The sequence below is a fragment of the Coregonus clupeaformis genome, unplaced genomic scaffold (assembly GCF_020615455.1).
Source record: "Coregonus clupeaformis isolate EN_2021a unplaced genomic scaffold, ASM2061545v1 scaf0623, whole genome shotgun sequence".
In the NCBI taxonomy this organism is placed as follows: domain Eukaryota; kingdom Metazoa; phylum Chordata; class Actinopteri; order Salmoniformes; family Salmonidae; genus Coregonus; species Coregonus clupeaformis.
The window spans coordinates 211,631-283,719 of NW_025534078.1; the positions used below are offsets into that span (position 1 = coordinate 211,631).

At 44.3% G+C, this 72,089-nt stretch overlaps 2 protein-coding genes across 2 annotated transcripts; both read left to right on the top strand.

Annotated features, from left to right (window-relative positions):
- The first annotated feature begins 3,278 nt into the window (after positions 1–3,278).
- On the top strand, positions 3,279–29,499 carry LOC123485239 (protocadherin-23-like). The gene is given in 15 exon segments (XM_045216155.1): positions 3,279–3,740; positions 3,743–3,832; positions 3,835–3,954; positions 3,957–4,267; positions 4,269–4,501; positions 4,503–5,040; positions 16,471–16,662; positions 17,745–17,976; positions 20,319–20,555; positions 23,007–24,074; positions 26,101–26,291; positions 26,738–26,837; positions 27,170–27,327; positions 27,636–28,506; positions 29,267–29,499. Coding segments are annotated over 15 exon segments (5,022 nt in total). The 5' UTR covers positions 3,279–3,292.
- On the top strand, positions 29,471–51,998 carry LOC121560099 (protocadherin-23-like). Its single transcript, XM_045216153.1, has 11 exons — positions 29,471–29,507; positions 33,497–33,631; positions 35,802–36,011; positions 36,113–36,973; positions 37,326–37,439; positions 39,346–39,560; positions 41,013–41,164; positions 44,576–44,706; positions 45,400–45,686; positions 46,037–46,178; positions 48,445–51,998. Exons 3-11 carry the CDS (start codon positions 35,894–35,896, stop codon positions 51,012–51,014), a joined length of 4,590 nt encoding a protein of 1,529 aa, XP_045072088.1. The 5' UTR covers positions 29,471–29,507; positions 33,497–33,631; positions 35,802–35,893; the 3' UTR covers positions 51,015–51,998.
- Positions 51,999–72,089: the final 20,091 nt, after the last annotated feature.

The following is a 72,089-nucleotide window of genomic DNA, read 5'->3' on the forward strand; positions in this document are numbered from 1 at the left end:
ATGGACATTAATAATCACAATGTGATTGTAATGAGTTTAATGATTGTTATATTCCTGTGACTATGCATCCCTTTTCTGAGGTGAAAGGCCTTTATATCTAAATAGGAGACAATTAATTGTGTTGTTAAATCCGTGACATTGATCAAATCTATAGTTTGCAAATATTACTGTTTGGTAAATTACTGTGTTGAATCATACATACAACATACAACACCGTTCTCTGTCTTATTACCGCAAGAGAAAAAAAGCTTTTATGAAAGAAAAACTGTATGTGTGTGAAATCTTCTGCCCTCTTCACCTCTTCTTAATGTAGAAAAAAATGAACTTGTCCAACTCTTTCAGATCTTTGTAGATCACAGGTGTCAAACTAATTCCATAGAGGGCCGAGTATCTGCCGGTTTTCCCTCATCCCTTGTACTTGATTGATCAATTAAGGTAACTGATTCCCTAGTTGTCAAGGTCTTAATTGGAAATAACACTTACATTTTTTACATTTTAGTCATTTAGCAGACGCTCTTATCCAGAGCGACTTACAGTTAGTGAGTGCATACATTTTCATACATAACAAAAAACAGCAGACACTCCATGGAGTTTTGACACCCCTGGTGTAGATGAAGGTAAGGAGACAAGGAGAGGAAGCCACTTTAGACGTGATGGAAGACGGGTTGGGCAGGACACCTTTTGATTGACACCCAAAGTGGCAAATAGCAGGTGTGGTGATACTGATGTTTTGTCGGGACTGATGGTTTGTTGACAACTGTAGCATTTTAGCTAATCCTAACCCAGCTATGGACAGAAGTGACTTTACGTAACATGTTAGGAGAATTAACGCAGCAGGTTAGGATATTTAACGTAGCAGGTTAGGAGAATGAGGTTAAGGTTAGGAAAAGGGTTAGGCTTGACTAAAACGCTACAATTGTCAACAACTGTTATCCCCGACACGACAACTAGATGGAGCTGTACACCATGTAGACCAGGGGTGTCAAAGTCAAATGGACGGAGGGCCAAATAAAAAATTTAGCTACAAGCCGAGGGCCGGACTGTTCGAATGTTCATTGAAAATTTTTTAAATGACGCATATAGTCTAGTGAACCTAATTGAACCTACTGAAAACCTAACAAATATATTCCAATATGATCAGATAAATAAAGCAATATTTTCTTATGGCTCTGTCAGTAATCTTTAATTTTCAACAGACACAAAAGACAAATTTCCTTTATATAAAAATCCCCATAACATGAACATTAAATGAAAGAAACCGGTATTCAAGGCACCATCAGTAGCCTATATTTTCTATTTTAGCAAAAGTGGGCTAAATTTACTTCAAAGAAAAAAACAATAATAGCAATTTTCTATCATCCACTCAACTGAAATATTTTTAAAATATAATTGGATTGAAATACAATAAAATAAAGTGCAAAAATCTATTAATCAAAAACAACACTTTGTTTAAGGAGAAGTAACATGCAGTGAAAACAAATATTAAACTTTAACTTTTAAACTTGAACTGAGTAAAAACTCTAAATATGTGATTGCACAGTAATGTTCACTTGTTTGAGGTTGAGGGTGATACTTGGTGGTGTCCCATCTTTTCCACAAGTTCATCAATGTTCGGGGTAAGGCTCTGAGCTGAGGAAATCCTCAGAATTGAGTGGAGGTGTTCAGCACTACCTACTCAGTAAATGGCCGGGCTGATTTAGCGATCTCTTCTGCCAAAATAAAACTGGCCTTGACAGCAGCCTGGCCTTGTGATTTGGCTTTTTTGAACAGAGCCTGTCGAGATTTGAGGCCTCGTTTTAATTCCTCTGCCTTTTGTAGCCTTTGTTCCATGTCCATATTCTTGTTTTTGTCCGCGTGTTTCGTTTCATAATGTCGTCTCAGATTATACTCTTTCAGTACCGCCACACTTTCTCCACACAGAAGACACACAGGTTTTCCAGCTACCTCCGTGAACATATACTCCGACTCCCACCTTGTTTGAAACCCCCGGTTCTCAGTGTCCACCTTCCGTTTTGCCATTTTTGATGGGTATCTGAAAGTTAATTTTACTGTGATGCTGACGACTGCTGTGCCAATAAATATTGAAATGAAGCAGCCTACTGCTCGGTGCGTCACCGTTGCATTGTGGGAAATGTAGTATTGGTGCGTGTAAAAGATCTGCGGGCTGCCGGCTTGCTGCGGTCTGCGGGCCGGTTCTAATAATAAATCAAGATCATCCCAGGGGCCGTAAAAAACCTTCTCGCGGGCCGGATGTGGCCCGCGGGCCTTGACTCTGACATATGTGATGTAGACACAACCGTACAATCATCAGTCCAGACAAACCACCAGGATCATTACAGGGTGCCCAAACCAATGCTCATTCTCCAAAACACTGAAAATTATGGACTAATGATAGGCTGCTACATTGACAGGCACTGTGAAAGACGAATAAGGAGAGGTGTCTGCATATCAGTAGATATGTTCTTTACAGAAAATATATTAGGCACAAGAATATTGCTAGGTTAAGAATATTTAATCTATAACAGTAGTAGGCCTATTGACATTTAAAAAAATACAAATTATCTTAATAATTATGATTAGACAATTATGAACAGAAGAAATAACAAGAGTAGGCCTACATTTAAGATTATACACTTCAAATGATGTGACTAATTACAGTACCATCTTTAATGCATTAATATTACTTCTGATATTGTTTCAAGCAATTTTAGCTTCGGATTTTCTGGAGACTTTTACATTTTCTTTAACTTTATTTAAACACAATTTCTTCAATATCTTTTTAATCTGATTAAATAATAGCAACAAATAACATATTAGTTGATGAATTTAAAGTTATTTTAATTCCATCTGGATGTCTAAAGGTTAAATACCTCACGTGACCTAATTAGAGCTGACAGGCAGTCAAGGCAACCCGCACTCTCATGATTGAAGGTGCGTGCTGCGCACCCAGTTGGATGCTGGTGCTATCCCCGCGGTTTCAGTGTATCTTGATTCAGTGTGTAATCATACCTGACTTCATTCACTACACGACGGATTTCGAAGAAGCATTACAATTTTTGCAATATTATAAATATTTCGAGGGACCTAATCCTATTACGTTAAATAACGTTGTGTAAATTGTGTAACCATGTTTTACATGTTGAAGAGTAAACTAGCCTCTAACCGAGCGCAAGAATGTGTTGTTACCTGTCCTCATTTCGAGTATCTGTCTGAAACGTCAGTATCTTCAAGACTCGTCGTGTTTGAGAGTAATTTTACACGGAAATATGTAAGTTAAACTTCGGAATTTAAAATGACGAGGGGAAGAATTAGCCGTCGAAATGCCGCGACTTTATTTCAACTATTTGCTGTATGTCTTTTGTTGGAGCGTTCATTTGCTCAACAGGTGTACAACCTCAGTCTCTCAATTGAAGAGGGACTACCTGCAAGGACTATTGTTGGGGATATAAGAGCGGGGTTACAGACTCCAAGCAGTGGATTTTTCATATCTGAAAATAGAGATTCTTATGTTTTTAAAGACTTGGAAATAGATGCAGACACTGGAATAATTTCAACAGCTGTGGTGCTGGACAGGGAGAGCAGAGACAAGTATGAATTTGTGGCAGCCACTCTCACAGGTGAGGTGATTAAGGTAAAAATATTGGTTAAAGATGTGAATGACCATTCTCCTGTATTCTCCACTGAAAAGGTGGAGTTGAATGTGTCAGAATTAAGTCCTCCAGGAACTCGCTTTGAATTTGAGGGGCTAAAGACCAGGATGAGGGTGAGTTTGGAACTCGGGGTTACCGCATCACTGAAAGTGAGATGGGAGACATTTTTAAGGTGAAATATCGTGAGGGGGTGGAAATCTATTCAACCTGGACCTCATCCTCACTGACAAATTGGACAGAGAAACAAGAGACCGTTATTCCCTGACCATTGAGGCATTTGATGGGGGTATCCCGCCTAAAACGGGAGGCTTCAGGTTTATATCCATGTCTCAGATGAAAATGACAACCCACCTGTGTTCAATCAGACTGAATACCAAGCTTCAGTGTGGGAGGATGCTCCGGTAATGTCACCTGTGTGTCAGGTCTACGCCACAGATCTGGACCTCGGCGACAATGGGCTCGTCACCTACGAGATCAACCGACGCCAGAGTGACCCGAATGAGTTCTTTGTCATCAACGGAACTTCTGGTGTCATCCATGTTAACAAACCCTTAGACTTTGAGACGCAGCCATTTTATGAGTTGATCATCAGGGCGAGGGATAATGGCGCCCAGCCGGGAGTATAGCAGCACCTTTGTAGCCTTGAGGGTAATAGACATCAATGACAACAGCCCCATTATCAGCGTAATGTTTCTGAGTGAGACTGGGGAAGCAAAGGTGTCGGAAGGGGCAGGTATGGGGGAATACGTCGCCAGGATATCAGTCTCCGACCCCGATCTGGGAGAGGTCGGGAGGCTCAGGGTCACCCTCGAAGGTGGCGACGGGAAGTTCACCCTGAAACAGACTGATGAATTCCCTGTACGCCTTGTGCGTGGACGGCGAGCTGGACAGGGAGAAAGAGGGGCTATACGAGTTAAAAGTGGTGGCCTCGGACTTCGGTAGCCCCCCATTGAAGAGTGAAAGCACCTTGTTGGTGAGGGTCACCGACACCAACGACTGGCGGCCGGTTTTTGACCAGGACATCTACACTGTGTCTGTATCTGAGGACGTACCCCAGGGAAGTTCCCTACTCCGTGTGCAGGCCAGAGACTCGGACGATGGGGTCAACGCGGCCATCCTCTACTCCATCCTACAGTCAGACCAGGACCACCTGGTCAACGTCGACCCAGAATCAGGCATCATTACCACGGCAGCCAGGTTGGACCGTGAGAGGGAGACTGAGGTGCGGTTCCTGGTGGTTGCGGTCGACGGGGGGTCGCCAGCCCTGTCCTCCACAGCCACGGTCACCGTTATGGTCGAGGACGTCAATGACAATGAGCCTGTGTTCCAGCAGCAGCTGTATAATGTGTCCATCCCGGAACACACCCGGATTGGGAACTGCTTTTTACAGGTATGTTGGCTAGTTTAGTTTGGAGCGTGTGATGCATTGATGAGTATGTGAAGAAAAATATTCTGGGCCATTTCCATGTAAAAGGACCCATGAGCACCATTAGTCTATATTTTTCAGAAATTAAGGCATATACATTTTCCCATCCTAAAATTAGGAATAAGCTAAATCTTTGATTTCTGGTCAAACCGATGGAAAAGGGGTCTTAGAAAATATCTAAGTCTAAAAAGGTATTTGAAATGCATCAAAACACTATGTTGAAGTTAAGGCCGTTGCCAACTAATAACATTTTATATAACATTTTGCTGAAATTATTTGCCTTGTGTAAATGTAAGAAATATTGCCTAGTGTCTTGTCATTCTGTTACAAAAACCCCACATACAAAGTTGGAAGCGCAGAATCGTCTAGAATGTCATTGTAAGCTGTAGTGTTAAGATTTCCCTTCACTGGAACTAAGGGGCCTAGTCCGCATCATGAAAAACGGCACCAGACCATTATTCCTCCTCCACCAAACTTTACAGTTGGCACTATGCATTGGGGCAGGTAGCGTTCTCCTGGCATCCGCCAAACCCAGATTCGTCCATCGGATTGCCAGGTGATGAAGCATGATTCATCACGCCAGAAAACACATTTCCACTGCTACAGAATCCAATGGCGGTGAGCTTTACATCACTCCAGCCGACGCTTGGCATTGCACATAGTGATCTTAGGCTTGTGTGCGGCTGCTCGGCCATGGAAACCCATTTCATGAAGCTCCCAACGAACAGTTCTTGTGCTGACGTTGCTTCCAGAGGCAGTTTATAACTGTAGGGCCTGAACTTGTGTGGCCTACCACTTCGCGACTGAGCCGTTGTTGCACCTAGATGTTTCCACTTCACAATAACAGCACTTACAGTTGACCAGGGCAGCTCTAGCAGGGCAGAAATTTGACCAACTGACTTGTTGGAAAAGTGGCATCCTATGACAGTGCCACGTTGAAAGTCACTTAGTTCTACAGTAAGGCCATTCTACTGCCAATGTTTGTCTATGGAGATTGCATTGCTGTGTGCTCGATCTGATACACCTGTCAGCAGCAGGTGTGGCTGAAATAACCAAACCCACTAATTTGAAGGGGTGTCCACATACTTTTGTGTATATACAGTGCATTTGGAAAGTATTCAGACCCCTTGACTTTTTCCACATTTCCTTTACAGCCTTATTCTAAAATGGATTAAATACAAAAAAAAATCATCATCAATCTACACACAATACCCCATAATGTCAAAATCCATCATTCTTAAACGGAAGAAGTTTGGAACCACCAAGTCTCTTCCTAGAGCTAGCCACCTGGCCAAACTGAGCAATCGGGGAGAAGGGCCTTGGTCAGGGAGGTGACCAAGAACCCGATGGTCACTCTGACAGAGCTCCAGAGTTCTTCTGTGGAGATGGGAGAACCTTCCAGAAGACAACCATCTCTGCAGCACTCCACCAATCAGGCCTTTTCAGCGGCAGGGACTGGGAGACTAGTCAGGATCGAGGGAAAGATGAACGGAGCAAAGTACAGAGAGATCCTTAAACCTGCTCCAGAGTGCTCAGGACCTCACACTGGGGCAAAGGTTCACTTTCCAATAGGACAACGACCCTAAGCACACAGACAAGACAATGCAGGAGTGGCTTTGGGACAAGTCTCTGAATGTTCTCGAGTGGCCCAGCCAGAGAACGGACTTGAACCCGATTAGAACATCTCTGGAGAGACCTGAGAATAGCTGTGCAGCAACGCTCCTCATCCAACCTGACAGTGCTTGAGAGGATCTGCAGAGAATGGGAGAAACTCCCCAAATACAGATGTGCCAAGCTTATAGCGTCATACCCAAGAATAATTGAGGCTGTAATCGCTGCCAAAGGTGCTTCAACAAAGTACTGAGTAAAGGGTCTGAATACTTATGTAAATGTAATTTCCTTATTTTTTTTAAATTATTTTTTAATTTTTTTATTTCTGTTTTCGCTTTGTCATTATGGGGTATTGTCTAGATTGATGAGGGGGAAAAAAACAATTTAATCAATTTTAGAATAAGGCTGTAATGTAACGAAATATGGAAAAAGTCAAGGGGTTTGAATACTTCCCGAATGCTTCCTGAACAGATTTCACGTGGTTTCCCAAATTAAGCACTGGGTAGCTGCAGGAACAGGGTTGGAGAGCCCATGGCATGCAGAATATCACCTGTTGGTGAGAGGATGCTCCTCAAACAGTGGTCGACGCGTGGAGTGAAATAAGTGTTCATACATTTATTTCTCAACTGCTCACATTAAGCACATGCTCCACTATAAAACCGAAGTAGCCTAATCGGCCTTATTGAAAAATGTACTGGCGGGAAAGCATGTGGCTTCCATTCTCTATTCGAGTGCATACGGATGACATCTTTCTTTCCCCCTGCCACTGTTCCTGCCCATTTGATAATGGGCCATTCAAAATCGAAACAAATTGAACATACAGTATTAGTAAAGATGAAATTGACAATAGTCTAATGAGTGAAAATATGATTACTTCATGAGAGAACAGCTGTGCAGCCTGAGGCAAGGAACAGATAATCAATAGCCTATAGTCGCATCATGCAGCCCATATGTTTTGATTTCTAAGACATACTAAGGTTTGTATCCTTCACAACTATAGCTGCCAAATAACTCTTAAATCTTGCATATAGGACCTGTTTCAAATGATCATTTTTACACTCAACATAGTCACTTCATATGCTCACTCGCTCCGGAATGGGGAAAAATATAAATTATATATTTATTTTTTTCAAGTTCAATTAGTCTTCTTACTATAAAATCATAGGCCTAATATAAAAAATGGCACGGGACTTATAAGCTTATCTTGTCAGCTACATGAACAAGCCTACAGCCTTTGGCGTGGAGCATAGCCAGATAAAATACAGTAGGCCTCATTCTATTCTTCTGACATACATCTTCATGTCCTGTGTCTTTAGACCTGACTAAAATAAATCATGGGTTTATTGTGATGGTGTATATTAAATTGATTTATTATACTTTTCTAAAATGTAGATGTTCCAAAGGCACACATCAGTGGCTTGTATGCGTGGAGGCCTAGAGATACTAAACATTTTAATTAATGGTCAATTACCATGAGACCGACCCACTTTTGCATGACAATAACCGTCTGAGAGAATTTCATGACCGCCACAGCCTTATGAATACATCACATATCTTTAATTAGGAATTTCTGTATAGTACATATCAGGGACCCATGATGTCAGTCACCATCATTGTGTAAATCCACTTCACTTACACTTTTTTGTTTGTTATTGAACTACGGTATCACAACTGACACAATTCTTTCTGCGGACATCTTTGAATCTTAGTTCAGAGTAGACATTTAAGCGTTTTTGGAAAGCTTAGTCACAAGCTGACAGATTGTAACTTAATTATGTTACGAAACTTTACGTCTGCGCTGTTCCAAGTATGTGTTTTTGTAAACTTTTCAGTGGACATTTTTCTTTGCAATCAATGGTTTTTGTGAAAAATTGGAATCTCAGCATCATTCTGTTACCATGGAATTGCTCTATGCACAGCTGTAAAACATTCGTTTTTTTCGAATTCCCACAAGTTTGTTCCTATGAAATTAAATTATTGTTTAAACTGTATAGCCCTAGTGACAAAAGTAGAGGCCTATCAGCCCAACTAACGTGACAAGATTGTGGACAAATTAATTATCAACTCGTGTGTGTGTGTGCGCGCGCACACACTGCGTGGACAGTGGCATGCTTTCTCTGTGTTCACAAAGCCACCAGTGTTGCCCTGAAGGCCCATGTGTTGTCCAGGCTGGATCCAACACAGTGACCCAGTCCAGCCCAGTGTTCATGTGATATGACAGATCTGATGCTTGGTACCACCTCCGTAGCCTGGCACAAGTCGAGGGCCATGACAATGAACCGTTAATCACAAAGTGTGTCTTTGTAGTTGCCAATGAGCAGGTTTGAATAGTGGATGAAACAAGGACAAAAAATTCACAGTTTCAGCAATCTTGTGATGCTATTAAAAGCACTGTCCTTAATTTGTTTTCAGCCAAACAGCACTTGGTTTGCTGAGGAATGGGGTTGAGGATATAGAAGTTCACACTCAAATTGTATTCATAGATTGAGCAGTAAGACAGCTGTTATAAAGCTCCACTGCTCAGCATGCTGATCCTGAGCCAATACTTATTTTCTGAATGGAGCCGTCTCTCGTTAGAATTCTTGTGAGTAGGACAGTCAAACAAATTAACATGAAACGTAATTGCGGAAGAAACGAATTGCGGAAGACTAATTGCTGTCAGAGGGGATGACCGTGCACAATAAGTAGAAAAACACTAATTGGGAAAGAAATGGCAGAGGAACAGGGCAGAGGAACAGGGGTATTATGGAAACGAGTAAGGAGTCCATTTTGCCTGATTCAAGGTGCACTATGCTCCTACATCTTTATTTACACTGCTCAAAAAAACAAAGGGAACACTTAAACAACACAATGTAACTCCAAGTCAATCACACTTCTGTGAAATCAAACTGTCCACTTAGGAATCAACACTGATTGACAATAAATTTCACATGCTGTTGTGCAAATGGAATAGACAACAGGTGGAAATTATAGGCAATTAGCAAGACACCCCCAATAAAGAAGTGGTTCTGCAGGTGGTGACCACAGATCACTTCTCAGTTCCTATGCATCCTGGATGATGTTTTGGTCACTTTTGAATGCTGGCGGTGCTTTCACTCTAGTGGTAGCATGAGACTGAGTCTACAACCCACACAAGTGGCTCAGGTAGTGCAGCTCATCCAGGATTGCACATCAATGCGAGCTGTGGCAAGAAGGTTTGCTGTGTCTGTCAGCGTAGTGTCCAGAGCATGGAGGCGCTACCAGGAGACAGGCCAGTACATCAGGAAACGTGGAGGAGGCCGTAGGAGGGCAACAACCCAGCAGCAGGACCGCTACCTCTGCCTTTGTGCAAGGAGGAGCAGGAGGAGCACTGCCAGAGCCCTGCAAAATGACCTCCAGCAGGCCACAAATGTGCATGTGTCTGCTCAAACGGTCAGAAACAGACTCCATGAGGGTGGTATGAGGGCCCGACGTCCACAGGTGGGGGTTGTGCTTACAGCCCAACACCGTGCAGGATGTTTTGCATTTGCCAGAGAACACCAAGATTGGCAAATTCGCCACTGGTGCCCTGTGCTCTTCACAGATGAAAGCAGGTTCACACTGAGCACATGTGACAGCGTCTGGAGACGCCGTGGAGAACGTTCTGCTGCCTGCAACATCCTCCAGCATGACCGGTTTGGCGGTGGGTCAGTCATGGTGTGGGGTGGCATTTCTTTGGGGGGCCGCACAGCCCTCCATGTGCTCGCCAGAGGTAGCCTGACTGCCATTAGGTACCGAGATGAGATCCTCAGACCCCTTGTGAGACCATATGCTGGTGCGGTTGGCCCTGGGTTCCTCCTAATGCAAGACAATGCTAGACCTCATGTGGCTGGAGTGTGTCAGCAGTTCCTGCAAGAGGAAGGCATTGATGCTATGGACTGGCCCGCCCGTTCCCCAGACCTGAATCCAATTGAGCACATCTGGGACATGTCTCGCTCCATCCACCAACGCCACGTTGCACCACAGACCTCATCAGGAGCATGCCCAGGCGTTGTAGGGAGGTCATACAGGCACGTGGAGGCCACACACACTACTGAGCCTCATTTTGACTTGTTTTAAAGACATTACATCAAAGTTGGATCAGCCTGTAGTGTGGTTTTCCACTTTAATTTTGAGGGTGACTTCAAATCCAGACCTCCATGGGTTGATCAATTTGATTTCCATTGATCATTTTTGTGTGATTTTGTTGTCAGCACATTCAACTATGTAAAGAAAAAAGTATTTAATAAGATTATTTCATTCATTCAGATCTAGGATGTGTTATTTTAGTGTTCCCTTTATTTTTTTGAGCAGTGTATATACAGTGCCTTCGGAAAGTATTCAGACCCCTTTGACTTTTTCCAAATTTTGTTACATTACAGCCATATTCTAAAATTGATTAAAAATGAATAAATAAACATCCTCCGCAATCTGCAGACAATACCCCATAATGACAAAGTAAAACGTTTTTTAGAAATTTTAGCAAATGTGTTAAAAATAAAAAACTGAAATACCTTATTTACGTACAGTACCAGTCAAAAGTGTGGACACACCTACTCATTCCAGGGTTTTTCTTTTAGTATAGTACACTACTGATTACTGCAAGGAAGCGAGGGCATGTATTGGTTTTTACAATATTGTTGGTACAGTATGCAGACCTTGACCTGTGTCTAACACCTCATCTCACAGTCCATAAAGCCCGGCATGATATCACTTTTATGGTGGGAAGGGAAGGGCACCATCAAACGGGGACGGTGAGATGAATCTGTCATATGCATTCCGAAACGTACCCGCAATCTCCCATGTTTGCATTGGGTGTATGCGTAACACAAACTGTCTTAAACTCCCATCAAAGAATCCCCAAGTTCAAAGGCAGTCTTTTATCTAGCTTCTTGGCTCCACTTGTTATTTTACAGCCTATATGTGGAATCACACTAGTTCTACAGTGGCTTGCGAAAGTATTCATCCCCCCCTTGGCATTTTTCCTATTTTGTTGCCTTACAACCTGGAATTAAAATGGATTTTTGGGGGTTTGTATCATTTGATTTACACAACATGTCTATTTGTGAAACAATAAACAGAACTTGAGCGTGCATAACTATTCACCCCCCCCCCCAAAGTCAATACTTTGTAGAGCCACCTTTTGCAGCAATTACAGCTGCAAGTCTCTTGGGGTATGTCTCTATAAATAATTATAATAATTTTTATAATTATAATTTTTTATTTAGCAGACGCTCTTATCCAGAGCGACTTACAGGAGCAATTAGGGTTAAGTGCCTTGCTCAAGGGCACATCGACAGATTTTTCACCTAGTCGGCTCGGGGATTAGAACCAGCGACCTTTCGGTTACTGGCACAACGCTCTTACCCACTAAGCTACCTGCCGCCCCAAGCTTGGCACATCTAGCCACTGGGATTTTTGCACATTCTTCAAGGAAAAACTGGTCCAGCTCCTTCAAGTTGGATGGGTTCCGCTGGTGTACAGCAATCTTTAAGTCATACCACAGATTCTCAATTGGATTGAGGTCTGGGCTTTGACTAGGCCATTCCAAGACATTTTAAATGTTTCCCCTTAAACCACTCGAGTGTTGCGTTAGCAGTATGCTTAGGGTCATTGTCCTGCTGGAAGGTGAACCTCCGTCCCAGTCTCAAATCTCTGGAAGACTGAAACAGGTTTCCCTCAAGAATTTCCCTGTATTTAGCGCCATCCATCATTCCTTCAATTCTGACCAGTTTCCCAGCCTCTGCTGCAGAAAAATGGATGGTGTTCTCGGGGTGATGAGAGGTGTTGGGTTTGCGCCAGACATAGCGTTTTCCTTGATGGCCAAAAAGTTACATTTTAGTCTCATCTGACCAGAGTACCTTCTTCCATATGTTTGGGGAGTCTCCCACATGCCTTTTGGCAAACACCAAACGTGTTTGCTTTTTTCTTTAAGCAATGGCTTTTTTTCTGGCCACTCTTCCGTAAAGCCCAGCTCTGTGGAGTGTGCGGCTTAAAGTGGTCCTATGGACAGATACTCCAATCTCCGCCGTGGAGCTTTGCTTCTCCTTCAGGGTTATCTTTGGTCTCTTTGTTGCCTCTCTGATTAATGCCCTCCTTGCCTGGTCTGTGGGTTTTGGTGGACGGCCTTCTCTTGGCAGGTTTGTTGTGGTGCCATATTCTTTAAATTTTTTAATAATGGATTTAATGGTGGGCTGTTGGATGTTCAAAGTTTCTGATATTTTTTTAAATCTAACTTTGTCCCTGACCTGTTTGGAGAGCTCCTTGGTCTTCATGGTGCCGCTATATATACACACAGTGAGGGGGAAAAAAGTATTTGATCCCCTGCTGATTTTGTACGTTTGCCCACTGACAAAGAAATGATCAGTCTATAATTTTAGTGGTAGGTTTATTTGAAAAGTGAGAGACAGAATAACAACACAAAAATCCAGAAAACACAAAAATGTTATACATTGATTTGCATTTTAATGAGGGAAATAAGTATTTGACCCCCTCTCAATCAGAAAGATTTCTGGCTCCCAGGTGTCTTTTATACAGGTAACGAGCTGAGATTAGGAGCACACTCTTAAAGGGAGTGCTCCTAATCTCAGTTTGTTACCTGTATAAAAGACACCTGTCCACAGAAGCAATCAATCAAACAGATTCCAAACTCTCCACCATGGCCAAGACCAAAGAGCTCTCCAAGGATGTCAGGGACAAGATTGTAGACCTACACAAGGCTGGAATGGGCTACAAGACCATCGCCAAGCAGCTTGGTGAGAAGGTGACAACATTTGGTGCGATTATTTGCAAATGAAAGAAACACAAAATAACTGTCAATCTCCCTCGGCCTGGGGCTCCATGCAAGATCTCACCTCTTGGAGTTGAAATGATCATGAGAACGGTGAGGAATCAGCCCAGAACTACACGGGAGGATCTTGTCAATGATCTCAAGGCAGCTGGGACCATAGTCACCAAGAAAACAATTGGTAACACACTACGCCATGAAGGCCTGAAATTGTGCAGCGCCCGCAAGGTCCCCCTGCTCAAGAAAGCACATATACAGGCCCGTCTGAAGTTTGCCAATGAACATCTGAATGATTCAGAGGAGAACTGGGTGAAAGTGTTGTGGTCAGATGAGACCAAAATCGAGCTCTTTGGCATCAACTCAACTCACCGTGTTTGGAGGAGGAGGAATGCTGCCTATGACCCCAAGAACACCATCCCCACCGTCAAACATGGAGGTGGAAACATTATGCTTTGGGGGTGTTTTTCTGCTAAGGGGACAGAACAACTTCACCGCATCAAAGGGACGATGGACGGGGCCATGTACCGTCAAATCTTGGGTGAGAACCTCCTTCCCTCAGCCAGGGTGTTGAAAATGGGTCGTTGATGGGTATTCCAGCATGACAATGACCCAAAACACACGACCAAGGCAACAAAGGAGTGGCTCAAGAAGAAGCACATGAAGGTCCTGGAGTGGCCTAGCCAGTCTCCAGACCTTAATCCCATAGAAAATCTGTGGAGGGAGCTGAAGGTTCGAGTTGCCAAACGTCAGCCTCAACTTTATTGACTTAGAGAAGATCTGCAAAGAGGAGTGGGACAAAATCCCTCCTGAGATGTGTGCAAACCTGGTGGCCAACTACAAGAAACGTTTGACCTCTGTGATTGCCAACAAGGGTTTTGCCACCAAGTACTAAGTCATGTTTTGCAGAGGGGTCAAATACTTATTTCCCTCATTAAAATGCAAATCAATTTATAACATTTTATATAATTATTTTGTTGTTATTCTGTCTCTCACTGTTCAAATAAACCTACCATTAAAATTATAGACTGATCATGTCTTTGTCAGTGGGCAAACATACAAAATCAGCAGGCGATCAAATACTTTTTTCCCTCACTGTGTGTGTGTGTGTGTATATATATATATATACTGAGATCATGTGACACTTAGATTGCACACAGGTGGACTTCTGAAGGTAATTGGTTGCTCCAGACCTCATTTAGGGGCTTCATAGCAAAGGGGGTTAATACATATGCATGCATCACTTTTCCGTTATTTATTATTTCAACCAATTTGGACTATTTTGTGTATGTCCATTACATGAAATCCAAATAAAAATCATTTTAAATTAAAGGTTGTAATGCAACAAAATAGGAAAAACGCCAAGGGGGATGAATACTTTTGCACTGTAGGTCTTTGCTGCCAGATATTTGCTGCAGACATTGTGCAAGTCATTAAAAGTGATATCTCACGTAGTCTTTGCTTTGATCCAGGTCTTCAGCTCTTACTCTTTGCCCCTGGGATAAGGATGGCTATTTATAGTCTTGTCTCACTGTCTCCCACCAGCTTACTGTACCTAGTACCACCAATAGTTATGGGAGAAGAAAGTGTTACGTACCAACAATGTTTTTTTAATGCTTCAATCAGAAATATGACATTTGTCAGCCCACATGCAGCGTGTGTGTGTGTGTGTGTGTGTGTTTATAATAGATGACGCCACATCCACAGAGATGATGCAATAACCTCTACGATGATTCGGTCAAGGTGCACCAAACACCCCTGCCTTAAACCTGGGTTATATCATTAACGAGCTAATGTCCAGATAATGAGATGTGCATACTTGTAAAGGAAAGGGTATCTGTAAAGTGGGGATTAATACTACAAGGTTTATGGGGAAATAACGTCAGATTTCGGCGGACCTGCCAAGTAGACACGTCATTGTCAAAGCCCCTGGTGGTATTGTCAGATATTGTCCTAGTAGTAACACTATCAAAAAAAATGTAATGTATAACATGTTGCTAAAACTCTTTGTACTATTCCTGAATTATGCTTTCCTCTCCAAATAAAAGACAATAGAAAGTGTTGCTGTCTCCACCGTTCAGCTAGATGTTAGCTTATGGGATGCTAACTAGCTGGGATACCATCTTCTGACCTCCCTAATGTGACCTTACAAAACATGTTGTGATTAGGGTCTTGGCACCAATCCACCCAACTCCCCGGCTTTAGCGCTAAACCCAAACTCCAAAGCGATTTGCAGGTAGAGCTCCTGGAAAAGGTGCCCTCATCCTCCGCCTAAGCAACTTACTACCTTTGCCAAACATAGAAAGCGTATTACACACACCTTTTTGTATGGCCACTGATTACTGTAATTCCTCTGTCAGAGCCAAGTCTGTGTAAACACTATTTTGGTGGCAACCACATGGTCAATCCCATCATGTTTCCGCTAACGTACATGCAGACTCTGCTGAGGTAATCCTTGGTGGTCATGATCCTTAGAGTCATCATTATCCAATCGTTTTGGCATGTGTTTCCTCTGCCCCTTGCCACGAACCCTCCCCCGTCGCTAATGTCTTAACGAGATAAAGGAAGCAGCCCAGATGGGCAACCTGGTATCTCTCCCCAACCAACACATGGCGTTGAGATTGAGCCCTATCATAAAGGTCATGGGCCACGTAGGAGTTTATGGGTCCACAGCTAAAATACTGGCCCCTGGATTCTTCACTGGTGGTCTTGTATTTGGAAAACTACATTTTTCATGAGAAAAACTAAATGGACTTACCTGGCCAGCAAACACGTGGAGTTAATAATTGGTTTGGGTTAGGGGTCTGGTTATGGTTGTGGTGTGAGCTATGCGAGTCACGCCCCACTCCCTTTAGTTTGCGACCACAAGCTGAATTGCTAGCATTGGTTACATTCCTATGGATATTTAAAATATTCAAACTACACAGCCATATATCAAGATATATGTTAAAAACTTTGACTTCCAACCCATGTGATGGAGGATGTTTCCTTACCCTCTGCAGGTTGTGGCCACCGATGCGGATGGCAGTGATTTCGGTACAGTGCGCTACTCCATCTCTGACGGCTTTAATAAGCAGGACACACACCCTGTCTTCCAAATTAACCCAGACTCTGGAGAGCTCTGCATCTCACAGGATATCGACAGGGATTCGGGCCTGGCGACCTATGACTTGTTAGTGAAAGCTGAGGATCAGGTGAGTTGGTATTTTTCCATTCACATTTTATGAGAATGATGAAGTAGTTATATTAATAGTTATACACTGAGTGCAAAACATTAACACCTTCCCCCTTTTGCCCTCAGAACAGCCTCAATTTGTCCGGCATGGACTCTAAAAGGTGCTGAAAGCGTTCCACAGGGATGCTGGCCCATGTTGACTCCAATGCTTCCCACACTTCCCAGTCATGTTGGCTGGATGTCCTTTGGGTGGTAGACCATTCTTGATACACACGGGAAACTGTTGAGCATTTTAAAAAACAGCAGCGTTGCAGTTCTTGACACAAACCAGTGCGTCTGGCACCTACCATACCCCGTTCAAAGTCACGTCTTTTTTCTTGCCCATTCACCCTTTGAATGGCACACATACACAATCCAAGTCTCAATTATCTCAAGGTTTAAAAATCCTTCTTTAACCTATCTCCTCCACTTCATTTACACTGATTGAAGTGGATTTAACAAGTGACATCCATAAGGGATCATAGCTTTCACCTGGATTCACCTGGTCAGTCTGTCATGGAAAGGTGTTCCATGACAGGCGGCAGGTAGCTTGTGCCAGTAACCGAAAGGTCGCTGGTTCTAATCCCCGAGCCGACTAGGTGAAAAATCTGTCTGTGCCCTTGTGCAAGGCACTTAACCCTAATTGCTCCTGTAAATCACTCTGGATAAGAGCGTCTGCTAAATTACTAAAATGTAAATGTAAAATAATGTTTTGTATACTCTGTGTATAATGTCATATTTACAGTTTCACTTATCACTTAGATTTTCTTCCTGTCACTGATTCTGCTGATAGTGTCTATTTCGAAAAAGGGTTTACTTGCAATAACTGTGATATCTGGGGGGTTTTCCCCCTACTAAACTAAGTTGAATGCACTCACTGTAAGTCACTCTGGATAAGCGGGTATGCTAAATTACAGTACATGTAAATATCTTTGAATATTGTTCAGCTGTTATTGAAACATGATACAAGATTGCTGGTGTTTCTTGTCACTGTCCTGAACGGTCTTACTGCTTGTTAATACTCTATACTATAATATTATTCTCTCCCTCTTTGCCCAACAGGCAGGCTTGAGTGCCCAGACGTACGTCCACATCGAGGTGGAGGACCTGAACGACAACCCGCCGGTGTTCAACCCAGAGAAGTATGTGACCAGCGTCAGCAGCCACGCCCAGCCCGGCACAGAGGTCCTCAACGTCATCGCAACCGACAGGGACTCTGGGGACTACGGTCATGTCACCTACCAGATCCTGCCCGGGGACCTGTCCTCCCTGTTCTCAGTGGATAAAACTACAGGTAGGATGACCACCGAGATCTCTGGGGTAAGAATGAAACAGGGTTGAGGTCAATTCATTTTTTTCAATTCAGTGAATTAAGTCCTCGTAGAAAACAATGGGGAATTTTCAATACAGGAACTTCCTGAATTGACTGAATTGAAAACTGAATAGACCACAACTCTAGGTCTTGGTTGTTTTATCGTGGAGGTTAAGGGTGTTTGTGCTTGTTGCGGCACTGTGATGTCAACTGGTGTTTACCAAATCCCCTCCCGCCCTCCACTGTACACCCAAACCACTTGGTGTCCTGACTGGACTAATTGTGCCACACAGCCCGACTTCACATCACAAGCACAGCACAGGTAGTTGGTGATGAAGTTTTACCAATTACTAATCAGGTTTTGCACTGAACTGTATCTACTACAGGGGTCTTAAACCCATTTTGCCCTGGGGACACATTCGGTCTTCGCCATGATCTGGAGGGCAGCACTGTATTGCCTTGCTGTCAAAATCCACAAAATCCCATACTCCTCTGTATTATCTTAGAAAAAATATTGATGCTCCCTGACTGTCTAGCTTTTATTTAGGTGATTGTTAGCTGACTGGACACAGTGAATATACTGTTTGTGATTCCCTGATAATACACAAACTGTTCCTGACAAGTACTGAAAGATACAATTATTAAAAGGTCCATTATCATTTCTATCTCGTTTGTTATTCAAGTTTAGACTGAACTAGGTTTTTTAGTAAGACAACCACGCGCCACATTAAATTGGCTCGCGGGCCGCATCTGGCTCATAGGCTGCCAGTTTTTGAGATTCCTGTACTACACCTATAAGGTCAATCACAGTCTTATGTCAATGAATTCAAATGATGAATTTGTACACTACTTGTAGGTGGAACTTGTCAACCTTCTAACATTCTAAACTCCACCACTTTTTTTGTTCTTCTATTGTTAGAAAATAAGAAATACATTTGTGGATGACTTTTACAATGGATTCTTTTTTTGCTTCATTTACTGTATTAATTTCACCTCAATTCCTCCACGCAGCTGGTCAGCCACATTGACCATGCACATATAACATATAGCCTGCAGCTAGAAGTCTCACTTGCACCCTACCAAGACGACTCATTAGATGCCAGCAGCCACATTGTGATAAACAAATGCTTACTTGGCGTAAGCCCCCAGTAGTGGACGTGATTGCTATTGTCACCTCACAGCAGGGATGCTGCAGATTTAGAAAGGCCTGCCCTTGATACCTTTGCATGATTAAGACAATGAATGCATTCATAGTGCTACTATAATGGTACAAGCCGGTGACCATTTGAAAGACGTAGAGGGAGTTATTGCAGTTGAACATGTTTGTGTCATGGCGTCAGAAAGAACCTGATTTTTACAGAGCCGAGTGAACTCGTACACATGTCATTTGTAATAAAATCGTTATAATAATTCTAACCAATAGTTTTCAGAACATTGTCTGTTTGCATTTTACTATGACAGCAGGCTCATAAGGTCAGTTAAAATAGTTTGAGGGTCAATTAATTGAATTTAATAAACTAATGCTATGCTAAGCTAATTGTTACCATTGCTATTGATCCAGCCATCTGTGCAGGCCCTGTGGGAGCCCTTTATTAACTGGGGCTTTCCAGTACAATGCCGCCTGAAATCGGTGAGATTTGGGGGTGAATTCGGGTGACAAAATTAGCCAACCCCTGGGCCATATGTGCTATGTCTGTTGTGCTCCACACACACAAGTCTACCATTCAAGAGAAGCCCAATTTAAAGGTGCAATATGCAGAAATTGCTACGCCATTTCCTGATTGCTGAAATTCATTTAGTTCGCCTAATTTCAGTTTGTGTGACAAAACAAGCACTCAGAGTGCACAGAATCATTGTACAATCCAAACCGCTGTGAAATATATTTTCAATAACCAAAAATATTGTATTTTCAGCTGTTTTGAAGCTGGTGTACAAAAGTAAAAGACGCAAAATCGAAACTTAAGACCGGGACGCATACAAATAGGGCACAAAGAACAGATCTACCGCTTCTTAGACTTGCTTTCAATGAGTGACAGATCTATAACTCACATTGCTATGTGAATTTGGTTGGGTCGCCCAAAAAGTTACATATTGCAGCTTTAAGAGAGGCCCAATCATGATGTGAATAATCCTTCCCTACCATGGCAACATGTTTAATATAGGTTCATACCCCTGATTTAATTAATAAAGAAATAGAAATGTTGATTTGAATTATTATATTTCTCCAATTAACAAAATGACAAATGAAACTCTAGCTATTGATTTTCCTCTATTTGAACAAAAAATCCAACATGTTGACCGTTCTCATCCTTTTGCCTCTACAGGTGTGGTCTACCTGACCTCCACACTGACCCACCTTGGCACTGCGAGCGTCAAGCTGGCTATTACCGCCCAGGACGGTGAGGGCGTGACGTCGGCCCGACCCGCGGAGGTCACAGTGAACGTCCTGCGCAGTGCCCAGGCCCCAGCAGTCTTTCAGAGGTCACGCTATGCTTTCACCGTGCCCGAGAACACCCTGCCTGGCACCCCGGTGGGCATCGTGGAGGCCCTCAACCCTGCCAGTGAGTAGTGGATAGACAGGTGTTAGAGATGTTGATTGGGCTCTTATTGTGCGGGTTGCTATTTTCTAATTTTAGTAATTTAAGTGAGTACATGCATGCCCTTATAGTTTCATATACAGGTAACTGCCAAAATAATGGAAACGCCAACATAGTGCCTTTAAAAGGGCGTTGGGCCACCACCAGCCGCCAGAACAGCTTCAATGCGCCTTGGCATAGATTCTACAAGTGTCTGGAACTCTATTGGAAGGATGCGACACTATTCTTCTACAAGAAATTCCATAATTTGGTGTTTTGTTGATGTTGGAAAACACTGTCTCAGGCGCCGCTCCAGAATCTCCCATAAGTGTTCAATTGGGTTGAGATCTGGTGACTGAGACGGCCATGGAATATGGTTTACATCAGTTTTTATGTTAATCAAACCATTCAGCGACCACTTGTGTCCTGTGGATTGGGGCATTGCCATCCACTCCAATCAGGATAGAAATGATTCACCATAGGTTGAAGGTGATTACTCAGAATGGCTGTTTATTTACTGGCATTTCCCTTGCCCTCTAAAGGTTTGAGTGGACCTAAACCATGCCAGGCAAATGCACCCCACACCATAACATAACCCCCATTTTGCTCAAGTGTTTCCATTATTTTTGCAGTTACCTGTAGATTTCTAATGAGTCCTTATATTTTGGCTTTGGAAATTCTGTAGTACTGCTGGATAGCGTGGGGGGGGGGGTTAGGTAGATGTTACTAGTTGTATGACAAATACCTAAACACCAGCCCCTATCCCTACCCATAGATTTCATAGATCTGAAAGAATAGGATCAGTGTAAGCTAGATGGTAATGGCTATTTCTTGTCCACTGGAAGAGTAGGTGCAGTTCCACCATGTTGCTTACACCTATCCAATCCTTTCAGATGCGAAAAGTGTCAAGTGGCACAGTCGCTAGTAGGTGTAAGTAATTCATGACTTGTTTGTTTTGTCCGTTAAAGTGACAGACTTCTGTCACTCCCTTTTTGAACTGTCCCTCTTCTTCCTGACAAGGCTTAGTGCAGTTGTCAGCTGAGGTGGATGTAGGGTGAAGTTGCTCTTAGACGCTAATCTCGGTCAGTTTAGCATTTTCCCCACTAATGGTTAAGGTTAGGATTGGGGGAGGGGAAGCTCATCATATATCTGTATCTAGGGGAAACTTCACCCCGGAGCGCTTAGGTGAGTGCTGAGCAAAAGGCTGTGGAGCAGGCCGCCTGCCAGGGCTGGTGGGAGGCAGGGGAGTTGGGGGGGTGTAAGTCTCTCCCTCCTGGATGATCACACAAAGGGGATTTGGCAGGCTTTGGTGCTCCTCAGCACCTGCTAGGGCCATAGGTGAATGGGCAAATGATTGTGACACAATGTTCAGTATTGTGTCGAGGTATATAGTAGTAGGCTACATCTCTGTGAGAATTTGTTTTAGCCTCCTGTTAACTTCTCACCACCAATGGCTCACAACACCTTGCTATTAAAAATATAAATACAGGGATATTTTGATCATATTGAATGTAGAAATGTTGTGGGGCTTATGTGTTTCTGTTATAACCCTTTACTGTGTTCTACCTTGTTTTGAGTTGTCTGCAAAGCAGGTGTGTAAGTCTGTTAGTGGATTACTCACGTGATGTGTTTGTCACCTCTTATCATTTAACTGTACATGGGTAGCTGACAACGGCCCATATTCAGAAAGCTTCTGAGTAGGAGTTCTATCAGTTCCCCCCTGTCCATGTTATGTTATTAATTATGATCTCAAAGGTAAAACTGATTCTACTCTGAGATGCTTTATGAATACGAGCCCTGATCTTCAATAATCCAAGTGAACTAGCTTTCAATAAGACCTGTACTTTTTCCAGGAGGAATTCCTTTGGGGATTCATGTACTGTGGAGAGTTCCCCACGTTCAGATTTCCCTGGATTATCCCGTTACTGGCCACTCAGAGCAGTGTCACTCCTAGCTCTGGTCCAAGGCGTTAGTGTGGCTTGCTAACACTGAAGGCTCAGCGTTAACAAGCGCCGCACTAACGCCCTGGACCAGAGCTATGTCACTCCTTTCATTGTGTCTAAACGGCTAAGCCTTTCTTCAGCAGTAGACAGTCATTTAAGGTTGTCTCGTTGGTTAACAGATTAACCCCCTGGAGTTAAAACTGTGAAACATCAAGAATGTCTCCTTTGAGGGAGGGGAGGGAAAGCCCCCCTCCCCCCTTAAGCCCCCCTCGAAGCTTTACTATTCCCCCTGGCTGTTAGGGTGTAGTTACTGTTAAAACAAGCGGGGGGGGGTCACATTTTGTGAAAGTTGAATTGGTTGCTCGATGAGCTATCAATTATGTTCATTGATTGACTAAATAGGAACAATTATACAGGTCAGCCAAAAATACCTGATATTGTGGGTCCTAGTTTTATATCCATCCATCCATAAATGTTTTTCTTGTCATCCCAGACTCGGTGGACTCGTTGTCGTACCGCATCTCGTCGGGGGACCCCCACGGTCTGTTCTCTGTCCACTCCAGTTCGGGCCTGATCAGCACCAGCCGCCCGCTGGACCACGAGTCCCAGCCCTACGCCCTCCTGGTGCTCCAGTGCCACGCGGGCACCACCTCGCCCATCTACAGCAGCACCCAGGTCAACGTCACCATCGCTGACGTCAACGACAACGCGCCCGTCTTCCCCAAAATGACAGACACCGTCGCCTTGTCCCAAAACACGCCTCCCGGAACGGTTCTGTTCATAGCCCATGCCCACGACGCAGACAGCGGCACAAATGGGAGGGTGCGGTATTTCCTGTCACGTGGTAGTGCTAGGGGAAGTATGCCATTTTATGTGGATGCCGACCTCGGTACAGTGTACTTAAACCAAAGCTTCTCTCGGGACCCGCGACCAAAGTACACCTTTGAAATTCTGGCGAAGGACATGGGCGAACCTTCGCTCACTGCCACGCTGATGCTCACAGTCAACGTGGCGCGCAGTGCCACTGAAGACACCCTGGCCTTCGAGACACTAGTCTACCAGGTGGAAATGGGCGAGGGCACCCAAATAGACACCCGGGTCATCCAGGTGAGGGCACATCGAAGCCGAGGAAGCAGCAGCCATCAACAGGGGTCCAAACCCAATCAAGGCCTCTCCTACTCCCTGGAGCCCGACCCAGACTTTCCCCCTCCGCCTCTCCGAATCCACCCCGAGAGTGGGTGGCTCTTTCTCTCCCAAAACCTTGACTATGAAACAGAGCCCATGTTTCGCTTCAAAGTCCTTGCCACTGTTAAAGACGAAACAACACTAGCTATAGCTAACACCACCGCTACAGCCAATGTTATCGTGCTCGTCCTAGATGAGAATGACAATGCACCAGTGTTCACCAGCCAGACCTACTTCTTCACGGTCCAAGAGGGGCCTTCGCCCCAGGGCCTGGTGGGGACGGTGCAGGCAGTCGACCGAGACTCCAGGAAAAACGCGCAGCTGTCCTACATCCTGCTGTCGGACGGGAAACACTTCCGCATCAACACCAAAACAGGTAAGAGGCCCTTTCCAAAGACTTGTGCATACTTGCTTTCATCCCTTCATTGAAGTAATTCCTGATCTGACATGGATGGATGTGTTAAAGCTATGAAGTGGGACCCTTGATTTCACCAATCCATTAATGTTAGATTTGTGATTTATTTCTCCAAGGAATGGAGCAGGGAAGGATGCATTTTTACAGCATTTCAAACTGGGCAGGGTGATCATAGATATCCCTATTTAAGATTAGGATAGGAGAGAGAGAAGTGGCATTAAACTGTCGAATATGGATTAGCCAGCCAAATTGAAAGAGTAGCCTGCCATGGCGGTCCGGGCTGTCTAGTATGAAATCAAATTTGGTGGCCTCTGGACCACTAATACCTTGATTTCACCCCAAATCCACAGCTAAATTCTCAGGACTATGATGAGCGTACATGTACCCACATTTACCTGTATCCACGGTAATGGATTAGTCTAAAAGGCACCTGTCTAATGGAGCAGTCTGTTTTAGATGTCTCTCTCTAAATGCAGAATTGTGGTATTGTGTTGCGGTAATGATTTTAAAAGTGCATTATAATATTTAAGGTGAAATCTCCAGTTTTAAAGCAAATTTCATGCAGTTCCACAAAAATCGTATTAGGCCTATTGGATTTATTCAAGGTAAGGGATGTATTCGGGATGCTTTGAATGCTGAGTGAACATTTCAAACTTGATGACTTCGTTTGAAGTTACTTAGATAAGGGGTGTGAATACTTTCTGAAGCACTGTAAATGGGGTTGTTAACTGAGCCAGAAATTCACAGGGGTCATTTTTGTATTTATTTAGATTTTCACTCAAACTAACTTTTTTAAATTTTTCTAAGTCCACACCACATTAGGACACCACTTTTGAGGTCTGGAAAAAATGAAATGTTTTATTTATGAGTGTAGTAACCCTTTAATTTAAGTGTGCAGGCACCTAGTAGTGTTTGGTTAGTGGTGTTTCTGAAACACGCATGAGATGGAGTTTGCAAAGCAAATGCCCATTGGATTTATGCAAATAATCAGGATATCCTCCGTGTCAGGTAGGCATAGGCTACTTTGTAGCTAGTTAACATTTAATTGAGAAGGTTTTTGGGAAAGCCGCCATCTACCAGAAGACGGTTAGGCCTATCGTTAGCATCGCTATCAATTTCCTGTTCCTTGTTTGAAATGGTTTGAACCCTGGATGTTTTACTTCATATTATGAGGCATCTCTTACCTTGCTTCAAAGTAGCCAAGCCAAAATCCGACCATAGAAATGTTGAGGGAAATATTTGATAAACACTTCCTCAGATGCACTCTCCTGTTCTAATCAACTTTCTTTCATGTATGCACTCATAACTGTAAGTCGCTTTCTATAAAAGCATCTGCTAAATGGCATATATTATAAGATTGTTTTCCCACTAACGGTTTGGGCTAGGTAGAGATGCATGGTTTTCAGTAAAGTAATGGTGAAACCATGGCAGTGGCAAAGCTGTGCTCAGTGTTTTTCTATGGCACTCGGGCTGCGCTAGGAAGGCACACCATTTTCAATAGATAGTTTATGACTTTGGAAAAAGTAGCTGGCTCAAAATGAGTCTGTTACGGGCCTCCCATGTGGCGCAGCGGTCTAAGGCACTGCATCGCAGTGCTTGAGGCGTCACTACAGACCCGAGTTCGATCCATGACCGGGACACCCATTGGCCCAGCGTCATCCAGCTTTAAGAATCTCATACAAGATTACAAATACTCAGAAATGTCCTTACCCAATACCTACCCTATCTATGTTAATGGTGTGGCAGGTAGCCTAGTGGTTAGAGCGTTAGGCTACGAACCGACAGGTCGCTTGTTCAAATCCCCAAGACAACCAGGTGAAAAATCTGTTGAGCAAGGGACTTAACCCAAATTGCTCCAGCATCGCCGTTGATAATGGCAGACCCTGGCCATGACTGGGGGGAGTTGGGATATGCAAAAAACACATCACCAAATTATTATTTATAACACTAATGCTTTCTCGCTCTCTTCTCCATCCCTCTCTCCCAGGGGAGATAATCAACTGGGTGTCTCTGGACCGGGAGCAGCATGCTGGGCACACCCTGAAAGTGATGGTGACGGACCAGGGCCAGCCCCGCCTCAATGCCACTGCCACCGTTCACATCCTGGTCACCGACATCAACGACAACCCACCCCAGTTCACCCACCTGCCCGCCGCCGGCAAGGAGCTCAACGTCCAGGTAGAGAGAGAGAGAGAGACACACACACACACACACACACACATTTTCACCAGTCAGCACGTCACATGAGCTAAAACACGTATTGACACTTAATATTAGTTAGAATGTAAGATTTTGTTGGACTATAAATGGCTGTGATAATATTATTATTATTGTACAAGGTAACTGCAGATAAGAAACTGACGGAAATTAGAATTTTGAAATGTGATAAAGAAATAAGTTACTATTACTACATAGTACACGTGACTTCACAGGAACTAACTCAAAACATTCAATGTGACTGACTGCATGTCATCGGTACGGTATCTACATGGTATTTTAGTATGACCCATTATTATGAATGTAATTCATTATGCATGCAGTAGCATGTACATCTTTTTAGTAACATGGTTTAATGTTAAAATGCACTTGTTTTGTTCATTCATTCTCTTGTGGTGTTCTTTTAGGTTTGGGCAGGCCTCCCCACAGGCTCATTGGTGACCACCATGTTTGCCAAAGACCTCGATGCAGGAGAAAATGCAACAGTCAGGTTTTCTCTGACGACAGGTAATGTTTTCAAATGTTAACACAGAATGTTTTACATATTTGAATTGGTCTTACTCGGATACCATTTGACTTAAAGGGACAGTTCATCACAAAATCAAAGTTAAGGAACTAACCTAAATCTTATCTTTAGGGTTCATGTTTTAGAGCTAAAAGTTGGTCTTATGTTGCCCTCATTCCAGGCCATTGTGTAGATCCAGCTATGCCCATCAATCCAAAATAATGAAGATGAGCACCATATCATCTTTATCTATGTCTGTATGATGTGTTGTTCTCACTTCATGTAGTTTTCCTCTCTGTCTCTCGCTCTCCTTTTCTTTCGGTGTCTCTCTCAGATGAGGAACAGGGCCACTTTGAGATAGACAGTCAGAGTGGAGACATACGGACCACGGAGCTATTCACCCAGAACGCCAAAACCCAATACACCCTGACAGTGGTTGCCACCGACAACGGAGCTGGCCCCCTAGAGGAGACAGCCGTCATTCACCTCCAGGTGCCCTGACCTCCTTTTGCATAATGGGATTGATATTGGCCCAGTTCTCACTGAGTACTACTATGACATGCCTTTACATGTTTGTCATTTACCTTTAGCAGTTGCTCTTATCTAGGGTAGCATGCAATTAAGATACATGATCTTATAATATGTAATAGAGACAACTGATGATTACTGTAGATGGTTTGGAATTCTAGTGTAATTTCAATAATTAGTAGCATTTGTAACATGATTTGCAATACTAGAGTCTGCATTGGCAATTAGAAATGTAATGGTTTGAATTGAAGTTGAATTCAACCCATTTCTAGGTTCAGGCTGCAGAGAATCAACACGGCGGCACCCACCCCCAAAGCATGCAACACTTCTCTGTGAGGGAGGACACCAAACCCGGCACTGTCATCGGCTCCGTCCACCTCTCCCCATCCCCAACAACCAATGGCAGGCTGCGTTACTCCATCGCCGAGGGCGACGGGGTCCTTCACTTCGGCCTGGACAGCTCGTCCGGCGACCTGTACCTCAACCAGCCGCTGGACTACGAGTCTACATCACTCTACTTTCTGGTTGTACATGGCGAGGACGCCACGGGACCCGGGACTAATGTAACAGTATTTGTGAGCATAGCGGTGGAGGACGTGAACGACCACGTGCCCTGGTTCCCCTGCGAGGTGGTCATGTTTGGGTTGCTGGAGGACGTAGAAGTTGGAACGCGTGTGTTCGCCTTCAACGCCAAAGATGGCGACGGGAGCCTGGCCAACAGCGGCCTGCGTTACTCATTGACCTTTGACCCTGAGCTGGGCATGTCAGGAGGGTCATCATTGTCGTCCGCAACATTTCCTTTCTGCATCCACCCGCTCACCGGCACCCTCACCACGACCGCTCCCCTGGACCGCGAGAGGACCGTGAGCTTCACGTTCATGGTCACTGCCACCGACCAGGCAGCGAGGGAGGCCGACCGGAAGTTCGCGACTGTGACCGCTCAGGTGTTCCTGCTGGATGTGAATGACAACCGTCCGGCGTTTGTCTCCCAGGACACGGCCCTTGTGATGGAGGACACGGAGGTGGGGAGCCTGGTGCATCGTGTGGTGGTCGTGGATGATGATGTGGGTGAAAGCGGCCAGGTCACCTATTGTCTTGTCTCTGGGAACAAGGAAGGGTTCTTTACTTTGGAGGAGAAAACAGGTATGCTCTTGGTAGTATTTTGATGAGTGACGAAATTATGATTCTGTAAAATGTATGAGGAGTACTTTACCTCACTACGGTCTTTCCATAGTTTAACTTCCAGGCGGAGCACAAAGGCCCCCAAAGCAAAGCATCCAGGTAGCCGGATGATTCACAATACAATTATTCCGCTTGCTCTTTCATTCGCTACATACTTTAGTCTGAGACTGCCATCAATGAAGTTGTTTGTGGTGACAAGGGGCGTTGTACAAAAAGTCCTCAGCGATTGGATTGTCTCTAACCAATCAGAGTATCAAAGCCAATGATGAATTTTCAAACCGCCGCTTTACCCACGTGTGCTCTGGCCCAACCAACCAAATTGGTGTCTGGACCAATCATACGGCGCTGAATGTGTTTGCATTCGGTGAAGGGTCTGGGAGGTACTCAGATCCAGACTCATTGCGAAGAATAAAACGAAAGTCCTTGGGCGTAGCGTTTGGCCGGAGCAAGGAGTCTGGGTAGCCAGGCAAACATCCATATCCTCTGGCATCAAAATTGTCAAATGAATCACTGATCTACAAATCACTTTGCATAACTACTCATTATGTGATCATGATTAGATTCTGTGCCTTACTTTGCTCAAACTGATCCCTTCAGACACACTGAATCTCTTTAGGTGGGGGGGGTAGCAGAGCCAGGTAGGGGCCCGCCCTGTCAATACAATGGCATGGGAACACTGCCACAGTACACCAGTCTCAACTCTCCTCTTCTCCCCCCATAGGTCTGCTGTACCTAGCATCCCCTCTGGACTACGAGCTCCAGACCTCCCACTCCCTGACCATCCAGGCCTCGGACCAGGGGCTCCCCTCCCTCTCCTCTACCCAGACCCTGAGGCTGGAGGTGGGGGATGTGAACGACCAGCCTCCCCTGTTCCAGCAGGACGTCTACACAGCCAGCGTTGCCGAGAACAGAGAGCCTGGGGGAGAGCGTGGTCACTGTGTCCGCCACAGATAAGGACTCCGGTACGTACCACTCTGGATACTGTACTTTTTTTTTTTCAAATTGTGTTTTATTGTTCAGATGGAGAATACAGAGTAGAAAAACATTAAGTTGCACAGTTTCCTCTCCATTTGCAGTGCTTCAATTATTTATTGGAGCACTAGCTAGCGCCTCATCTCAAAGTAAGAAGTAAGCCTTGTCCGAGCCAAAATGGTCCATAGGGAAGGAGCCTCTCCTGTTCCTGTAGCATGAGGCAGTTTGGTGTAAAAGTACCCCCCCTGGAGATCACAGGGCCTTACCCCCTTACCCCCAATCCATCTCCTTACTGCGAGAGTGCCAAGCGCAGAGGCATCAGGTCCCGTTTTTATGAATCGACCGGGGATCAAACCCTCAACCTCAGGGCGGTCAGGACAAAGAGAACCTTGGGCAGAATAATACTCTAGATAACATTGAGCCCACATCACTCATTGTAGACAAACCCATCCACAGTTTAGATGTACACGGTGGTCACAATACAGTTTAGCCTCTAGGTGGCAGCATAAGCATATGAATTCTGCTTTGAGAGACCCTATCTTACTGTGGTTGTGCTGAGTCCGATCTGTCCCGCAATATAGTGGTCAAGAAACACTGCTGATTATCCCTTCTAACCCAAAATCCTGACCATAAAATTGCATTTGGTAAAATAAACAAGTTGGCTATGGTTTGCGGTTTGGGACACTTTTTATACTCACATTTGATTCTTATGTTGCTCTCTAACTGTTCACTGTCCAATGGTAGAATATTAAGGGGAATTCTTTTTGATATGACATATCTATAGCTTATGGAAACATTTGGGATTCCTGTGTCTTTTCTACTATCTCAAATAACAGTTTAGCAGGTGCAACTATGGGGTGACCTTGTTCCCTGAAAAGCCACAAGTCTACCATTCCCACCCCATTTTTCCTCTGCCCCCGTGTCCATACGTGGTTCATGTCAATCACCAGTATATCACACTGACAGGGGCACCATTAACTGACAATATGTGAGTTTTCAGTAGAGCCCTAGAGGCCTGACAGGTCAAGAATTTCTACTTCTCCATTTGTCCCATTCCATTATGTCTGCGTCCCATATGGCACCCTATTCTCCACATAGTGCACTACCTTTGACCAGAGCCTTATGGGCCCATGGCACCCTATTCCCTACATATATTTCCTATGGGCCCAGGTCAAAAGTAGTCCACTATATAGGGAACATGGTGCTATTTGGGACGCATCCTTTGGGTTTGATTGAAAGGAAGGGAGCGCCGCAGTGCTCCCCTGATCTCGTCTTCTACTGTTTGTTTTCTCTCTGCGCAGGCTAGTTCAAGCTTACATCGCACCGAATTACACTCACGCCCCAACTTAATCAATTTTGCACATCCACACGTTGGCCCTGTTTATTTTAACACTTCGGTCCTCCGTAGCCCGCCGGCCCCCAAATCGCTTTTCTTCATTTCTCTCCCAAATATTGAAAGTTGAGGAAGAAGGTGAAGCGAGGGAGGGGTTGGTGTTCTCGTTTTAAAAACCCAAGGAGGTGTGTGTGCCTGAGTGTATGTCTGTGTCTCCGCGCGCGTCTATGTGGGTGTATGTGTGCGTGAGACATTCTTGGGGGTGAGAACAGTGTCCAAAAAAAGCAAGCAGACAGAAACCCTCCCCCCCCCTCCAGGAGATGTGAAAGGTCCCACCGACCATGAGTCCATAATCCCAACCATCTGTGCTAATAGGCCTTGAGTTTTCATCTGTCTCCTCCAATCACCTCTCTTCGGAGTCGCCTGAATCTGTGGCGTGCCTCGATGGCCGCTCTCTCTCCATCTCTCCCACAATGAATTGTGTTATTTGATTTTCATTAGCGTTTTCTTTTTGACTGACATGGCAGGAAGGTTGTTTTTGTTGCACCAATTGTTGGTCTTTGTCTCTCACTTCGGTGTGAAGAAATTGTGAGGAGAGGGAGAGACTGGTTGTTCAGTACTTCTTACATTTTTTGGTAATGAAATAAATACTTTTTTTATTGGTGGAAAATACAAAATTATACATGTTTACATATTTCACATTTCCTTTTTTCTTCCCCCTCCCCAAGTTGTCAATCTTTCACTGACATTTTGCTTGACAGATTTTTTCTTGTTTTTCTCCCATAATAATACCCTTCACTTTATAGTACAATTTATAGTTTGGCAGAAATGTGATGTTTTTCAATATCTGTTCCCACAAGGAAAAACTTTTATTTTATTTTTTTTATACAAAAAAAATCGGAATTAGTCATAGTAGCGCTTTAATTCATTGTGGGTTGTTTGTGAATTGTTCTGTCCAGCTCGTGTTTTTGAGAAGTCCCATGCCAACTGTATGTTCAGCATACTAGGTCATTCATAACCTTTTCGCAATACTGAGCCAAGCTGGCCTGGTTATGTATCCTCCATAGTTGCTGGTTATGTATCCTCCATAGTTGCTGGAGCTATCACCAGGCCCACAAGACAGGGAAGAGAATATACCCCACAGTCACCCCTGACAATTAGTGGTTGAGTTAGATTTCTCCCGTGAAAGTGTGTGGTGATGTGAACCACATGCGGAGACCTGCGCTGGCTGGTGCCTGATGGGGCTGCTCTACCACTTGACCTCTGTCTGTCGGGGGTGAGAGGGGTGGGGGGGCTATGACTAGGTCAGGGACATCAATCTGTGTGTCTGTTTAGTACTCTACTAGCAGCACTTTCCCTACTGCCACCTCTCCCTGTTTTTCCTCGAAACCACCAACCTGGGTTGTGTTCAGTAGGGCACACTGTAGCAAAACGATTTGCGAAGTGTTTCCTATTGGACACGTTCAGATGGTACCTACCTGTTTTCACTCCGTTTCGGAGCGTTTTCATCCGTTTTGTGCCTGAGACGAGCGGGGGAGTGAGTGATGTTGGGGGTGGGTGGGGGGCGGGGGGGGGGGGGGGGCAGATTTCAAGGTGTGTGTGTGTGTGTGTGTGATCCACTAGCATTCAATCAGACTGCGGCACTTGGTGGGGCTCATGTAAAGGTTAGCCAAATCTTTTCCTTCTTTTTTTTTCTTTCTTTCTTTCCTCATATCTCAAGGTGATTTACCCCCGTTAGCAATGGTTTCAATCTGAGAATCAGATAAGGCCCCTGTCCCAAACACCACTTTCTCTCCAGACAGGCCCCTAAACATGGTCTGTGCCCCAAATGGCACCTTATTCCCTGCCATTTGGGACGCGTACGTGGGCTGACACAACGAGATGCTAAACGGCGACGTCGGAGTGGAATTTTTATTAATGCGCCCTTAAACTTCAAGGGTGTGTCCCAAATGGCACCCTATTCCCTATATGGTGTAGTGCACTTATTTTGACCTGAAATGGCATCCTATTCCGTACTTTTGGTCTGGTCAAAAGTAGTACACTATAAAGGGAAAAGGATGCCATTTCGGTCACGGCCCAAGATGTCTAAAAGGAGCCATGTGGAATTTGCTGGGTTATCATCAATCATATTACGAGAAGAAAAAATAAGTTCATTGGTTTTGATGGAAAGCATGAGTGAGTTTTGGTGGGAAATGTTGGAGGCTGGAGCGCTAGACTAGCTGTAGCAAGGGCTGTTAATATTGAAATGGATAGTTTTTATGTGCATACCTGCCATTTATTGAACAATGTCCTATTTATTACATGGTCCTTGTTTTGAATGCCTTTGATTCAGACCATGAGCTGGACGGATGGTGCCATGGCTACATGCCCTCAACCTTGGTACTGTTTTCGTGTGTGTGTGTCGGACCAAAGTTCAAATAATATTGTTTTCTTTAAAATACTTAATTTCTGCTTGATTGAGCTTGCGTGGCACAATGGAACTAAAAGTCCAAACCCTGCCTATCTGGCACTCCAGGCAGGCTCAAGCAAACACTCAAAGTATTTGAAAAAAATTATGTTATTTTGTGTACCATGCATCTGATATCGGCTGGATGTGAACAGTACTCTCTACCTGTAACTAACTGTCCATCTATCTATCTACAACAGAAGAGAATGCTGCGGTGTGGTATAGCCTGTTGCCCGGACCGGGCTACGACTTTTTCTCCATCGACCCCCACTCTGGAGAGATCAGCACCACCTCCCAACTGGACAGGGAGCTGTACCAGCAGTTCACCCTCAGAGGTTATACACATTACACACAGCAACTCATTACCGTTAAAGGTGCAGTCTGTCACTTTCATTTCAGGTAGCAGTGATGTCCTTTGTACTTGTTTGTAAATGGAGGCATTGAGTCAATCTTGAGAATATGATTGTGTTTTTTTATTTGTGTGCACTTGCTTGTGGTTGGTTCCTTGAGTCTTTGGGAAAGTTCAAGTTGCACTGCACCTTTCAACAACTGTTGCATTACCATGAAGGGACCACAGAAATATACTGTAACTAACAGTAATGCTGCATTTTGTAAGTCAACCAATGCTCATCTCGATCTCACACACACACACACACACACACACACACACACACAGTGAATCAGTGTATCAGAGACATAAATAATTAACCACACTCACTTTAGTTGGTCGATATTTACCTAATCGTTTCTCTGCAGTGAGAAAGTTCCACCAAAGACTGTATAAGGATGGATTGCAGTTCAGCGATGGCCAGTGTTAGGGACGGACATATCTGGGGATATCAGCCAGAGAGTGGAATTGTAGCCCCATTTAAAAGCCCCACCATGCTATACGTGGAGACAGTTATCCCGTACAGCAGTCCTCTCTCATTTAGGTCACCTCTTGGCTTGTCACATCTGTTTCCACCATAGAGTTTAATAAATTATATTGAATGTTTTCAACACTCTTTCTCTCTCACCCTCTTTGTTGCGTTCTCTCGCTTTCTCTATCGTGCCCTCTCTCTCATTCTCCCTCTTTCTTGTGCTCACTCCTTCCTCGCTCTCTCTCTCGCTCCCTCTCTCCCTCTCTCAGGCTGTCCCTCTTCCTCTCTCTCCTCCGCTCTATCTCACCACCACACTCTCACGCTTTCAATCTCTCTTTCTTGTTGTATGGTTCACAGCCAGAGTAATAAAGAACTTGAGGTCTACCCACTTTATGAAAGCAACGTTATTCACCAGATTTGATTTATGTAGAGGCAAGGCTAGACGTTACAAGGGTACGTCCCAAATGGCACCTGATTCCCTACATAGTGCACTGCTTATAGGGAATAGGGTGCCATTTGGAACTTAGTCTCAGCTTTGTGGGAATACGCATGTTCCACAGACTGTTTTATTCCTCAGCCTAGGGTATTTTTCGTGTGCTTTCCCCCACCACACCTCACGCGAATACAATTACATCCAAAATATGCAATAATATTTTGTGATAAACTGTTTCAGATGTGCATATGACGATATTTGTACAGTCGGGACGGAGTTTGAACAATTTTAAATCTACTAAGGGAATATAATCACAGGAAAGCCGCGATGTCTTGAAGCCGTGCCAGAATCGACCCGGTGATTGTGAAATACCAAGAGACGTCGAGCCAATTTTCCATTGGTACGGTCAGATGAAAACAAGGGGGAAAATTAATCCTGAAAAAAAAACGTTTCGTATCAGCATTTTTTTGGGGGGGGGGTTGGGTTGGCAGTATAAGATGTTGGTACAATGTAGAGAGAAGCTGTGAAAGAAGTACGTCTTCAGTTATGACTTTCAAAGGATAGTCTATTTCGATAAGTTGTCGGTCTGTTAAATCTGTGAAGGATACAAAACGTAGAACTCATGAAATAAAGAAAAAATCCATGAAGGTGCCGATGTTTGTGAAAAACGGTTTATAAGCATTCGAATGACTGAAGCGGTGAAAACCACAAAGTGGAAGCCTTGCTCCCACCTGTACAACTGTGTTAGTTCAGCTATCTCATCAAGGAGGGGTCTATTCTCACTAGTGCTAACAGAACTATCTATCTAGCAAACCGCTGCTATTCTCAAGTAAGGCTTTACTTGCATTGATCGTGATATATGGCCATCTTATCTACTTTTGTCAAATGCACTGATCGCATGTCACTCTGGATTGGTCTCCAAGATGAAAAAAATGTAAGGAAGAAAGTTTAAACAATATTCAAACAACAAAGGGTTGAAAAATGAATATAACTTTCCCCAAATTTCTACGTTTTGTAGAAATCCTGGTAGGGGGATTCCGGATTTCCTTCTTGTTCCCGCCTGATTCTGGGAATCTTCCAAGTGGGATTTCTGGAAAACCTAGGAATTGGCGTTACTGGAATCTTGCAACCCTATTCAAACAGGACCTAAACCCTCAACTTCCTCTCCCTGTTGTCCCACTGCATCACCCCCACCCTCGTCCCCCACCCCAGTCCAGGCTCGCGACAGCGGCGTCCAGCCCCTCTCCAGCACGTCCACGGTGCTTTGCTCTGTGCTGGACGACAACGACAACGTCCCCGAGTTCATGCAGGCCTCCTTTCAGCTTAGCCTGCCAGAGAACCTGCCCCCCGGGGTCATCCACACATCCCAGGCCTCGGACCCAGACCACGGAGCCAACGGCACCATAACCTATTCCATACAGGGTGAGATTCCTAAATAGAGCACCTCAGTGTTTCAGTGGAAAATTACTTGGTGGTTTCAACAAGATTTAATCTAACCGGAGTGTATTTACTTATCCCTCCAGGCGAGGACTACGGCGGGCGTTTCACCATCCACGCCACCACGGGCACAGTCAGCACCACACGAGCCCTCGACCGGGAGGAGCGGCCCAGCTACACCCTCTGCATCCAGGCGAGCGACGGCGGCCAACCCTCCCCCCTCAGCTCCTCCACCCAGCTCCTGGTGCTCCTACTGGACCAGAATGACAACAGTCCCTTGTTCACCCGCAAGAGTTACCGCGCTTCCTTGGCTGAGGGGCTCCCCGCGGGGGCAGAGGTGCTGCGTCTGGAGGCCCGCGACCCGGACCAAGGCCCCAACGGCGAGGTGACATTCTCTCTGGTCGAGGACACCCTGGGGGCCTTCTCGGTAGAGCCCGCCACGGGCGTGGTTCGGACCACCCGGCCCTTGGACAGGGAGAGCCGCGCTCAGTACACCTTCAGGGCCGTGGCTACCGACAGCTGTGCCAGAGGTCCACGGAGCACCGCCACCGCGGTTACCGTGCAGGTGGAGGACGCCAACGACAACGCGCCCGTCTGCGCGGAGAACCCCGTCGTCGGCTGGGTCGCTGTGGAGACGATCCCAAATAAGATTGTCGCCACGGTGACGGCAGTGGACGGCGACCGTGGCGAGAACGGGACTGTGTGGTTTAGCTTGGCGGAAAACAACCCTTTTTTCACCATCAACGGCAAATCGGGAGATATACGGTTGAATACGTCCATTAGTCCGAGTTTCTTGGGTGCTAAACTGCAGGTGTTGGCTGCAGACCAGGGGAGGCCAGCTCTCACCTCTACCTGCCTGGTCCTTATTCACTTGAAGGGAGAGGACGAGCCACTGCGCTTCACTGAGACGCTCTACGAAGCAGTCGTGGTGGAAAACAGCAAAACTGGTACGGAAAAACTGCTCTAATATCAGTATATTAACAACTATTCAAGACAAGTGCATTGATATGTACCAGACCTGGTTTCAACTAGTATTTGTTTTCTATCAAATACGTGCTTGATTGAACTTGACTGCTGCAATGGAATCAATAGAATAGTCTTAAATGGAAACCGAGCCCATCTGGCGCTTCAGTCAGGCTCAATCAAATGCTTAAGTCTGCTGTGTATGTTCAATACTTTATCCAAACTCTTTACTGGCGTCACTCTATTATGAGGGTCTCAAACCCTTTGAGTTCAAGTGAGGACTAAAAGCTGTTGAGACTTATCTTCCATTTTTCCACCTTCTTCTTTCCCTTCCAGGCTCGTGGGTGGGAAACGTGGTGGCCCACGACCGAACCGACGACGGGCGGCGAATCGAATACAGCATTTTCAATAACAACGAGAACAGAGCCTTCGCCATCAACCGACACACAGGTATGAATTGAACCTTACCCATACTAAAAAATATATTTATTGTGTGGTCCAGTGGTTAGTGCCACCATCCCCGGCACACATGTATACCAGAGTCAGCATGGGTTTAAATCCGGCCAAGTACCTTTTTTGATTCACAATCTCTCTCCCACCTTTTCTGTCTCCTATTCACTGTCCTAATCTTCAATAAGTACATTAAACCCCTAAAATAACTTGTTCTCCTCTCCAAAACACTTCTGTGAAGCTGGAGCCATAGACATAATTTAGGCTCCAGTGTGCTGGTTGGCATAAGCCAGCTAGGATGCTTTCATTAATTGCCTGCAGCAGGAACTTCAAACATGCCTCTCTTTTCTTCCTTGTTCGTTTTTCGGGTCGTTTTTCGACGCCAGGCTCACACCGAAGCCAGAACCTCCGCCCATCCATCCCTGCATCAGTCTGTCTAGTTTTCCGCTTCTCCATCCAGGCTAATAACCCCAGCATTCCAGACTCCTCAGATCCCTTTCCCAAACAAGACTTTATTCCAATTAGCGCAGCTAGCCTCTCAATCCTCTTGGACCGCCTCTCTCGCCATCTCTTTCTTTTTCTTTTTCTCTTTCTCTTTCTCTCTCTCTTACTTTCTCTCTACCACCTCTCTCTCCCCATCCATCTCTCTCTCGCTCTCTCTCTCCAGTTCATTTCCACATAACACATTGGGGGCGATGAAACAACGGAGAGAACTGAAGTGGGTGGGGGGGACCGTTGGGCGACGCGAGCAAGGGCGAGGGAGCGTGAACAGGGCATGACCAAAGTTGGAAAAAACTGAACTTTATGCGACGCTATTGACCAATCAAAGCTCACTATAGCAGGGTTCCCCAACTGGCGGGCCGAATTTGGCCTGTGGGTGTTAATGTTTTATTGTTGGTAAATCAGCTCCAAGTGATTTTAATTTAAGAAATCTGTTACCAGGTATTCCACAATAGAGGGATGGATTAGCTGTAGATACCTAGCACTACCTAGCCTGCTTGCTAGTGTAAACCACGTCACGCTGCTTAGCGAGTACCACTTCCTCCCGATTCGAACTATACCTGTCACGAACTCGGGACCTCTGCCTCACAAACACACGTGACCGTCCTCCCTCAAGCATCTTAGCCGATCGCGCCACCTCAAAAGCTAGCGAATGAGGCTACGCAAGCGGGACACTTAAGGCACATCCCCATATGCTACACTAGCACCCACATGAGGGCGACGCTAGAGTGGCTATCCGAATGATTGTGTGGAAATCCCTTTTTAGGATTATTGAAGCCATTGTCTACTACAGCAGTCAAGAGGTTGTTTTCCCATATCCCCCTGTTCAGAAAAGAGGCGCTGTGTCCCAAATGGCACCCTATTCCCTATGTAGTGCATTACATTTGACCAGGGCCCATAGGGCTCTGGTCAAACGAAGTGCACTAAATAGGGAATAATGTGCCTTGTGGGACGCATACACAGGCTTTGCTGTGGATTATGGACTGCTTGCCTTAACCAGCATGGATTCATTACTCTCCCTGAGCCCCTATATATGCAGTGTGGCTGAAGTGAAACGGGGGGGGTGGACATCAAAGTCCAGATTACATTCTTGTTTGGAGACAGAGGAATCAAGTTGTTTTTGGAATGTGTACATATGTTTTGAATGCACAACTGCAAAACATGGATGCAACATGGTGCTAGAATACACGCACGCGCAATGTAACACCCTGTGAATTCTCTGAACTTTCTCTTTATCATACATCATCATACGATCTTTCTCGTTTGCGCGCACGCTCTCAATCTCTCTTTTCCCCCACTCCCTCTTTCCTGTCTCTCTTTCTGTTCGCTCGCTCGCTAAATCCCTATCGTTCTGTTCCCTCTATTTCTCGCTTTCTTTCTCTCCCCAACCCTCTCCCTCTCCCAGGTGACATCACAGTGTGGGACCAGGCCAGTCTGGACTACGAGGCCAACCGGAAGGTCCACCTGGTGGTGCTGGCCGACGGCGGCCCCCTGCGCACGGCCCACTGCCGGGTCACCGTCACGCTGCAGGATGTCAACGACAATGCGCCGGCCTTCGAGCAGGGCTACTACCGCACAGCCGTGTGGGAGGGCCAGGTACACAACACCTACGTCATGCAGGTACGGATTGGGGGCCAGCCAATCGAGTGGTTACTTTGTCATTTTGAGCTAACATGCTGACATGTTATTTAATCATTGTACCCACACTGCTCATGCGTGTCAACGAGCATCTGCGTAGCCAGGCGCTAAAATAGAACTTGGTTCTATTTGTGACGCTTGACGCGCTGCAGGTCCCGCCTCTCCCATCTCCTCATTGGTTTTTAGGAGCATATACCCACGTGGGTGATTGAAAGATGAACTGAGGTCCACACTCCAGTCCAGTTGGTAGTGGTAATGCACCTTAAAGTTGGTTGCCAACCGCCATATAAAGTCCAAAGAAGGAGGAGGAGAGATTACCAGAAACGAACTCAGTTTACCCTTTTATCTGTGGATTAATTGTCGGAGTAGAGGACCTTGTGCATTTAAAAAAATATATATATTTAACCTTTATTTAACTAGACAAGCCAGTTAAGAACACATTCTTATTTACAATGACGGCCTACACCGGCCAAACCCGGACGACGCTGGGCCAATTGTGCGCTGCCCTATGGGACTCCCAATCATGGCCGGTTGTGATACAGCCTGGAATCGAACCAGGGGGTCTGTAGTGACGCCTCAAGCACTAAGATGCAGTGCCTTAGACCGCTGCGCCACTCGGGAGCCCATTTCAGGTAAAATAACAACCCAATGTTTATATCCCAGGACAAATTAGCTAGCAACAGCAAGCTAGCTAGCTAAATTGCCATAAATGTTTAATGCTTTTCGACCTGTCCTCAAATTAATATAGTTCAGAGTTCGTTTTAATATTTCAACCTGCGTGTCCTGATCGCATCTGCTGTGGGTGGACAAAATCAACATGCACAAGGTCCTCTACTCCGACAATCCACAGATAAAAGGGTAAACTGAGTTCGTTTCTAGTAATCTCTCCTCCTCCTCCTTTGGACTTTATATGGCGGTTGGCAACCAACTTTAAGGTGCATTACCACTACCAACTGGACTGGAGATAGCGGTCTGGTCAGCATATTAAGGCAAAAACATAATTTGTCATTACCAATCAGTTTCTTGGTTAATGTCAGTTTCTCAGGTCTTGTATCTACCTATCTGGCTCTGATGGCCACATGAACTTGTCTCTTAATATCTACGCAGTACACACAGAAGAGGATGGGCACTCTGAGCTGGGTTCTTCTCTAGGTTTCTTCCATCTAGAGTTTTTCCTGGGCACTGGGCTCTTGCTTTGATTGATTGATTGATTGATTGATTGAAACATGGCTGTAAAAGAACATTTCAAATACCAAATGCAAAGCTTTATTGTGTATTTTTACCATGAATAAGTGTTGTGTGGCCTGTAACAGTCTGAAATGACTCTTGGGAATGTTAGTTTTACATTTGACAGATGTTCCATGCTTACGCTGGATATTGGCTGTGTAGAAACATGCTTCCTAACTCTCTATAATGCCTTTCCTCCTGTTGTAGGTGTTTGCCTCTGACGCGGACAGCGGTGTGAATGGTCAGATTGAATACTCCATCTTGTCTGGTAACCAGAACGAGGCGTTCATCATCGACTCTGTGCGTGGGATCCTCGCCACCAACACCATTCTGGACCGGGAAATCACTTCCTCTTACAAGTACGCTAGCTTACATTATACACTGCTCAAAAAAATTAAGGGAACACTAAAATAACACATCCTAGATCTGAATGAATGAAATAATCTTATTAAATACTTTTTTCTTTACATAGTTGAATGTGCTGACAACAAAATCACACAAAAATGATCAATGGAAATCAAATGTATCAACCCATGGAGGTCTGGATTTGGAGTCACCCTCAAAATTAAAGTGGAAAACCACACTACAGGCTGATCCAACTTTGATGTAATGTCCTTAAAACAAGTCAAAATGAGGCTCAGTAGTGTGTGTGGCCTCCATGTGCCTGTATGACCTCCCTACAACGCCTGGGCATGCTCCTGATGAGGTGGCGGATGGTCTCCTGAGGGACCTCCTCCCAGACCTGGACTAAAGCATCCGCCAACTCCTGGACAGTCTGTGGTGCAACGTGGCGTTGGTGGATGGAGCGAGACATGATGTCCCAGATGTGCTCAATTGGATTCAGGTCTGGGGAACGGGCGGGCCAGTCCATAGCATCAATGCCTTCCTCTTGCAGGAACTGCTGACACACTCCAGCCACATGAGGTCTAGCATTGTCTTGCATTAGGAGGAACCCAGGGCCAACCGCACCAGCATATGGTCTCACAAGAGGTCTGAGGATCTCATCTCGGTACCTAATGGCAGTCAGGCTACCTCTGGCGAGCACATGGAGGGCTGTGCGGCCCCCCAAAGAAATGCCACCCCACACCATGACTGACCTACCGCCAAACCGGTCATGCTGGAGGATGTTGCAGGCAGCAGAACATTCTCCACGGCGTCTCCAGACTCTGTCACGTCTGTCACATGTGCTCAGTGTGAACCTGCTTTCATCTGTGAAGAGCACAGGGCGCCAGTGGCGAATTTGCCAATCTTGGTGTTTTCTGGCAAATGCCAAACGTCCTGCACGGTGTTGGGCTGTAAGCACAACCCCCACCTGTGGACGTCGGGCCCTCATACCACCCTCATGGAGTCTGTTTCTGACCGTTTAAGCAGACACATGCACATTTGTGGCCTGCTGGAGGTCATTTTGCAGGGCTCTGGCAGTGCTCCTCCTGCTCCTCCTTGCACAAAGGCGGAGGTAGCAGTCCTGCTGCTGGGTTGTTGCCCTCCTACGGCCTCCTCCACATCTCCTGATGTACTGGCCTGTCTCCTGGTAGCGCCTCCATGCTCTGGACACTACGCTGACAGACACAGCAAACCTTCTTGCCACAGCTCGCATTGATGTGCCATCCTGGATGAGCTGCACTACCTGAGCCACTTGTGTGGGTTGTAGACTCTGTCTCATGCTACCACTAGAGTGAAAGCACCGCCAGCATTCAAAAGTGACCAAAACATCAGCCAGGAAGCATAGGAACTGAGAAGTGGTTTGTGGTCACCACCTGCAAAACCAGTCCTTTATTGGGGGTGTCTTGCTAATTGCCTATAATTTCCACCTGTTGTCTATTCCATTTGCACAACAGCATGTGAAATTTATTGTCAATCAGTGTTGCTTCCTAAGTGGACAGTTTGATTTCACAGAAGTGTGATTGACTTGGAGTTACATTGTGTTGTTTAAGTGTTCCCTTTATTTTTTTGAGCAGTGTACTTTACGCTACTATTAGAGTTGTCACTTGCTATGGCAATGTATTGTTGTGTGCATCTAATCCTACATGCTATGAGGATGAGTCTTCTAGCTCTGAGTCTTATTTTAACCATTTTTGTTTAATTGTCACTAGTAAAAATAGTAACACAAAATCTTTAAAAATAGTTAGTGTGAAAGCAAGACCAAAATGGGTACAGTACCTTCAGAAGGTAAACCACCGTTTATACACGTCTAGTGTAGCTAAAGTACAGTGTCCTCAAAGTATTCACACCCCTTGACTTTTTCCACATTTTGTGGTGTTACAACCTGAATTTAGAGATTTTGTGTCACTGGCCTACACACAATAACACATAATGTCAAAGTGGAATTATGTTTTTAGAAATGTTTACAAATTAATTAAAAATGAAAAGCTGAAATGCTGAGTCAATAAGTATTCAACCCCTTTTGTATGTCAAGCCTAAATAAGTTCAGGAGTAAAAATGTGCTTAAGTTGCATGGACTCAATGGTGTTTAACAGGATTTTTTAATGACTACCTCATCTCTGTAACCCACACATACAATTATCTGTAAGTTCCCTCCGTCGAGCAGTGAATTTCAAACACAGATTCAACCACAAAGACCAGGAAGGATTTCCAATGCCTCGCAAAGAAGGGCACCTATTGGTAGATGGATTTATTTTTATTTTTTAAAGCAAACATTGAATATCCCTTTGGATGGTGTATCAATACACCGTCACTACAAAGATACAGGTGTCCTTCCTAACTCATTTGCCGTAGAGGAAGGAAACCGCTCAGGGATTTCACCATGAGGCCAATGGTGACTTTAAAACAGTTAGTTTAATGGCTGTGATGGGGGAAAATTGAGGATGGATCAACAACATTGTAGTTACTCCACAATACTAACCGAATTGACAGAGTGAAAAGAAGGAAGCCTGTACAGAATAATATTTTTCCAAAACATGCATCCTGTTTGCTATAAGGCACTTAAGTAAAACGGCAAAAAAAAATTGGCAAATAAATTAACTTTAAGTCCTGAATACAAAGCGTTATGTTTGGGGCAAATCCAACACAACACATCACTGAGTACCACTCTTCATATTTTCAAGCATGGTGGTGGCTGCATCATGTTATGGGCATGCTTGTCATCGGCAAGGACTGGTGAGTTTTTTTAGGATAAAAATAAACGGCATAGAGCTAAGCACAGGCAAAATCCTAGAGGAATGCCTGGTTTCAGTTGCTTTCCAACAGACACTGGGAGACAAATTCACCTTTCAGCAGGACAATAACCTAAAACACAAGGCCAAATATACCACTGGAGTTGCTTACCAAGACGACATTGAAGACTGTTGGAAAAGCATTCCAGGTGAAGCTGGTTGAGAGAATGCCAAGAGTGTGCAAAGCTATCAAGGCAAAGGGTGGCTATTTGAAGAATCTCAAATATAAAATATATTTTGATTTGTTTAACACTTTTGTTGTTTACTACATGATTCCATGTGTTATTTCATAGTTTTGATGTCGTCACTATTATTCTACAATGTAAAAATAAAGAAAAACCCTTGAATGAGTAGGTGTGTCCAAACTTTTGACTGTGTGTGCGTTCGCGTGTCTATATCCATCTCTACATCTTCTACCTACATTCGAGAGACATGCACATTTCATTATAACAATGTTGATTCCAGATTCTATTAATAATGCCTAGTTTAGTTATATTCCTTGTAATGTTATGCTGTGTGTTTCCTGTGATGGTCCCACTGTCTAGTTGGAGTCCTAGTAATGTAATGGTGTGTTCCCTTGTGGTGTTGTGTTCCCAGGTTGGTACTGCAGGCATCAGACAGGGGTAGCCCTCCCCTTAGCAGCACCGCCACCGTCCGGGTCCAGGTGGTGGACATCAACGACAACAGCCCCGTCATTCCCCCCATGGAGCCCGTGGTCATAGCAGAGAGTAAGACACTGCCCCTCTCAAATGGCACCCTTTTCCCGTTATAGTGCACTACTTTTGACCAGGGCCCATAGAGGTAAAAGTTTTCGGTGTACATTTTTGTTATCACATTATTTTTTTCTTATACATATTTATTTATTTAAAGCATCTTCACAGTAGGCCAGGATTTGGTAGCTGGTGCTGAAAATATGAAGTCCCTCTTTGGCTGTTGTGCCTGAGACAAAGCTCTGTCCTTATGCCACCGTCCTGAAGGAGTGAAGATCACTTCCTCAGACAAATTGCTTGGGAGACAGTGAGCAAAAATGGTTGAAATCTGTATTTTCAACATATTCTCAACCAGAAATACTTATTTTCAATGTCTTTCCAATGTATTTTGTTCATAGGGCAGTTCCCAGCCCAGCACTGACACACTGATTCAACTAACCAAGGTTTTTATGATTAGTTGAATCAGGTGTTCTAGCGAAGTCTGGGACAAAAGCAATTTTTATTGATTGAGAGGGATTTCTAAGTGAATTGTCAATTTGAGATAATGTTTGTTTAATTTGTAGTACTAAATACCTGTAGAGATGAAGTAGGACCCGTACACACGATTGCTCTTCGACTCAGGCCAGTACCCCCTAACAAGTGGTGTGCGTTTGACTATATAGACTATTTGGTACTAAATACCACTTACACTGTTATCTTGTTGGTCATCAGACCTCCCAGCGGGCTACATGGTGACCCAGGTGAGCGCCAACGACGTGGACCTCAGCTCCACAGTGACCTACAGCTTTTCGGACAATGCCAGCGCCGCCGGGAGCTTCGCCATCGACCGCTACACGGGCGTGGTGACCCTGACGCAGATGCTGGACCGTGAGGAGCAGGCGGCGCACAGGCTGGCGGTGTGGGCCTCGGACTCCCTCCACCTGACCACGGCCGAGGTCCTGGTTCAGGTGCTGGATGTCAACGACAACGTGCCAGTCTTCTCCCAGGACTCCTACCAGGTAGCTAGAACTGCAATCTGTCTTTTTATTTCATTAATGATGGATTACAAGACATAGTTATGGAACACAAATCCTTCACTTCTCTCACACGCACACACACATCTACCTTGTGGTGAGCGTTTCCACATTAGCAAAAATGATTATATAGACGGCAGAAATTAAGTCCTTTATAATGTACACATGACTGAATCGCTGAGATGAGGGGATGTCCGATCTATTGATGTGACACCATTGTACTCCCTCAATCTTCAGTGATGTCTTCTGACACAAAGTCCTCCTTGAGATGTTTATAAATGTATGTATTTTTTCCTGTGAATTGACAAGAGATGTTTGTTTGTTTGAACCCCCAGGTGAAGTTGCCAGAACTGTCTCCTGCCAACATGTTGATCCTGACTGTGGCTGCCACAGACCGTGACTCTGGGCTTAACGGCAAACTCTGCTACAGACTCCTCTCGTCTCCTCTACACGGCTTCTACATACACCCAGACAACGGTAAGCACTATTAGATTGACCAATTATATTAAAGTTAAATTATGTAAAACGGTACATGAATAGCTTTCATCAGAATTAGCCTGATCAGATAGTCAACTCGCCTGTTCTAATTATAAAATATATAGTATTTAGTGTTCTTTTTATTGAAGAGAGAGAGATTATGACCGAGATTGGAGGGATGGAGGGAGAATTTGTCACTGTGAAGAATATGTAGGCCAGATACAAACCTATGCCGACGTGTACATATGTGCAACAGAGGCTACGGCCCTGTAGCTCAGCTGGTAGAGCACGGCGCTTGTAACGCCAAGGTAGTGGGTTCGATCCCCGGGACCACCCATACACAAAAAAAATTATGCACGCATGACTGTAAGTCGCTTTGGATAAAAGCGTCTGCTAAATGGCATATTATTATTATTATAACTGCTGCGCCATCCACTCCATTCTAAATCAATTTTATTCAAATTGAAGGGTAACAATGGAAGAACTTCTTTAGGCACAAAGTCTCTAAAGTGCGAACTCTTAGCAGAGGCCACGTGAAAATGTTTTTAATGGACAGGGGACCATTCTTCCAATCATACCCAGAGTCCAAGGACGAGTCAGTCAGAAATTCCAAGGCTGAAACTATATAGCTGCCGCTAGGTCTTAATAGGCCTAATCCTCCCGCGATGCTACAAAATGTGCTCCTCTTAATTCCTACGATTCAGCCTGTCAAAATGTAGCAGCAAAAGAAAAGTTACCGCCGCATGCTTTCCAAGGTTCACGTCTTAAGACCGTCTGGCAGTCCGGTTCTCATATTCATCTTTTTATATTCCCTTGTTTAAAATCAAAATTGTCTGGCACAGCGTGCTTATTTTACGCTCGGTGCCAATAAATGGGGGTTTGCTCCAACATTAAGTATATTGCCAGTTCTGCACGGTTCTACACATCAAGGGTTATCCAGAGTATTCACGCTGTCAGTAGCCTCCGTTTCTCCATCCATCCTTTCTCTTTTTACGGGCTTGGACGTGTGAACGAGTACAGTGGAGGGGGAGAGAGAAAAAAGAAAGGATGAGAGTGAGTGGGAGAGATCGCTGATGAGAGGTCACTGATATAGAGGTCTGCTTAAGAGCCGGGTCTGTCCTGTTATCTCCCGTCTCGAGAAGCACAGTAAGAAGACTAATTGAAGCCGACGAGGCTAACGCCGAGACCACTACATTCTCAAAGCTTTTTTTCTTATTTTTTTCTTGAAAAAATGATTTGTAGCCGCCTCCTTGTTATTTTCGAGGGCCAGCGACTTTAATATCTGAGAAATGTGTTCTCCATGTTTTGTGGTGCGAGTAACTAATGGGAAGTGAAATTTGGATTGGCGTCAAATATTAGAATTGAGCCTCTCAGAACTGTGTCTTAATCCTAACTCGAACCAGAAACTAGATACTGGCTTGTTCTTTTGTGTTTCCTCATGTTTCCAGCACTCAAATATGTTTTAACTTATGTAAATGATGTGTTTCAAGATGAGTTGCAATATTACAAGAGGCCGGACGATATCCCAAACTGATTGGGTATACAGTAGTATTCGATTCCATGTATTGAAAAGGACCAATCTTGCTTGTGTTTTCAGTCTCAATTTACTGTCCTCACATCAGTAAACTAATTCGATAGTTCAACATTCTCAAAAGAAACTTCAGCAAAAAGGCCACAGAATGCACTTCTATAGAGAGCATTAAAGCCACAATCCTGAATTTGGGTTTCAGCCACTTGGTTTGCTATAAAGCTGAGGAATGGGGCTGGAGAAATGTAATCACTCTCAGATTCATAGACTGAGCTATGGATGCAACCCATGAGGTAGTGAGTGATCTTATTCTACAGGTTTTGCGGTTGCCAGGTCTCCCTTGTAAAAAAAGTTTGAATCACCAGGGACTTTCCTGGTTAAAGGGGCATTCCACCAACGTTGCTCTGTTTGATAGGCTGTTCTTTACCATAATAACAGCTAAAGAGATGTGAGTTGTGTCGACAGTAAGCATGGCAAAGCCTCCCTCATAGCAGCTGTAGACTAAGTGGACACCTGAAACACGCCCCTACATTAGACAATGTTCAAATAGATCAGTTTGAGTGTTTGTCTAATAATGATAACATTTTTATTTTTACAGCGCTTTTAAATTATGCATATGAATAAAGCAATATCTAAAAGACTTGCAGCACTTTCAGTTGATTAAAAACACTAAGATGTTTTTCACTGTTCTTCTCAAATCTGAGACGATGGCTAACTCCAAACCCATTTGTCTTGTAGGGTCGGTGTTCACCAACAAGCCCCTGAAGTACGTCACCAATGGTAACGTGATCCAGCTCCTGGTGGAGGCCAGAGACGGGGGTGACCCAGTCCGCTCTACGGTCACCTCCGTGGACATCGTGGTCCTGGACGCCAACGACCATACCCCGATCTTCCAGCACGACACCTATACAGTCAGCCCCCCTGAGGATACCCCCATCGGCACCACCCTGCTGACCCTCTGGGCAGAGGACCTGGACTGGGCGTATGAAAACACCCACCTGGACTATGTCGTTGCCAGTGGCAATGAGGACAGGAGATTCTGTATGGAGGTAGGTGCGGTCCAAACGGAGAGCCAGCAGAGGACCGGTGGGAGTCTGGTTCTGTGCCAACTGTTGGACCGCGAAACCACGGAGAGCTACATCTTGACAGTGACAGTTTCTGACTGTGGCTCGCCTCCGCTCAACAGCTCGGCGGTCGTGGCGGTAACTGTGGCGGACGTCAACGATAACGCACCGGCTTTTGTCAGCGCAGAGTACCATGCTCAGGCCAGCGAGAGCAACCCTGTGGGCACCAGGTTGGTTCAGGTGACCGCCCAGGACCCTGACCGCGGAACCAACGGTCTGATCCGGTACGACATTATCTCAGGCAACAGCAAGGGTCACCTCAGGCTCGACCCGCAAACCGGCGCCCTGAAGGTCAACCACAGTCTCGACTACGAGGAAGACTCCAAGTACGCACTGACTATCCAGGCTTCCGATGGGGGTGAACCTGGAAACCGTAAAGTAGCCTTCACCGTGGTCTTTGTCACGGTTTTGGATGAGAATGACAACTCGCCCTACTTCATCTTCCCCGTAGTCAACTGCTCGGTGCCGGAGAACCTTCCAGCCTTCACCCCCGCCTGTTCAGTCCATGCCGTCGACCAAGACGCCGGACCCTATGGCCAGCTCACCTACTCCATCCTGTCCTCCTGCTTCATGGATTACGGCAGTGGCAGCCCTGACCGGAAGGAGGCCTTTGCCATCGACCCCCTCACCGGGGACATCCACACCCGGCAGACATTTGACTTTGAGCGGGAGAGCGAGTACTGCTTCATGGTGGAGGCCAGGGACAAAGGCGAGCAGGCGGCCACCGTGAGGGTCCATGTGGCCATCGAAGGGGCGGACGAATTCAGTCCCGTCTTCACCCAGAGGCAGTACCGTTTCATCCTCCCGGAGAACGCAAAGGCGGGGCAGACAGTCGGCCATGTTATGGCAATGGACCATGACGGAGGCCTGGAGGGCGTGGTGGAGTACTCCCTGGTCAACCCCTCACAGTTTTTCTCAGTCAACAAAACAACAGGCGCAGTGTTCGTCTCGGGCCCAGTGTACCGCAAGAGAGGAAGTTTCTCCAACGAAGACGTGGTGGAGCTCTTGGTGTCCGCCGGCAGTCCCAGAATGGACTCCAGGTCCACCACCAGCCTGGTAACGGTCAATATCTCCAATTCGGCTGAAGCTCTGGTCGGGGTGGCCCTCAGCGTCCAGACAGTCACTCTGGGCGTGTCGCTGGCCATCTTCCTCCTCCTACTCGTCAGCTTCGTGGCCCTCGTCCTGAGGTACAAGACAAAAGAGGCCGCCATCAAGAAGGCCGCTGCCCTCGCAGCCAACCTAAACACCGGCACGTTCGGCAGGACCGGCGGTGGCCAACAGCACACCAGCATCGGCATCGGTTTGCGGGAGCTGAGGGCGCCCATCACCATCCGAGTGAAGAGGGAAATATCCCTCCCTATCCGTAATTCTGACTCAAGCGGCCGCGGTTCGGCAGAAGGCGAGACGGCCGAGGACCATGAGATCAAGATGATCAACGAATACCCGTGCCGCAAGAGGGCCGACTCGGCCCACAGCGAGAGGGTTCCCGACTCTGGCGTGCCCAGGGACTCGGACCAGCTTTCCTGCCATTCAGAGGATAGAAACCCGGGGACGGTCATAACCACGGTCTCCAGCACAGGTCTGGCTGCAGGGATGCAGAGTTCAGAGAGTCTCCACACCTTCAAAGAGGAGGGAGGTGGGGAGGGGATGCTGCCGCGGGTCAGGGTGAGCGAGATGGAGGAGAGCCAGGCCTCTGTGGACGGCTCCTTCAGCTCGCTGTTGTGTCCGGAGGAGCAGCTCCGGGGCAGCTACAGCTGGGACTACCTGCTGGACTGGGAGCCACGCTACCACACACTTGCCTCAGTCTTCACCGACATCAGCCTGCTGCACGACGAGGACCTCCAGGGGGGCCACGAGGGCCTTTTGTCTGAAGCCTGCTGCCTAATGCACCCACCACCCCTCATCACGGGCGTGGCGCAGCCAGGCCTCAGGGCTGTGCCCCCCCGGATGCCCCCGCGCAGCATGCACACCCTAACCCGGAGGCCCTCCTACCCCAAATACGCCTACGCGCCCCTGGCCAGGAACACGGGGCTCACCCCGTCTGCCATGACCCCCAGTTTCTCTCCCTCGCTGTCGGTGCTCACTCTGCGGACCCCCAACGCCTCCCCGGTGGTCTCAGAGACTGGGCTGGGGGTCTTCAGGCTAGACGCCGGCAGCCTCCTGGAGGGAGAAATACAGGTGTAGACTTTTGGAGGGTAAATACCTTTTGATATTGACTTTGAAAAATATTGTATTGTATGGTAGATGCCAAATACTAGCATTAAATCATTCAGTTCTCAAGCTTATTTTAAATCTGATTTTAACATCACATCACTATTGAATTCGTTTCTACAATTAGTTTCTCAACATAAAGGATCTACAAATCAATATTGTCTCACGTTGGACAATATTCTGTCATCTGGCACATTGATTAGTAAGGACATTATACAATGCAGATGCATGGGTGAAATCAGACATTTATGAAATGTCTTTGTACAATGAATGATTCGCATTGTGGTGCATTTCATAGTTTCAGAACTTGCTTTTGTAATAAAAAAGTAATATATGGAAAAGCCTGAACTCTGGTTTGCATTGCAATAGCAAAACGCAGCACTGTACACAAGTGGATGTTTGAATCCACAATTAACAAATGTATGGTCGTAAACATGTTTGCATGCTAAAGAAAATGAAACACATTGTTATTGCAGTTGGCTATAGCTTTTTGACTTGGCAAGTATTCTTGTTCTGTAATTGTATTACGTCGGAGTACCATGAGCCCATACTCTGTAGACTACTACAAGACCTACAGTTTTTGAAATGTCACTAACAGCTGTACAAAGAGCAGGGCAGTTGGTGGTGTGGGACCAGTCTTTTGATATTGCTGTGTGCGCAGATTGTATACTATAGATACATATTTTTGAAACGGCACTTTATTGTACAGTGTGTAACATTTCAATGAATTTCTTTTTTTTATTGCTAAATTGTAATATGTATATAAAAAGGTACAATTAAGTAGGTTAAACAATGTACTGCTATCTTTTAGCTCTGATATGGGGAAGTTCTAACTAACTTGAACAACAATTAGTGTACGATTCAATTCAACAATGGTTTGTGACCGTCTCGTCATTCCTTTTCATCATTGAACTGATTGTTAATGTGGTTCATAAATTAAACAATTCCAATGGAAAATGTGTGTTTCTTACGGAGCAATAACGTTTTCAGACTCCCTCTACAATTAGGAAATTCTAAATTAGACTAAACTATCAAATTCAGAAACCTATTGATACCACATGGTCTAGACAAGAAACCCATACACAAAAGGATATATTATTATTATTAAAACCCCCATAAGCCTTCATTATTATTGTTGTTGTTCTTCCCATGGTGGATCATGCTTGTTAGGAAACTGGAAGTCCCACTCTTTAGAAATGTGTCTTGGAATCACGATCGAATAGCATTTTGGTTCCATCCAGCATTCTTCCACAAACCCATTTTCCACATGGCCACCCTGAGTGTTTCCTTTAACCCGGTGTTGGAGAAGGAGGCCTGATACGAAACAATTGTTTGAATCAGTTTCTAATGGAATCCAGACTGAAAAAAAAGTGCAACCATTCCCTGGCTAATAGAATAGTTGCGTTTTTAAAGGGTGGAATAAAAACAAGGTTCGCTTGTGGCTCTCTGAAAAGGTCCAACGTGAGAATCCCAAGCTTCAGAGGCTGGTATCGTTGCTCTGAGGTTATACAGTAGAACATGTTTGCCATGACACTTCATCTCGTTCCTCACACTCTTTGAGGTCTTTGTAAATGTATCACCTCACAGCTATGAGAAAAGTGCCAGATGAAGATACAGTATGCTTCTCTCTTTCCAGGGTTTAGGCTGTGGCAGCGTAAACGGTGTCTGAGCTCGGGGGACCTAACACTCCTCTGCTTGGCTTGGCTTGGCTTGAGAGCATCCATAATATTGAAGAGCTGTTTCCTCACATTCTGGTCACCGCGACGGAGATGATACATCGATTGTTCTTGGTTGGAGAGCAAGAATCTATTGAAAGACCTTTGGTCTGGTGTGAAGACTAGTGTGGTAATGAGGGGTCACAATTCTCTTACTACCCCAGAGGTCCGTGAAGCGTCCAAACACTTCTTCAGAGCCTCTGTCTCAAGATAAACCGATGGACTTACCATCCATACATTTGGCCACTGTGATGCAAAAATATGGAATGGCCTTTGGCTGTGAAACCCATTTTGGAAGGTGGTCTATTTTCAAAAAGTGTAAGGTATTTGAATTAGCCTTGTCCAATGTGTCTTTTTACTTATTTTCAACTCAAATGAGACTGCATAAGCTTTTATGTCAAAAGGCTATAAAATGGCCTCCGAAACTGCTGGTGAAAGACTCGTGGAGAAGTAATAGGCCCTGACATCCAAGTCTAATAAGCTCTGATGACTTTCAGCCATTTTTTCCTTGCACCCACCCAAGCGTCCCTTACTGTCCATAACGTGCCATCTAAACACCCACGCATTCCTTTGCTCCAAAAGCAATAAAAAAATCTGCCCGATTTGACACGGCTCCACTTGGTCTGGTGCTAATCCAAAAAATGCTATCTTTAGGAACGTGCCGGGAGAGGTCTAAGACTGAGCCCTTATCAGGTAGCTTAATTAAGGATAATAAACATTTTAGTGGCTAGTCAGCTAGCAGTACAGGCTTCATGCGTTCTGCATATAGGCCCTGATAGCCGTCTTATTTATTGACTCAGTTCTGGGTCATTCCCAGCCTGCCGGGTTGGTTTGGACTACAGCTCTGCTCGCCTATATTTGTGATTTCAGTGGGTCTTTGGCCTTGGGAAGCACAGGCGATGGAGAGATCTCTCCTGTGTCATGTGATCTGGTAAAACAAGCATCTGTATGTCTTGGCACATAGCTGGGAGAGTCAGGGGACCCGGGCAGGAATGTGGAGCTCCTCTGAGATGTTCCATCACCACTCCTTCAACGTCTGTCAGTCAGCTGACAATGTTTTGGACAGAGACCGGAGATGAAGCCCGTTTTGGTAAACGTTCACCTTATGTGGCATTTCTTCTGGAATTGTCTGTTTTTTAGATGGTCTTATAATTATGATAGATGATTGTTAGTAATGATGTCCATTTTATATATTGTTTGAGTCTTCTCATAGCCTTTGATCAGATTGGACTCTCCTAGGCTTACTGGTGGATGTTCTAGCCTAGCCTAGCACTAGCCAGGCCCTTGTGCTAGTGCCGGGCAGGTTGCCTTTGCAGATGTAAAAAAAAGATTTCATCCTTGAGTTACCAGACAGACTAGGCCAAACAGGCTTAGTATTATTTTATTTTTTTAATCAAGCACTTATTTATCCCCCACTACTGTCATAAATGCGCTGTTAGCTGCCTAATGTCAGTACTGGTCTGCTCTCTCATGTTGCAATTTGAGAAGAGATAGAGCTCCCTAGATGTGCCTTGCGTTCGGAGCACAGTAAAGTAATCTCCTTGCGTCAGACAGACAAGCACTTCATGCTCATGATTATGCAGGTCCGATGATCAGTTGGACGGAGATGCGTGGTGGTAAATTCAAGACAGCTGCACTCTAACTTGGCTTAGATTTCATACTACTCCCCATCACTTGATATTGAAATATGCATTGGCGTCTAAACAAGTCCTGCATTGTTGTCTGTTTTCTCAGGGGCTGAGCTCTGTAACGTCTCAAGGTTCGGGGGCTGAGTCATCCGCTGCAAAATCTAGATTGCATTTGGACTTGGCCAAGCAACACTCACTGAGGGGGGAGGGGGAGGGGGGAGGATGTACAGTCCGGTTGACAAGTTGTTTTATAATGATTCGGTTTCTGGAGTGCGGTCAAAAGGCAGTGCTAAAATATTTAATCCAACGCTAAATCTGATAGAATGTTAATACAGCTCTACATATTTGAGCAGGCAGAGCAGACTCTTGCCACTTTCAATGTTTTAAAGTAACAGTTGACTGCTCTCACCTTAAAGAAACATGTATTCTATTTTTGGAAGCCAACCGGCTTTAATGTGTGACTCATTTGTCAGTGTTCAACAAAGACTTTAAGAGCAGACAGATGTTCCAATGTGAAACACGAAAATAAAATGTTCTGTGGGGCTGCATCCAAAAGGTGAATTATGTACTGTAGATGCATGTGGGAATTGAATAATTGTTTATTTATTTTGTGCCATCCACACTCTGTACCAGACCTGGATTGAAGTACTTTTTCAAATCACTGAAATACTTTAGCTGTGCTCTATTGATTTTGTCTGGCACAATGGAACCAATGGAATAGTCCCATGTGTAAACCACACCCATCTGGCACTTCAGACGGGCTCAAGCAAATGCATTGGCAGCTTTTGAAAGATTACAAATACTACTTGAACCCAAATTTGCTCCATACTGCACATCACCTTGCATGCCTCCAAAGTACACATTACATATTGCCAGACTGCCAGTTCAACATAAAATAACTTTTACATCAGATTGTGTAATTACATAAACCTGTACCCAGGTTTGTTATGGTTTAGTATAATTTCAAATGAGTGCGTTGGACTGTTACCCAGACATTTAGAATGGATGCAAAAAAGAAAATGATTAGCCCAGAGAGGTATACTACAAAGCAGGATCAATGAGTTAGCCAGCTAACTTGCCTAAATATTATGAAATAACATATTTTTTTTGAAAGATAAGCTTGAAATGGGCATGATCAAATTGACTCAACAACCAAAAACACACAAAGATTAGCTTACTCAATTAACCAGAAAATCAATAATTATTTGTTGTTTATCAAAGTTAGCTGGCTAACTCATTGATCCTGCTTTGTGGTAAACCCCTCTGGAGTACCCTACACAGTGTTATAATGCCTTGTAGCATACGCTGTTCATTACTGTTTCCTCCATAAGTATATTTTGAAATAATCCCCAAAACATGAGTTCATTTGAGTCGCCTTCAACAGGGTTTGGCTCTGTTTATTTTGCAGGCATCTAAGCAGCTGGCTGGCTTTCCTAAAAAGATCAATTGGAGACTAGGGCTACATTTCTTATGCCACAATTTTGGAAAATAAATATCCCCGGACTCTAACTTTACTGATTCTAAAATAAACACGGTTACACTGTGGGCTCTTAACAACGTCTTTGTTTTCAAACACGGGCGACTAGAGTGAATTTTTGGGGCTAGACCATATAGAACATTTTACTCAGCCTTTGGAATCAAAATGGCCACCTCAGGTCTTGCATTTAATCGCTCTAAACAATTTAAAATTCACAACTTTAGTCATATGTTGTGTTAAATCATAATTATGTAAATGTAATGATTCCTTTACCTGTGGGAAAACATTGACATGCACTTTAATTCAACATGGTCGCCTATACTGTAGAAATACTTCCCTGTGCAATTTAATCCGCTTTTTTGTTATGGACTTCAGAAAATACAACCTGAGTAAACCATTGAAAAGTGTACACATCTGCAGTGGATTGAATATAAAACGGTAAAACACAAACGCAGATAAATGACAGTCTAGATTTACAGCGGACCCTGTAATCTGTTTACTGTCTTTCAGCACTACTGTAGCGAGGAAAATAAATGATGTCTGCTCTGGCCATAAATCACCGCTAGGCCCTTTTAACTCCAGACACTCAGCATATGGGCAAAGAGTCAATATCGTTGCCTTGAGTCTGTAAGTTGGCCTTCCTCAGCCTTTTTGCCCTCATTGAAGGCGTATATACATATGGTGACATTCAGGGCATGCTTAGTGCTTCATTTGCGAGCTGGCCGCATTACCAAGGTTGAATGTTTTCTTTCATTTGTCTTTTTCGCTCTCCCTCCTCCACCAGCTACCAAATAAAAGCAACATGGTTGACAAACAGCTAGAGAAGTTAAATGTTTACTCTGTGAGCGTGGAGTAAAAGTAAGATGATGTGCTCTCATTCCACTGAGGCATTAATGAGAGAAACGTATGACTTTCTACATTTTTCTTGGAACGACATCTCATTGGTGTGCATGATTCATCTCATTGGTGTGATGCATGTACCGTCCCGCAGTTACTAATTTCACCTACAAGTACAGACCCCAAAAGTGCTCTCATTCCCGGCTTTTAGAACCACAAAAAAAAACGTCCATACTTGTAAAATATTAGATATAAAGTAGGTATCAAACCTAATTGATAACATAGCATTGTCCTTATTTGAATACAGTATGTACTTACAGTATTCCTTATCATTAAAACGGGTTACATGAAACCTGTCCAGTTAGAGCTCCAGTACTGTAACAGTTCCATGGAGAACTCATTAGAACAGTAGAGAGAGCTTCACTCGGTGACCATAGCTCACCTCCAATCCTTATCGAAACCATGTGGAACATCCCCTCTATGGCTTTCAGATGTTTGACAAGTGTGTGGGGAGATGGATGCCAGAGTGCGTGGCAGTGCCCGTACATGGGAGTCTTGAGGAAAATGAACACAGACGGATACGAGTTGGAGAAGTTTGAAAACAACAATGAACAGGCCCCATGCTAGAGCTGGAGTTCATTGTGTTTCACGGGGCAGTCATAGCCTTTTGTATTATCTACTGACCAAAGCAAGATGGATATTCCAACTCGTGTGCCGCTCGCATGGGGTGCAGTTTCCCTTAAGCGCTGAATTGAGGTCAGTTTTGCTGGTTTACCATCTCATGCTAATCATTTATTAGGTTGAATGGGGCACTGAAAAAAACATGCTTAGAGGCAACTTGTTGAATGAGCCCAGTAAATACGGCTGTGACCTCTTCGAAGATACTGCTAAAGGGACTCTCGAACAAGACCGTTTGGGAGAGGGAGTGAGCGGTGTGTGTGTGGATGGACGAAGCAGCCCGAAGCATCACATTTGCGTCCAATCACCCCAGTGATGTTTTTGTTGGCCACCGAATGAAAACAGATGAACAAATAGATGGAGGGGGTACTGTTCTTCAGTATGTAGCCTCTTTTTAGAGGGCAAAGTAGTTAGATGATGTGTTGAATGCCATGTTCTCTTTAACCGATTCAGATAACACATTGCTTTGCTGCTTTTCTGTATCTGAATATTCAGTAGGATGGTTTGCTTTTTTCACACACTGTGGAATAGCGGTTGTAATCTTTTTCAACAATTTACCCTCTTCTAAGTCCCAAGTCTTTGGTGATATTGGATCATTTTAAGATAATAATAGGTGAAATCTGAAGATTCATATTGATCTCTTTCACCTTGGGTCTGCAACGTGTGGCTTTGCGGTAACATTATACCACAACCTTGGTCCGGCTCATAACGCTGTCCTAATGGATTAACCACAGAGCACCTGTGAATGTGTCTTAACGGCGTGACGTCGGACGTGCTGACTTTGCCTCCCAACCTCCACCGTGGAGTTGCCCGACTCCTGTGCTTTACCAGAGGGGGCTGAGGCCAGAAGCGGGGGCTAGCCGAGAGGTGAGGTCCCCAGGGGCAGGTGTTCGATCCTGGGTGTCCTCTGACAGCTGCTCCCCCGGTGACGGATGGATCTGGCTGGGGATGCCTGGCCTGGCCCCCATGTGGCGGGATCACCCAGCAGGGGAGGCCCTCATCTGGGAATAGAATATCAAGGCTGGCCCTAGAGGGAGATTTACACCCCCAAGGCCCCAACCTCAGGTTCAAATGGCTGTCTGTGTCACACCATAGGGAGGGTGACACTGACGAACCAGGCCCTATGGGCCAACCATAGTGCCTGGTTCTCTTTCGGCTCTCTCGCTTGCTCTCTCTCTCTCTTCCTCTCTTCCACACCCCCAAAAAAACAAAGAGGACATCCATTATTGTCTCTGGGTGCATCTGGAGGTCCACGGAGATCAAACATCTTGGGGTCAAGTTTTTCCAACCCCACTCTTTGTACGAAGCAACAGACGTGAGCCATACATCAATCAAGCTACAGTAGAGACCACTGTTTATACACGTCTAGTGTAGCTAAATTACTCTGCTCTCTGACTATGGTTGACAGTCTAGTTGAGAGTCGATTTAATGGTTGTCTGATGGTGCAGTACATAGCAAAAGCATAAGGTCAGTGTTCTGCACTGTACAGTGTCTTCAGAAAGTATTCACATCCCATGACTTTTTCCACATTTTCTGTGTTACAGCCTGAATTTAAAATGGATTAAATTGATCTACACACAATACCCCATAATGTCCAAGTGGAATTATGTTTTTAGAAATGTATACAAATTAATTAAAAATGAAAAGCTGAAATGTCTTGAGTCAATAAGTATTCAACCCTTTTGTATGGCAAGCCTAATTAAGTTCAGGAGTAAAAATATGCTTAACAAGTCACATAATAAGTTGCATGGACTCACTCACTCTGTGTGCAATAATAGTGTTTAACATGATTTTTAAATGACTACCTCATCTCTGTACCCCACACATACAGTACAATGGTCTCTAAGGTTCCTCAATCGAGTAGTGAATTTCAAGCACAGATTCAACCACAAAGACCAGGGAGATTTTCTAATGGTTAGCAAAGTGCACCTATTGGTAGGTGCACACTGGGAGACAAATTCACCTTTTTTTTCAACATTTATTGACTCAGTGGGTTGAATACTTATCTAATCAAGACACATTAGTGTTTTATTTTCCTTGAGTAAAAGAAAAAAAAAATTCTTCCACTTTGACATTATAGAGTATTTTTTGTAGATCGTTGACAAACAATGACAATTAAATGCATTGTAATCCCAATTTGTAACATAACAAAATGTGGAAAAAGTCAAGGAGTGTGAATACTTTCTGAAGGCACTGTACATGTCAATGGATAAAGAGACCCATCTGGAGGAGACTTTCTTAACACACACACACACACACACACACACACACACACACACACACACACACACACACACACACGATTTTGAAAGGGAAACCCTTCCCAACAGGAGCATAGGACCCTTGCGAAGTTGTATGGCGAGGGGTCGTTCCCAGAACCTTTCTCATACATTCGACAGCTTGCCTTTCCCGAACCGCCCCTCCTCGACACACACCAAACCCCCGTGCCAGTGGTGGAAAAAACCCAGGTGGCGGGCGGCACGAGTTCAGAACCGCTGACCAATTAAATGTCCCATTGCTTAGCCCATGCTAATGAGACTGAGGCCTCTGCGGTCTTTGAAGGGCCTATTAGTGCTTTAGCTGCACTGGGAGGTTGGAAGGAGAGAGGTATCAAACAATTAGGGCTGCCGACCCAGATGTGGGTAGAGAGGAAGAAGGGGAGAGGGAGAGAGCATCGGGGCTTCCCAGGCCTGAAGAGTGGCCTATAATGGGGCTGAGAGTGTAGCTAGCTTTAGCTCCATGTGGCACTCATTTTACTCTTTCACTGTTTCTTTCTCGCTCTCTCTCGCTCTTTCTTAAGGTATCTGCAGGCATCAAATGCACAAGGCCTGGGTGCATTACCAATGCAAATGTGGCATATCCTTTCTTTGATGCCCCAGTTTGGCCCTCAGATAAGGTTGTTAGAGAGTGGAAAAGTGTGTGCTACTGTATGTGCTAATGTTACCATGAGCTAGCGACAATGTTTGCGGGCGCTAATCGTGTTTTGATAGAACCAGGTGCGAGCTGTTTGGGAAGCCTCTTTTGACAATGACTCTGTAACAAACAGAGAACTTATGTAATTAGCATTTGATTTACAACCGAGAATAGTATTTTTACTAACATTTCAGCATTAGCTACAGAGTGATAGTAGCTGCTAATAACAGTTGACTGTAAGCAAAAGGTTTTGAAAGGACCAGAGGAAAGTATTCCCTCGTCTACTTCCCCTGACGTGAACTTACTCCTATAAAGTATTGATTTGTAAACGTATTTGATGTACAGTACTGATATTGGAGAGTTCACATATAAGGCTGTTACTCACCTTTCTCACATATTCACAATACTATATCACTTCCACTCGAAATTGACAATGAGTGTTTGAGATGACAATGAGATTAGGAGAGAGTCTGGAATTAGTAAAGGACCAAAAGTGTTCTCCCCTAAGACGAGAGACCCAAAGTGAACCATGGCTTTTTGTGTTCCCTCACCACACCATCTACAGGAATACAAACAATAACTCAAGATTCCTGCCTCGCTAGCAGCGAGATCGGGTTTCTGCTGAACTATTTCCAATCGTTCTTTAATATATTGTTTACGAACAGAGATACTTTCCATTGGAGTGCGACAGATCATAATTCTCCCTTTGAGAATAAGGCGAATGGAAGAAAGCCCCATCGTTTTGAGACTGAGTAAGTTTGTCACTTGTTATTTGGCGCAGCCCTAAAATTCAGACACAGTTGTGAACTTGGAATGGATAACAACATGCGTCAGAGCTTTCTGTAAAATGGTTGTCATCTTGAGAGGTCAACTAAGGTCTGCTTGTTTGAAGGGTAGTGTCAGGTAAAGTGTTTAGTTGGGGCCATCGTAATCTAAACATTATTATGATGTCATGTATTGTACAGTAATTCCTTGGATTTTAATATAAGTTCAATGTTCTGATCATAGTCGTAAGGTTTGTTTGAACACCAGTTGGAGAGAAGCGCGCCTACCACACCCTAATGAACACTGATCACATTGGTGCTGCTTACCTTGACCAGCGGTTACCAACCCTGGTGCAGGCTTTTGTGTGGGCCTAACACTAACCACTAACCTTGATCTGTTCTGTGCTATTCCCCTGTAGCTCAGTTGGTAGAGCATGGCGCTTGCAACGCCAGGGTTGTGGGTTCGTTTCCCACGGGGGGGCAGTATGAAAATGTATGCACTCTGGATAAGAGTGTCTGCTAAATTACTAAAATTTAAAAATCAGGTATGTTCATGCTTGGGTGGAACAAAAACCTGCACACCCTGCACCACTACAGAATCAGGGTTGATGACCAACTTGACAAAAGTATGTGATTAGACAAAATCTACAAACAAAATCAACTTAATTGGATATCATTTATTGTGGAAAAGAAATGGCTAAATGCGAGCAAAGAGTACCTAATTGCCGTTTAGAGAAGCTTAGCTACCACCCTACCTCTCCTTAAAAAACGAGGCCAAAATGTTAAACAATTAGCGCATAGGGACTTTGAAGGAGGTCATCTCGTCAAGGTTTTGGAAATGCCTTCAGCGTTTACAGGAGGCCATCATTTAGTAAATGTGCAGGCGGTTTTTAAGTGTGTGTGCAGCGGCGTGTCTCCCAAATAGGTTAAGGCTAATGCCTGGTCTTTTTCTGCTGCTCCCAGCAGGACTCTGCAGGTATAATGTGCAGTGCCTTGGGCTTGTTCCATCCAAGCACACTTCCAAGTTAGCACACCCTCCTCTTGGCACGATGGATGAAGGTAAAGGAAAATGTTCTGTACTGTAAGTCAATGCAAAGAAGCTGTGCAATGTACTAGGAAAGGGTAGGAATTTGGGCTATTCACCAAAAGGTCTACGCTATCTTTATATTAGAAGGCAAGTGGAATTCATTTTTGTGGTTTATCTGCAATGTTCTCCACTTACTTTGAGAGGTACAAAACTGTCTTCATGTAGTCAAATTGAGTTTAAATCAATTATATATTACAACTCTATATCAAACGTTGTTATTGTACTGTGGACCAGGAGGAAGGCAATCTCCTTTGGAACAATATCAATGTTTCAAATGTCAATGTATCCCATGCCAGGTCAGGCAAATCTTTATCCTTTAATGTAGTGCCTTGCTTTGGTCCATAGGTGCTAAATAATGATTCATTCCCCAAGTTTTAAAAGTAAGACATGAAGACACAACGTCTTTAAATCTATTTCTATTTGTTCCTAATGAAATACTCAGGCATTTGGATAAAGGTATATCATTTTGCCTGGCTCTATTAAAAAGTGTAAACTTAGATGGTAAAGTGTATTAAAAAACTGCTATTTTCACCATAGGAATTTTTAAAACAGTAAAAATGGCAGTGGATAACACCCTTTGCCATGGTTAAAAAGCCTGAGCAAGCTGCGCTATGGAAAGTTCTCTTCAATATAAAGCAAAACTCCCTTTCAATATGGACCGTACTCTGACATTAGGAATGCCCATGTGACGAACCTTTACAGCAACAATGCCTCTTGTAAAAATATATATATATATTTTGGCCTACACAGTTTTCATATTGATTAATACAGTACATGTGATCCCATGAAAATGCATCCTTCCAAAATGTTTAGCTAATTCATTCATGTGGTCACAATTGTCCAGCTCTGTGAGGTAAGAGGAAAGGATGATCCTCAAATGAGATGATCTAACTCGCCAAGGGAATTATCCCATTGGTTTCTACATACTGTAGGACTTATTTGAAGTGGCTGCACACAGTCATCCATCAAGCATTGTCAAAATAATTGGACATCTTGGCGAAAAACGTCAACATGCAAGAGCATGGGTGTACTGGTGATGAAAGCACACTGACTGCATAGTGCGGCTCAGTTAGCAAATGGGCAATTACAGTCATAATTAAATTCCCTTAACGCAGTTGCACAAGAGTAAGGTTAGAAATGGACATTTATACAATTAAGGGACATTTCAACATTATGGACATTTCGACATATGGACGTTCTGGTGCAACCTTTGTCATGTTAGACTACAACACCCAATTGTCCCATTTGAAACATGGATTCTAAATGGAAATCGACCCCCCCCCCCTCCATTGCTGCAGGTTGTTTGGAGCACTGGTCCAGCCTTCAGCTGTGTGAGAAGGGAAACCTTTGATTACATGATGCTTAAAGTTACTGTGCCATACTTGGCTGAGAAATCAGTCTTTTATATAATACTTTTACACTGTAGCATATGCCAAGTCCTCTGCCTCTAAGCAATGTTTCATTTTATATTTACTGTAGCTTGTGCTCTTCCTACGGTGCAAAGGCTTCTCAAACTTTCGATATGCTTGCAGCTTTTGTAAGCTCATCTTGCAAAAGCCATTGGTGTGTTTTTTTAAACAATACCCTCATGTACTGTATGTAACAAAATCCATGTTAGATGAAAATATATTGAAATTATTAATAATTTGATTTGCTGCATTCACATTTTTCCTTGTTTCTCATAGATTCTTATCGAGTGGTTTGCTTTCATACTATTTCCATGTTTCCAAGAAATCGGTGTTATACTGTATGCTCTGTTTACATATCTCATACCCGAACACAATCTGCTTCATATCAAGCAATGGCATTTCAATGAAATTACCTTCAATTAAGATTATTCCAGTTGTAAGCTGTAATCATATTGATTAAAGCAACAAAATCTGGAAAATCCCAAACCATTTCACACAAACAGAAATGGAAACAAGACCTTATTGCAAAATACATATGCAATAAAAAAATTAAAATAATAATTACCTAGTGAAAATAAATGTTAGTTTGTAGGCCTACTGTAGTGTGCCATTTGGATAATTATATTTTGATAGTGACTTCAGAGACGGACTACAGGTCACATGTCACATTTCACGTTTCACATTTATGGACTGGCGGGGGTTGTTTGTGATATGATGGAGGAGAGGTTCCGCCATGGTTGCTCTCACGTCTGTTTCTGCTCAGCTGATCCCTGTAAATGAATTCCAGCCTTGTCGCAGTGGCTGCTACTTTCCTAGTGGGAATGCCGGAGCTTTATTTACACATGAGTCTGCGTCTGGTATTCCCGGGGTCACTCCAGGTCACCTTGCACACCCACAGTCATGTTGGCTAAAATTAAGAGGGGGGTGATGAGGGTCTGTGGAGACTGTATTTCACAACACACACTATCAAAAGTCAAATGATCCATGACGGGTGCAAGAGCAGTCATTTGTTCATGTCACTGAGACTACCGGTGCTCATCTTGTAGCACTTGCATTTAGATAATTACTTTATGGGCCATATTTACGTTATCTGGACAAACATTCTGACTCATTTTATGAGCTAAGAAGTATTTTTGTTTTGGGGAAGCATTTGGGATTTGGTCCCATTCCTCTAGAATGCCCAGATCAGGCACTCTCTAGAGTGACGCTTGATCATTGATAGAGCCTGGAACATTGATATCAATAAAATGTAGCAGAAAAACAGCAATGGACACACTAAAACAAGTCTATCTAAGTAAACAGAGAGCTATCGAGTCTCTAACAGCCTCAGACCAAAAAGGTACACTGTACACGTAAGACCGTACCTGAGGTCTTGAAGGCTCAAGTTGAAGTTTGATAAATGTGGCGCTCCTTGCCGACCTGTGCATGATTCAAACTTTTGAGTCAGTTAATTAGATACCAAATACAATCTGTATATGAACCTCTTAAGCCACCTTTTTGTTCCAGCATTTTACAGAAGGCGCTAAACCCAGACCGTTTCCCTTATCGAGCTCTTATACAGACTCCATGGCTTCATTAAGCCAACAGGTTGTCCAAAATACAGTACACAGACAATACATATCAACTTATAGGTCTCTAACTTACAGCTAGACTTGAACCCATTTCTCTCCAAAATTCAGCACAGGCCTATGCTAACTCACAACTAACTATGTACATCAACTAAAAGTGCCACTAATTTAAAAGTTAAACGTTGGTTTCCGAGGGCATAAACATGAGCGAAATGTCAGGAAATGACCCCACCTCTGTGACAATTTACAGTTGGCCATAATGGACATCCGGCAGCCGCGCCATCTTGTTTAATTGGTTAACGTCTCATCTGTATGTTTTTCCAAGCCTTGCTAATAACAATTTAGAGTGGTAGGTAGGTCGGTAGCCCCCTCTCTTTTTCCACAAGGACTGATTTAGGTAAACGCCAAGGTTCCTATTGGGATGGAATGCGTCTCAGTCTGGGAGGGGGTCTTGGGTCAGGGTGGCGAGAACGAGACGGTGGTGCCCTTCTCCGTATGAGAAGGAGATCAGGTCTGGGTCATCCAGAGACAGTGCGGTAAACCCAGGGCTGCTTGTTGCTTTGGTGTGCGTCGTAAAAAGTCCCTCTAAGCCCCTCACAGTGTGAGTCTTCCAGCTCCAGTGTCGGTCAGAGGTCAAAGAGCAGGGCCATTCCGAAGCATCCGCTTGTCGTGGGTCCGCGGACATCCTGCGAGCGTAAACCTGCTCGGCCCAATATTTGACGCACTGCACTTTCTGTTCTGACGCTTTTCTGACCTTTTCAAACGGCAAGCTGGTGACTTTTTTTTATTTATTTTTTACCCCTCCCTTTCGGTCGAACATTAAAGCGTGCCAAGTTCATTCCCAGAAATATAATCATCACATGACCGTAAGGCTAGTCAGCGAAACATGTGGTTTGAATTTCGAAACCACAAAATGTGTTTGTTAAATTTACCAACGCAGAACATTTATGACCATTTCAATGGTAGTCATAATGGTTGACTTTTATCCGTGTGTCCCAACGTGCCTCGCTGGCGAGTTACTCATTTGCCACAAATGTGTGGCGCTCAACACCTACGTTTATTTGATCCCAACCCAAAAACACTTTTCCAGCTCGTCTGAAAGGGGAAGGTCTCATGTGTACTCACACAGATATTCATGTAGACATTGTGTCTGTTCAGTTAATGTCCCTGTAGTAGTTGAACCCTTTATGGTTCTAGGTAAAACCCTTTCACCCACAAATAACCATTTTGGAAGCCTTTTTTCTATACAGAAAATGTAACCCTTTTCATCCAGGCTGGGTTCTCCAAAACAGTCTCCATGGGAAAAACGGCTTTACAAACCTGAAGAAGCCTTTTTTGTACCAAGCTGCTGACTTTGACTCACACAGTACACAAAACATTAAGAACACCTCATCTTTCCATGACACAGACTAACCAGGTGAAAGCTATGATCCCATATTGATGTCACTTGTTAAATCCACTTCAATCAGTGTAGATGAAAGGGAGGAGACAGCTTAAAGAAGGATTTTTTAACCGTGAGACAATTCAGACATGGATTGTATGTGTGCCATTCAGATGGTGAATGGGCAAGAAACAAAATGTAAGTGCCTTTGAACGAGGTATGGTAGTAGGTGCCATGTACACAAGTTTGTGTCAAGAACTGCAACGCTGCTGGGTTTTTCACGCTCAACAGTTTGTGTGTATCAAGAATGGTCCACTAACCAAAGGACATCCAGCCAACTTGACACAACTGTGGGAAACATTGGAGTCAACATGGGCCAGCATCCCTGTGGAACGCTTTCGACACCTTGTAGAGTCCATGCCCCGACGAATTGAAGCTGTTCTGAGGGTGAAAGGTGTTCCTAATGTTTGGTGTTTAAGTGTTTATATGTAGATATAGTTGAAATAGAATTTGAGCATTGTACAGATGTGTAGATCTAGTTGAAATAGAAGTTGGACAGGGCCATAGCTCTTGGCTAGTGTGCATCTGATTATTATCCCCCCTTAGCCTGAGAGTTGACTATGTGTCACAGCTGCCTGAACCTCCATACTGAAACAATTTAACCTCCATAATGGGGGAATTTCATAAATTACACTCAGCAAGCATTATCTATATGACTCTCTGGAACTTTAATGAGATTAATACATTTTAGATAGGATGAATTCCTTCCCCCTGAATGTCAAAGTATGCGAAGTGATTACGGCTAACAAGCTCATTAGTACATGTGGTCCATATGGACTTCAGTACAAATCCTAGACTATACGTTGATTCTCTGTTGGGGGTCCCATGGTGGGCCCTACGTGATAAGTACAGAGTAGAAGTTCTAGTGGAACAGCCTTGTTGATCTCACGAAGCATCGGTCTAACTGTCACTCAGACCATGAATCATGTCCATACAGTACACTGTGGATCTATAATAGATCATAAACTGCAGATCTAAGATACATCTATGATAGATTGACACTTGCAGACCACTATGGCTGCATTCACACAGGCAGCCCAATTCTGAGCTTTCTTCCACTAATTGGTCTTTTGGCCAATCACATCAGATCTTTTCACATCAGATCTGATTGGTCAAAAGAACAATTAGTGAAAAAAAAATCAGAATTGGGCTCCCTGTCTAAATGCAGTCTGAGACACTCAAAGTGCTTAAAGGGTTTCTTTTTGGGACTTTTAAATGTATTATATGTACCCATTGATTTTCAACTGTCTTACTCCATCAGAACCTAAAATATATGCTTGTTTTGTAAACATAGTTGAAACTATAATTTTGATTTCATGGATGGTCATTCTTTTTTTTTTCAATAGATCTGTCTATGAATTTGAGAGTGGTTTCATTTCTCGAGCCCCATCCTTCAGCTCTTTACCAAAACAGTGGTGGGGTGACTACTTACTTGTTGTTTGAACTGCAGATTGCCCCTTTAATGACAAGCATTTGTAACTGCTGAATTTGATATGTCAATCGGCTTCGCTTTGGGCCTAACAACACCCCTTAGTTGTGATGTATTCACTTTCACAATATATCACAGCCTTTCGAAACCTCATCATTTAACCGGTAAATTTGAACATTGAGTCTTTGTCAATATTTCCACCCTTCATAAAAGCACTTCTGGAAAGCCAACAACAATTATTCTAGTCGCGTGATTAGAACAGAATGTCGTATCATAATGATGAAAGAGATTGGCTTACATTGTTTCACTGACACTAATCCCAGCTACTGTAATTAGAAATATGTCGCTAACAACCAAATTACAGTAAACATGTCCAGAGTCCTGACTAGCAAACTCCTTCCTAACTAGAAAACTTTCCAATCAAGGAATAGCGACTTTGATGTGAAAACATGAAAGAGAAGTCTTGTTTTACATTAGAGCCGGCCCGATGGTCCAAGCCCCCTTCACACCGCAAGGGACTTTATTGAAGCTCGATGAATTGATTCCTCAAAGGCTTCCAGTGGGGTTTGGGTTTCTCCTGAACCCGAGGAAACATTCCCTCACTAATGGCTTGTGACAGTAGTCCGGCCTGCGATTCTCAATAAAAAATGTAAAAAGAGAGGAAGGAAGGGTTTCCAGTCTACAGATGGGCGAGTCGCTCCAACAAAGCTGTGTCTCATTTTGACACAGAGTTGTAATGAGAACCTGCTGGTACTTGTTCTGGGGAGGCGTGTCCCCTTCAAGCGCAGGTCTAGGATCAGCTTCCCGATTCCTGACTCTAACCTCTAACCATAAAGTTGTCAAACTCCAGACTGACCTGAGATCTCTGCTTAGTTAGGGAGCATCTCCCTTGGCTATGGAGGACAAATAGGGGCCAACACAGATTGTGCTGATTTGTACGACACTGTTATGCTCTGTTTGGAGTTCTTGGTTGCAGGGTACACTGTTTTGCATCACCCTTGTGGTCCGAATAGCAATTCTGTGGTTTTGTGTAACGTTGCAATGTCAGTGACACACTGTACTTGGCACAGGGGAGCCCGACAGTTAGAGGTGTGGGGATCACATTGTAAGAATCCTTTCAAATGCTCTCTTGAAAATGACCTCTCTTTTACGTGAGTTTTTTTACATTTTAGTCATTTAGCAGACGCTCTTGTCCAAAGCAACTTACAGGAGCAATTAGGGTTAAGTGCCTTGCTCAAGGCCACATCAACAGTTTTTTCACCTAGTCGGCTCAGGGATTCGAACCAGTGACATTTCGGTTACTGGCCCAACACTCTTAACCGCTAGGCTAAATTATTAAAACCCAACCACAATGTGCTTTTCCTTTTGCCTGGGATGATGTAGTGCGGTGTTCCGTGCACAGTGGTGTGTATTCATGGGTGCCAAGGGAAGCCAGGCTTCCCCAAAAAATTGACCATGAAAAAAAGAAAAGAACATATACAATAATCTTTAGTCTCTCTGTGTTTCAGCATCCGAGTGAGCGAAACAGCGCCCCTCTGTCTCTGTATGTCTAGCCCATCTATCTGATGCTGTCTGGTCAAAAAGAGTATGACATTGTTGCCGCCCGTAGCATTGAATGCAAGGGAAGCCAGCGAGCATTTGGGCTCCCTTGATTATTTTTAAAAATAAAATAATAGCCAATCAGCGTTGAGCTAAACTGAGCTGTGAATGGTCCTGGCACACCAAAAAAAAAGTGTCAAGGGAAGACAGATTGGATTTGGCTTCACACCAATCACATTACATCAAAAGCAAATCGTCATTGACAGAAAAAATTTGAATTGTTGCATCTCGTTGTGTTGTTGTCCTCCGGTGGCTAGCTAGCTAGGTATAATTGTCCCTTTCCTAAATTAGCCATGGATGGAGATGGGGATTTGAACTTGTGGTTTTAGTTCATTCTCCATACTGGCCAGTGATTATATAATAGCGATTCTGATCCGATCAACCATAAGTTCAGACATTGTGCCCCGGGCCTGAGAGGATGGAAGTTCAATGTGTAGCTAGATGTAGACGGCTAATGTTAACTAGCAGGCTCATCGTTATCCATGAAAGGAAGTTAGGCTAGCGCGCAAGCATTTTAGCCAGGTAGCCTAGGAGGACAACAAAAACTAAAAGAGTGTAACGTTACTGTATGACCGAGTCATAAACCGTTTCAGCAACATGAAAGAGAGGAGGATGGCATTGGCGTTTCTCTACAAGTAGGGTGAGAAACACACAAATCAGTACCATGGAAAGCCACATCATATTTAGCTTACGTTGATTGGACTAAATCGTTTTTGGTATCTTTTAGTTATCACTGTATAAGACTAAGCATAGGTGATTTGATGGTGCTGGAATAGTGGAGACAGCTCCTGTTTTCTTTGCGACATGCTGTAACTCTCCGTGGTTCTAAATCAATAGGAGTTTGAAAATGAAGGAAACATTAACTTGCTTGACAATACTGTAGGTCGTGTAACTGTTTGTTACATGCAATATGCTTTGTGGACTTCACTGGACAGATGTTGCTCTCCAGTTATGTGATGAAACAAAGGTGTGGTTGAATTTATTCTGCCACTGTATCTTCTTATTGTCTCGGCCTTAGGCCTATATATCACGGTGGCAAGGCATATGACCAAATAGGTTATAGAGAAAACAACGCAATTATCACAACACATACAGGTGGTAATATGGCTTTTTTTTCTGGCTTGGCTTCCCCAGTGATTTTACCCACGCCCCCGTGGGCCTGTGAAGCCTCAACGCATTCTACGCCCCTTAGCTTTCCCATTGAATGGGTCCACAACCATTCTCTGGGCCCATATTCACAAAGCTTCTTAGAGTAGGAGTACACTGATCTAGAATCTGTTTTCCCTTTCAGATCATAATGGAAAAGATTATATGGACGGGGGGGACCTAATCCTAGGTCAGCACTCCTACTCTGAGACGCTTTGTGAATACAGGCCCTGGTGTAGCGAGACGTAAAGACTTCCCAATATAAGCCATGCTCCCGTTTGTAGCCTTTAGATCACCCCGGTAGCCCAAAAGAAGGGATTGTCACTTGAACTATCAAACCTTGGGTTTAAACAGTGTTTAAATAGCTGGGCTCGCTGCGTGGCTTAGCCTCAGGACCCCGAGGGTCAAGGGGAGCCCAGTAGCAGGTTAATAGGGGCTTTAGTGAGTAAATACGACCTCACGGGTGTCTCCGCAGAAGCCTTTTGTGGAATTTGCACACTACGAAGAGGAGCGAGGATGAAGGGAGAAGTCCCATAAAAGCAGGGTAAACCTTTGACTCCAAAGCACTGGGGGCACCACTGGACTCAGTTGATCCTCAGACCTTAAACCGGGGGGTTTCCCTATGTAAATATAAAGCAGCTGTAGTTAAGTTACTCTCAGGGACGTGCGCACTTGACACTCGGCGAGCAGCGATCTAAATGTTATTGGAGGACGGTTAAAATGGAAGTGCCTGTAGTCAGTTTCACATTGTCCCAACACACAATGGCCTTGCTATGACAGTGAATACATGCTTATACATTCTAAATGCGCTCTAGGTGATCTGCCTTCCTGAAATGTGGGCGTAATAGGTACAATTATTCGTAACAAATCCATACAAGCCTCTATAAAGATATAAAGAGATGAAATGTGTGACTCAGTAGAAGGTATGCCATCTGCTCATGATTCTATGATGACTCATTCCAGGAGAAATATAGAAGTATTTTATCATGGCTAGCGAACAATAAAACACCTAATGTAAGGGAATGGGTAAATGCTCAGCTATTCATTTGGACTGAAAGACAGTTTACTCATGCCAAACACTCCTAGTTGTTTATATTATATAAGTTCTGGCTTGTTTAACCACAGAATAAAAATCCCAAACTTTAAGCATTTTCCCAAAGTATCCATCCTCTTTATCCCTCCCTGCTGAAAAATTGGCACACTTAAAGCTATCAACTTTAATGATAGGTTTAATTCAGACACTGTAAACTACTCTCTTGTTTTCAATTGACTTCCATTCTCCTCCCTCTTTTGCCATTTACTTATATCAACTTCTAGGGCGAACAAAGCGACTGCTGTGCAGACCTGGTTTTCCTTC

Excerpts from the sequence above, each read along its gene's own strand:
- LOC121560099 (XM_045216153.1), top strand. The coding sequence starts at position 35,894 with ATGCAGGCCTCCTTTCAGCTTAGCCTGCCAGAGAACCTGCCCCCCGGG. Across the intron at positions 37,440-39,345 it reads CGCCATCAACCGACACACAG|GTGACATCACAGTGTGGGAC; the intron begins GTATGAATTGAA and ends TCCCTCTCCCAG. Across the intron at positions 46,179-48,444 it reads CTACATACACCCAGACAACG|GGTCGGTGTTCACCAACAAG; the intron begins GTAAGCACTATT and ends TTTGTCTTGTAG.